Below are 72089 nucleotides of genomic sequence, written 5' to 3' on the forward strand. Positions count from 1 at the left end.
TTCGGTTCGGTTCGGTTCGGTTCTAAAGAAAATCAAACCGAACCGACCCGCGCCCACCCCTACTTAACACTCTGAAGGGAATTAATGGGTCCCTAAATGAATTGCATAATCATAAAGCAAGAAACTAAACAGAGAGAAAAAAGGGACCTATCAATTTGAGTATTGGCGGGTAATGATTTATCACTCAACAGCTAAATGTACTAAACTAGAAGCATTGCATAGCAAGGCTATGGTTAAAAAAGTAAGACCTTGTAACAAGCAGTTAATTTCAAAAATAGTAAAGCTCTAGTGCTAATCATGAGTTCAGAATATGCGCTCTTTTTTTACAAGGAAAATTCCATTGTCCCCGTACACTTGCCACATTCAAACGTGCGGGTTCTTTGCTTTTACACCCAAGTAGATTTAGTTGCATAAATACCTGTCCTTTTATCCTTGCTTTTAAATTCTTCATACCTTTTCCAAATTCGTTTAGTTTAGAAATTTTCAAACTATTATCATAATAAATCATTCTCTGCTATTTAAATTATTCTTGATGCCAATTAAAAGAACGGAAAATACAATCCTTCCAGATGGATGAAAAGACTTTCCCAGTCGCTATCCTTTTCTTCAGTTTTCGTCCCTTCTTATCAAAACAAGAGACAGGTGCTACCGTCTCAATTCATGGTTTCTTGACAAAGAGACTTTTCTTACAACGACAAAGAAACCATTTTAGGCCCCATAGCCAGCGTTGACTACAAGTCATTCCAAGAGGAAGACAACGAAGAGCAAAGACTTTTCAAACAATAAATAACAAATTACAACAAATGATAGATACTGCTAACCAATAAAAGAACGAGTCAAGTCAATTGTACATTACTTTCTTGTTAGCTTGCGAGGTCCTTGTCATTTGATAATAATTATGGAGTAATGGACATAAAACATTGCAGAATTAAAAAATAAATAAAATACGTAGAAGATCATACCATTGATAATTGCTTTACGAAATAATAGATTAATAGAATCAATTTCCAAATAAGTGCTAATATGCAATTGACGATGATGTAGTAATATGTTAATTATCAAAGTAGAATTGGTTAGATGAAGACTTAAATTGTCAAGGTACAAACAGGAGCTGTCAAATAATGTTTTTGAGGTGGGTGTGGGTTAGTGGAGAAAAATCATCTATGGGTGGATATAACATCACTGATTGTTAAAAGTGCTTGTAAGATTCGTAAATATATCCACATAAAACATGCCATAGTAACACGTGAAACCAAATGCCTGATGGATCAGAAGTCAGATTGAATGCCATCCTCACCATCCCTATACCTTCATATGCTTGATATGGATTCTGACAAGCAATACCCAAGTCGAGAATTCTCAAATGGAGCCGAGTTAGTTTTTTAAAATTTTTAAATTTGATTCAAATAGAAAGTACACACATCTGAACTTTTCCAACCTCGACCCATAGTGAAGTCGAACTTCTATTTTTTGGGAAAAACTTCGACTCAACTCTAAAGTAGATATACTAGCCAAGTGTATTTTCCCAATTATTTATTATCTAAATAAGTCTCGTGCCCAGGGCTTCTAATTGCTAAAAGACTGCTCGTGCACTATGCAGCTTGTTGCTAATTTGTGAAGTGATCATAGAGCCCCCAACTACTAAGACTGGTAATCACCAATTAGGAACGTTTAGTGCATGTTTGGGCAGTATTAAGGAAGAAACACAAGTTCGTGATTTTGTAGACTACTGTGTACAAAACACACAATTGGATTAATCCTAACTGCCTTGAACTTCATCTGTATAAAAACCTCCACGAACAAGATTAAATTTTTCCCGACTGCACAGAGGAAAGAGATAATAGCAACTCTTTTAAGGATTCAATGAGATTATAAAATAATAAAAAGAAATTACCTTCGTGCAGCTTTGCAGGTGTTATTTTCAACTGATCAAAGAAAACCCATAATGGATTGACTAGTTAAATAGACAATTTCTCCTGAATTATAACACGCAAATCATTGCAACTTAAGAATATTAAAGAAACAATTAGTTAAGGCATTTCATCGAACTGTTTCTTCTCACACTTCAAATCGCAGGTTGTCATCACTCACAAGCAGGTTGGTATATTCCTTTTATGAAAGATTGTGTTTTTCATTCCCTCACATATTACTACTCATCATTCATTTATAAATAAATAAAAAGCTGTAAAATAATCATTGCAGTGGCACTTTTGGGATTTTTTTTCCCCGTTCCCTCGTCCAATTTTCTCTGCCACTCTCTCCTTCAGATTCTAACCGGGGAAAAAAAGACAATTCTAGACCAGAGAACTAACAAAATGAGAAATGTGTCTTGTTCGTAGATGGTGGTGTTGGATTTACATGTGATGGTTGTCATTAGGGCTGCACACAAAAAAATCTTGCAACCGCAAATCGAATCAAAACCATTTATTTGAAACTGTTGGTTCGGATCACGTGGACCCACAAATTTTTTTTTGTCAAACTAGGGATGTCAACGAGTCGAGCCGAGCTTTTGCTCGGCCAAAAAATTTCGGCTTGGCCCCAGCTTTCGGCTCATGTTTTTATGGGCAGAGCCAAGCAGGCTCGATTTTTTTTTCTTCTTTAAAACTTTCTTTTTAAAGGCAGCAAACTTGGTATAATTCTACCTTGCTGCCTCTTTTTCTTTTTCTTTTTTTTAATAATAAAAGCTCATGGACTGGCTCAGGCTCGGCCCGTGTCCCCAAAATGGGGCTCGGCCTAAGCCTCAGCACTATTGCTCCGAGCCACGAGCTAGGCCGCGGGCTACCCGAGCCGCCGAGCCTTTTTGACATCCCTACCTCAAACTGAATTAAACCATTTTAAAATGGTTATGTTTATATTTCGATTTTCAAAAATCGCACAAAATCAAAACAAACCATCTTTAAATTTTATAATTAAAATATTAATTTTATTAACTTATAAATTTTGCAGTTTTCACTTTTCATGAAAAAAATCAATTTAACAATATAAATTTCAACTAATTCATTGAGATAATTATAAAAAAGTAAATTAGGTTCATCATTATTGGCACATGGTTTAACAAATTCACAACATATGTTCTTACCCAATATCTAACTAAACTAAAATTATTTCCAAATCATATGAAATGAAAAGAAAAACTACCGCCGGTTCCGATCGTTTGCTTCTAACCGTACGTTGTTGTGCGCAGAGGATTATGTGGAGTAGCTATCCGTTGGCCACGTGAAAGGTCCAATTCTCAAGGTCAACACATTCTACTAGAAAACATGCTCCTAAAGAGTTCGCGTTTTTAAATAATAATTTGTTATTGCTCCTGAAGTAGCACAATATTATTAATACTCCAGTAGAATATTATTAACTCCTAAAGAGCATGAATAATAATTTTCAATATTCAAAAAGAATATTGACATATTGTTCATAAAAAGCATAAATTACAATTTTTAATATTTCAGATAAAGATATTGATTTATTACTTTTGAAAAAGCAATAGTAAGACATAGTAGAACTCCACAAATATTAATATTTGTTTTGAAAACATACTCATGAAGAGTTAATGTGTTTAAACAATAATTTATTGATGCTCCGAAAGTAGAACAACGTTGTTAATATTCTAAAACAAATATCATTGCTCATGAAATGGAACACTATTATCGATGGATATTTTAGTTAGATTTTACTTGCCCTCAAATAGCATAATTAAATACGATCTAACATAAATTTTTTTTTTGTTTTTTTACTCTTGAAGAGTAAATTCTTATTGATTTATTATTTCAAATAATAATATGTTATTGATCTCAAAAAGCATGACACTAAGTTTCAATATTTTAGAAAAATATTAGTATTGCTCTTTAAGAAGCAATAATAAAATACAAAGCTCTCTTGAAATGACACATATTTTGAAGAATATATTATGTGTAATTTATGAATTTGTATTTATTCCTGAAGGAAAACATACGACTTATGTCATGTAGACATTTATCACTATATAATTATATAATATTTAATCATATTTTTCGAAACTAAATCATCGAATTATATCTTATACTAAATCAAAGGTTTAATTTAAATGGCATGACTAGTTGGACCATTACTGGATCAACAATAATGCAAAATTAAAAATTCAAATGGGTATTCAATAAAGAATCAGAAGATTCTTCAACTCAATTCTATATGATATTTGTTCTCTTTCATGAAAATTTTTCATTAACTATCACTAGCTAAAATAAGAAATAAATTTCTTATATTTCTAAAAATTAATTAAGATGATAAATGAGGCTCCATCATCCTCCACGTTTATCATTAAAATATTATTTGTATCTAATATATTCGATATATATACTAGATGATTGCATGATTTTCGCAACTTGAAGCATGCAAAATTACTATTCAAATTTTAAATTATAAGCATAATTTTTAGATTATATAATCAAGACTATGATTTGTTAATGTTAATGATTCTAAATCTCAACATTTTAAAAATGTTAGTTGGGATGTCAATAAATTGTGTAAGACTCTTATTTGTTAAAGTCCTCCAAATAATTGAGAACAAAGCATTTCCCATTTTTGTTTAGGGAACGCTATTACGTATCATGCCAACATCATAGTCAGAGCCTAATTTTTCTATCTATTTATTTTGATAATGCAATATATATAAAATTGAACCACCACAATACACTAAGATGAAAAGTAAAGAATGTTGAGAATAAATGCGTAATTTGAATCCTTACCCCAAATGAGCGATATTTTGTAACATTGAAAAAATGATTGTCAATTTGATTGGAAATTCTCTTAGCATTAGGAGAGGAATTAAGAAATTGGAAATAATGTACAAATGTTTCTTTACCTAAATCCTTGTAAAAGATCACTTGAGCCAGAAGTTTGAAATATGATTTATTTAGATGCATTTACTAATCAAAGAGATAAACAATATCCCATGCACTAATTTTAAGTGCTCCAATTGATTTGATATCCTAGGAGGACAATTTCATAGTATTATATTTGATATATGTATAGCATGTCTAAAACGTGATGATATTCGTTTATAATGCCCCAAAAAAAAAATCTCCAAACGAAAATGGAGCAATTCATGAAGGAAGTCCCATTAAGGAGGCATATGCTTTTGATAAGTATTTAGACGTAACAAATTATAAAATTCTAGAAGATGGTCAGGCATCTGATATGTTGAAAATTAAGATATCTCAATAAGTTATGTCATAATGGAAAAGCAAATAGTATCAAACAAGAAAAGAAAAAAGTTGTCGACAACCATTTTAAGCATGATGTACTGCATCATATAATGAGGAATCAAAATAAATTAGTCGAAATATATCGATCGAAGTAATGATTGACCAAATAAAAGAGATATCAACCTAAATTGAATTTACTAGAGAACCTGAGATTTCTAGATTTACAATCTGAACACCTAAAGGTGTCTATTTATGCGAAATGAAAATGAAAAAAGTAAAGTCGTAATATGAAATGTACAACTTTTTTACATAATAAATGTCGCAAAGAATTATATAAATAAATAAATTATCAAGTAGTGGATGTAATCACAAGTCTCTATTTCATTAGATTGACAATGCATGAAATCTGATATGCACATAATAAATGTGATTACAGTCAACTTATCTTACATATAAATTTAATACTATTCTTGAAAGATTTAATATACTTGAAGCATAATTCAAGTCACATTATCATGAGAGGAAGTAAATACGCATTGTACTCTTTTTTCCTTGACCAAGGTTTTGTTCTTTTGGGTTTTCCTAGCAAGGTTTTTAATAAGACAACTTTTGTAGTGTATTCAAAAGAATAATGTACTCCTTTTTCCTTCTTTAGGATATTTTCCACAATGTTTTCCTAATAAGGTTTTAATGAGGCATATTCTTTGTGCAATGGTGTCCTTAACCTATAAAGTGTTTACCTCCATTACTTTACTCATTGAAGGACGATCTACAGGATTCATCTGTATGCACCATAATGCAACTATTGTCATCTTCCTAGTAATCTTCCTTTCTTCACAGCCTAATTCCTCAGCATCTCCAATTTCAAGATCCTTACTCTTGTTGAAATGATCATATATCCAATCGGGGAAGTATTGGCTAGAAAGTTCCGTGTTTTGTATCAAGTTTTTCTTTAGACTTAACATTTCCATCAACAACATTCCGAAGCTATAAACATCTGCCTTGTAGGAGACAGCCCCAATGCCTCTGTTGATCAACTCGGGAGCTACATAACCAATTGTACCTCGTGCAGCAGTAATAGTTACAATACTAGTTTCATTCGAGTAAGATTTGGCTAGCCCGAAATCAGAAATTTTCGGAGTGAAGTTATCATCGAGAAGTATGTTGTGTGGCTTAATATCGAAATGCAGAATTCGCATGTCACAACCTCGATGCAAATATTCAATCCCTTGAGCAACTCCAAGTGTAATCGCTTGCTTTTTCTCCCAAGTTAATGAATGAATTCCACTTTTCTTACAACAGAGATACTTCTCAAGTGAACCATTAGGCATGAAGTCATATACAAGAGCACAATGGGACATATCTGCACAATAACCAACAAGTCGAACTATATTGACATGATGAATTCTTCCGGTAGTGGTAACTTCATTGATGAAATCTTGTCCATTTGATTTATTTTTGCCTAGTATTTTCACTGCTACATCCCTTCCACTTCGAAGCTTTCCTTTGTAAACTGAACCATAACCCCCTTCACCCAATTTTTCACGGAAACCTTTGGTCATTTTCTTTATGTCTGAATAGGAGTAACTGATAGGCATCAGGTTATTCTGACTGCGTAGAAAGTTTTCTATTGCATTAAACGTTGATAAGTGTCTTGTTCTCAGTTTATAGACAAGTAATCCGAAAACGAATGGAATTCCAATTAAGATCTTCATAGCAAGGTTGATCACTGTTCATTTAGAAACGAGAAGACTAGTTAGAAAATTATTTAGAAAGGCATGATACTTCCAAGAATTCTTTCTTTACATTTATATGTTGGAAAAATGTGTCAGGGTTCTTCACGTGGGCTGACTTGACCAATAGCCTTTAAAACCAGATAAGAAGGAATAACTTGATTTTAAATTCAAACTTCAACTTCTATAGACCTTGCTCTAATTTCCTTACTTCTTATATGCGTGCAGAAGAAAAGTGACTGAAGTTAGGGGGAAAATGAGGCAGAAATACATTCATGCATGATACTGCAACTGTGATAGAAATGGTTAGAATATAATATTTTTGTTTATGAAGTTGGCACTTGAATTGTGGAAATGAAACTTGCTCTATTGTACTTAAGTTTTAGGACCTTTGTACGTTAAATTGCGGATTCGAATAATAGAAAAAGTGAATATAGCATATATAGAATGGAAAGAGCTTACCCATGCCGCAAATGAGAATTGAAATCACAAGCCACCCTGCGAGTAAACCATTAATCCAATAAGAAGAAAGAAAAGAAAAAGATTACTATTAGCTCTAAGAGCATGTTTGGGTAAACTTAAAAAGTTTGCTAATAACTAAGTCCCTGTTTGGGCTCATTCTCTATTTTTTTTCTTTTTTCTTTTTCTTTTTTTTTTCAAACTCATTTCAATCAAATTATCACAATAAAATAATTTTGCACGTAAACACTAAATTTTTTTCCTACTTTTAACTACATATTTTTTTTAAAAAATCATTATTATTAATTTATTCTTCCAAGCAATTGGGCTCAAATAGAAGCTAAATAAATAAATTTTAAAGTAACTTTTTACTGACCAAAATTGAAATAAAATAGAATATTTATTTGACAAAACCCACTTATTTGAAAAAACCTGTGCATGGTGGATTAACTGCCTTGTTCACTTGGCTACTTTTGCCCCTCTTTGATTTTTTATTTTTATTTTTTATTTTTTTCAAATTTAAGACAAAAGCTTGAATTTCAACCATTTCATTTATCTTCTTTCTGTGACTCTCAAATAAATAACTTTTTTTTTAACTTATCGAAACATGTTTGAGATATAAACATTACTTAATTATACAATATTGCATTTGATTTTACATTAGACTAATATTCATGTAAGGGCCCGTTTGATTGCAAGAATGGAATTTGGATGGAAAGAAAACGAATTTTATGGAATTTAATTGCCTAAAGCTTGTTTTATTGAAAATTGTCAATTAAATGTGTTTGATTGGTATAATTTTTCACCTGAAAAATGTTAAAATTTTGGATGTTTTGGTGTTCGTTTGGCTTTGTTATCATGAAAATTGTCAATTAAATGGATATAATTTGTTATAAATGTGGATAGAGTTTGTTTCCAACGCAAAAAATAATAATAGTAATAAAAAATAAAAAAAAGAAGCTAGAAAACCCAATTCTCACCAAAGCCAAAGGAAATTGAATTCCTTCGAAACATAGAAAATGGCATCACGTGGGGATAATTGGAAAACCAATTTCATGGAATTTTTGGCCATCAAACATATCATTTGAGTGGAAAATCCATTTTCCATGGAAAAAGAAGCCTATCGAACATGACCCAAGTGTATTTGCATGTGTGTGTATATTTAATAATTCACGATTTATGATAAAGATACATATTAAAATTATTAAGTGTTTTGTACCTATGTTTGGGTTTCTTTCCGTTCAAATTACACAATATTAGGTTAAAGATATTATTGTATTATGATATAAAGATCAACATAATCTGCTAATTTAATATAACCCATGAGGAAGAGAAAAAATGTTTTCTGAAAATTTAAATGCGCTTCACAAAGAAAATTTTCAAATATTGCAAGACAATTTCTTTATAAAAATTATAGCAGTTCAAGGATTTAGTCCTTCAAACATGCCTTTCTCTAACCTAAATTAACCGTGCTAGACTTAAAAAAGGTTGAACCCCAACCTTAAGGGTCCCCCACCGCCCTTGCCCTGGAGTATCGTGAAGAAGGTAAATCGCAGATTATGCCTCCAAGGGTACATGGTGGAAGGCTGCTTGTATACTTGCACTTATCCAAGAGCCAAATCCATATTTCAGGATTCGAACCCTTGACGCGGCAGTCTCAAGTAAAGTTGGATTTCTCCACCCTCCCCTTTTACCACTTGGAGATGTGCCACACATATACGTGAGGCCCACGTACTCTTTTTAATGCATGTGGGGCTCTTCCTGTAAAAGCCCAGTGAATAATTGACTGTACACTGGCATTATTCAACCTAAATAGAGAAAAAGAGGAGAGAGTGTGAAAGGATCCTTACAGTTACATTCAAAGTCAACGTACCAACTCGCATCATAGTCGCCTACAATGTAACAACCAAATATTGTCAGAACAAAAATTTAAAGAAACTTAAAATGTAAGGTTGTTGAAGTCTATACGTAACTAGGAATTCTTTCTTTGCCTGGCACATGAAAAAGATGAGCTATTTTACATTTGGGGTGTGTTTGAACCCCATTCATATGTAGTAATAATAGTGATTTTTTAAAAAATATATAAAAAAAATTATAAAAAATTAAATTTATGTGTAAAATTAATTTATTAAGAAAATGTGTAATTTAAAATGAGTTTTACAAATTGAATCTCAAACAACATTTAGCACTCATTTGGCCCCCATATTTCCAAATTAAAATTAGTGGAATAGTTTTTTTTTTTTTTTTTTAAATGAGTGGTTAAAAAATAAGGAATTTTTTTTATTTACATGTAATATTATTTTATGGAAGATGATGTGATTGAAAATAGAAAAGAAAAAAATAAAATTCAATTTAATGGGAGCCAAACGAGGGCTCGGATATATGTAGGAAAAATGTGTCAGGGTTCTCCAAGTGGGGGTTGAATTTACCCATAGCCTTTAAGCCCCCATTTGACCCCTATTAATTTCTATTACATTACATTACATTTTTAACTTTATTATTTTCAACCACACAATCTTCCATAAAATAATATTTCATGTAAATTGAAAAAAATTTCTTTTTTTTTCAATCACTCATTTTTCAAAAAATTACTATTCCACCCATTTTGAACTCTACAAAATGAGGGCCAAACAGGGGCTAGTTCAACCTTCCTTATTTCAAATTTGACTGAAGTTGAGAAAAATGGGGTAGAAATTCATGCATGAAAATGAACCTAAAATAGAAATGGTTCGAAAATAATATTTTTAATTTAAAATTTTCATAAAAGTTGGCGCTGAGATTGTGCAAATGAAACTCTTTCTACTGTGGTTGAGTTTTAGACCCTACCCTTCGTACGTTAAATTAAATTGCGGATTTGAAGTATACAAAAACTCAAAAAGCAAGTAATTTTCCACACAAGATTTTAAAAAAATTGCATTTAAGATACAAATTTCTATATTGTAATGTCAAATGACATCACAGTATAAAATGGAAAGAGCTTACCATTAAACCTGATGTATTCGTAAACTCGTATGAAGTACCCTGCAAGTTAACCATTAATCTAATAAGAAGGAATGCAAGAAAAATATAACTAGCTCTAAGAGCATGTTTGGCTGAACTTTAAAAGTTTACTTATAACTAAATAAATAAATTTAAAGTAAATAACCTTTTATTGATCAAAATCGAAATGAAGTATGTTACTTATTTGAAAGTAAGCTACAAGTTACTTTCAAAATAAGCAAACTTTTTTTAACTTACCCAAACATGTTTGAGAAATAAATATTACTTAATAATAAAATATCTCATCTGATTTTAGATTTGAATAATATTCATATAAGTGTATTTGCATGTGCGGGTGCATCTCATAAAGATTTCACAATTTATAATAAAGATACACATCAAAATTAACAAGTGTATATACCTTGTTTTTGTTATTTTCCATTCAAATTCTACAATATGAAATTAAAGATAATTATTGTATTAATTTATAAAAAAACATCGTAATCTGCTTTATTAATACAACCTATGAAATAACAAATGTGTTTTGTGAAAATACAATGGACTGCAATGTGCATAAGTTTTTTTCAAGTATTGCAAGACAATTTTTTTATAAACATTTTGCCATAGGAGGATTGTAATACTGTAACCTAAATTGAGATAAAGAAAATAGAATGTGAAAGGATCCGTACAATAAAACTCTTTCCACTATGGTTGAGTTTTAGATACTCTGTACATTAAATTGCTGATTTTAAGTATACAAAAAGCAAGTAATTTACCGCGCAAGATTTTAGAAATTCTGCATTTAAGGTACAAATTTCTATACTGTAATGTCAAATGACATCACAGTATAAAATGGAAAGAGCTTACCAATGGTGCAACTGAGAACATTTAAGGGGGCCCCTGCAAGTTAACCATTAATCTAATAAGAAGGAATGCAAGAAAAATACAACCAGGGGGCGAACGCAGAAATTTTTAGTTAGAGGGGCACAATCAAATTCTGTACAAATTGAATATTTTGATTTGGATTTTTAAATGATTTATATTCGACCCAAAGAAATGCAGATTTACATTTAAAACACATTTCTTCATTAATATTTTGCTCATCACAAGAAAATGTGTATTTATGTTTAAAAAATTTATAGTATATTTAATAAAAACAATCAATTCAAGTGATCGAAGGGAAAAAAATATAGCTAATATTCAATCAAATAAATATAATTCGTTAAATAAGATATAATCAGTTCAGACGCATTCTATGTACACAAATAGGATAGAAAAAATACAAATTTAGGTTCTAATTAATTGAAAATTTGATTGAAAAATGAAAAATTGTAGTATATATGATAATTTGTAGAAAAATTATAGACAAATTTAAAAAAAAAATAGAAAGATTAAGATTTTGATAAAAAAGTGTGAGGAAGAGCGTGAGATAAAGTGAGAGAAAAGAAGAAAAATTCAAATTTATTATGATTTTACCTCTGTTTGGTGGAGGTTAAAATCATATTTTTTGTATATTTTGATAAAAGTTAAAAAGATAAGGATTCAATTAAATATATTATTAAAATTAATTGTTAACTTTGATTTGGACTAAAATTTAAATTCCAATCAATACCAAACATGACTAATTCACAAACAATAAAAAATAAAAATAAAAATAAAACTCTCAATATTTGGGGGACCCCAGAACCCCACTTGGGTCCGCCCATGATACAACTAGCTCTAAGAGCTTGTTTGGCTAAACTTGAAAAGTTTGCTTATAACTACATAAATAAATTTAAAATAAATAATTTTTTATTGATCAAAATCGAAATGATGTACGTTACTTATTTGAAGGTAAGCTAATTTTTGGCTGCAATCTGCATAAAATTTTTCAAATATTGCAAAACAATTTCTTATAAACATTTTTGCAGTTTGGGGATTGTAATACTGTAACCTAAGCCCCTGTTTGATGCCCATTACCTGAAAATGAAAATAGCGGGGAATAGTATTTTTTAGAAAAATGAGTGGTTGAAAAAGAAGGAAAATTTTTCGATTTACGTGTAATATTATTTTATGAAAGATTGTGTGGTTGAAAATAGGAGAGAGAAAAATGGAATGTAATGTAATTTAATTTAATGTGGATCAAACAAGGGCTAAATCGAGATAAAGAAAAGAGAATGTGAAAGGATCGTTACAATAAATTATGCTGCGAATCCACTGACCAACACTGACGTCTGCAAAGCCAACAACAAAACATCGTCAGAAAAAAGTTGAAACTTTTCAAATTTAAGGACGTTGAAGTCGAATTGCATTTAACTACGGAAGTGTATGATTGTAAATTGTTGCAAGTCCAATATATATGTTATTTATATATGGTGAGATGTTGTGACCTCTACACATTAATAAATCATCAGAAAAAGGAATATTGGATGATAAGTACAAGTGTCGACTTAAATCACCTTGCTGCCCAAGACAGTCTAGTTTCTTTTAGAAATAGGCATCACTAATTTTATCATATACATTTATAAGTATAGTAACCTTTAAATCTTACCGGGGCAGAAGCGTGCAGTCCCCTTCTCATAACAAATTGGACAATAGTGTCTCCTTTTGCAATAGCTAATCTTCACAGTGAACCATGAAAGCTCAAATCCATATAGCAGAGAGCTATGGATGTCAGAAAGCGAAATATTATTGACATTCTTAAATGGCCACGATGTCGGCACACTGAAATCTATACTGCACATATCTCTTACATCTGATGCCTTCAAATTTCCAACCTTAACATACGTGTATCTTCTGGTTGATGAATAAGAATCAATCGAATCAATGACCCTGTTGCCACAAAAAGCAGTTTCCAAAAAGAAAGAAGAATTTATGGGATATGGGCAGCTCATAAAATTAATAGGCCAACTTATATTATAAAAGTGACGTGAATTGGATGAGTTGTAGGCGTAGAGGCTATAAGGATAATTATCAAGAGAGAGGATGTATTGAAACTGAAAATACGGAGGGAAGGAGCAAGGATAAGCTTTTAAGCTAGCATGAACTAGACGAATGGTAAAATTTTGGTAATCGATGGCTTGCACATAGTACTTTTCAGAGTTCAAATAAAGTGAGGCTGTATTGTTTTCACAAACTAGTTCATAGCTGGAATCACCACAGCTTTTTGGATCCCCTTTTAATCGGAAAGGATCGCTGACAACAGGAATGCTGCCACAGGCAGAACGGTTGCATTGGAGATTATTGCTTTCGCTGGATGTTTGAAGTATTTGGATTAGGATTAGGATAGATAAACATTCAAGAATGAAGGTTTCTCTAAGCATGATTTTCGATTACTGGGCAGTGACTTGTGTGCGTATGTGGATAGAAACTACTAGGGGAAAGACTAACCTATGCTTCTTAAACTAAGTCTCTGCGTACAGCAAGGGAAAGACTAGTCTTTTGCATCATGTGTGAATGCTCAAGTCTTCCTTCCATGGACACGTGATATTCAGGGATCTGTAACCATCAGAAAGAGACACTGAAGCTATGACTAATCAACCTTCTGGTGGTATTTTGGAAAGCAATACGTAGTTTCTGCTAATCAATTATTACAGCAGTCAATTCAAATGACAACTTCACAAAGGAAAAGCCTGGGCCACAAAGCTTTCGTTTCCCAACAGTTATTTGAAATAAATTTTGTTTTATTGACTTGATCAAAACAAATTTTCTAATGTAAGATTCAAACTGATAAGAGAGGAAGGTGAAGAAAATAGATGAGTCTGAAGATTATAATGTTCATCTTCATCTGCTTCAGAATGCACTTATCAAGCCTTACTATTCTTATTCTATTGAGTGATTATTCACTTAATTTAGGTGAATTATGTTCATTATTAAAAAATCCCAACTCAAATATAATTAGCGCGAAAAAATTATTTGGAGCTCAATTGGAGTTGATTCTAGCAATTGAAAATTAATTGGATTGCAATTGATCGACTGGAAGTACTAATGGAGTATTTAGTAAAAATTCATAAATTTCTAGAATTAAATTCAACATTTAGGAAGATTAGGGACGAAATTGAAAACTTCCAAAACTTGCATTGGATCAACCATTAACGATTTTATGATGGAGGATTAAAATTCCTTGTGAGCGAAACTACCGAGGGAAAGACCAACCTCTCAGCGTAATGCAGGGGAAAGACTGGTCTTTTCCATCGCGTGTGAACGCTCAAGTCTTCCTTCCATCGTGTGAATGCTCAAGTCTTTTCCATCGTGTGTGAATGCTCAAGTCTTCCTTCCATGGATTTGTAACCTTTTGGTAGTTTCTGCAACAATTCCTGCCAAGTAATTATTAGAGCAGTCAATTGGAATGACAACTTCATAAAGGAAAAGCCTGGACCACCAAGCTTTTTGTTTCCCAACAGTAAATTGAAATAAATTTTCTTCGAGTCACTCGATCGCATTGAAAAGAGAGGAAGATGCAGAAAACAGATAAGACTCTGAAGATTAAAATGTTCATCTTCATCTGCTACAAATTATTCTTCTCTTTCTTTCCACTGGTTGTAGTAGGATTAGATGATTGTACAACAGCCTGGTGCGCTGAAGGTGGCCCGAGCATTCGGTTTCCTTTCAGGCATAAATTTCTACAGCCAGAACATTGTGGTTATCCAGGTTTCAATCTGTATTGCAACGAGAGCAATGAAACTGTGCTAGAACTGTCTTTTTCAGTTAAGCTAGCAGTAACAAAAATTGATTATGTATCTCAAATAATTCAGCTACATGATCCTGATGGTTGTTTAGCCCAAAAGCTTATGAATCTTAGTTTATCAGCCTCTGAATTTCACTTCCTTACAGACGACTTGTATGACTACAGTCTGTTCAACTGTTCTGTAACTGATAGTCCTTGTCTCAGAGTCTATGCCATTGCTTCTGATGATTACGTTGACTCATATTCTTTTCCTCCATGTACCAAGATCCATGAAATTTCTTCTGTTCCAAGGAATATATTTAATGAAAAGTATCTTTATCTGAAATGGATGAAACCATATTGTGTCCCCTGCGATGCTCAAGGCAAAAATTGCAGCTCAGATGCTACTACAAGAGAGACTCTGTGTACCAACAAGCCTGAGACACGTAGTAGTATGTACTCAATCCATCTTCTATTTTTGATTCTTTAAATCTTTCAAACAAAAAATGGCTCACGTTGTTGTGCCTTGTATTATATTTGAAATAGCACAATGAGATGACATTTTAGCTTTATTTCGTTTCAGGTGCACATAGGAGACGTTTGGTTACAGGTGATTGTTATCTTTATATTGTATAATTTACAGCATCAACAATTTTCTATCTTGTACTGGGTATCATTAGAATTACTGGTCTCATTTCATAATCTACAGGTGGCACCTTAGGTGTTTTCCTTTCAGTGGGAACATTTGTAGCACTATACTATGTCTATAGGTTAAGTAGAATAAAGAAAGAAGATCATGCGAAGATTGAAAAGTTTTTGGAAGATTACAGAGCTCAAAAGCCCACCAGATTCTCTTATGCCGAGATCAGAAGGATTACAAATCAATTCAGTGAAAAATTGGGTGAAGGTGGATACGGAACTGTATATAAAGGGAAGCTATCCAATGAAATTTATGTTGCTGTAAAAGTCCTCAACAATTCCAAGGGAAACGGGGAGGAATTTATCAATGAAGTTGGAACAATCGGGAAAATCCACCATGTCAACGTGGTTCGTTTAGTAGGTTTTTGTGCTGACGGATTTAGAAGAGCTCTCATGTATGAATTTCTACCGAATGATTCACTGGAAAAGTTTATTTTCCGAGCTGGTCCTACGAGCAATTCCCTTGGTTGGAAGAAGCTCCAAGATATTGCTCTAGGCATAGCTAAAGGAATTGAATATCTTCACCAGGGTTGTGACCAACAGATCCTTCATTTTGATATCAAGCCCCACAATATCTTGTTAGACCACAACTTCAACCCAAAAGTCTGTGACTTTGGTCTAGCCAAGTTGTGTTCCAAGGAAAAGAGTACTGTGTCAATAACGGTTGCAAGAGGAACCATGGGCTATATTGCACCTGAGGTTTTATCAAGGAATTTTGGCAAAGTATCTTATAAATCAGATGTTTATAGCTTTGGGATGTTATTGCTCGAAATGGTTGGAGGGAGAAAGAATAATGATACTACAGCAAACACTAGCCAAGTGTACTTTCCCGAATGGATTTCTAATCAATTAAGTCAAGGAGAAGAGTTGCACATCCGAATTGAGGAAAGTGATGATGCAACTATACTAAAAAAACTAGCTATTGTGGGGCTCTGGTGCATTCAGTGGTATCCAACAGATCGGCCATCCATGAAAGTAGTAGTTCAAATGTTGGAAGGAGATGTGGACAATCTCACCATGCCTCCCCATCCGGTTCCAGATACAAATGGGACAAACTCCATTGCAGGAATACGACGAAGACCTCATCAGATAGAGTTGGCAGTCATATCAGAATTGGAGTGACACGGCAAATTTTAGTGGATTTGAATTTTTAAAGCACTAGGGAGTATTAAATATTTGCTTGCTGGCTATTTTTCCTTCCATTTACTGCAACCATGTTTTTCGTAGCTTTTATTTCCAACCTAAGAATCATATTTTTTCTCTAAAAACGTGTAATGTGCGAAATAAGAATGACATTCTTTTTGACTTACAACCAAAGAAAAAGAAAAAACAAACACATTTGTTTAATTGATATGCGAGCACTGACTCAATTGTATCCTTTCCGTACATGTAAGAGGTGTACTATGTAAAGACAAGCAATTAATTTCAAAAATCATAAAGCTCTTGTACTAACTGTAAGTTCAGAATATGCCCTTTCTGCTTTTACAAGGGAAATTTCACTGTCCCCGTCCACTTGCCACGTTCAGACTTGAGAGTTCTCTGCGTTTACACCCAAGTAGATTTAAATGCATTAATACCTGTCTTTTTATCCTTGATTTAAATTCTTCATACTTTTCCAAATTCATTTAACTATCAAAATAAATAAGTCTCCTATTTGGAGTATTCTTTCTACCAATTAAAAGAATGGAAAATATAATCCTTCCGGATGGGTGAAAAGATTTTACTAGTCACTATTCTTTTCTTCACATTTCGACCCTTTTTGTCAAAAAAAAGACACAAGTGCTACGGTCCCTATTAATTGTTTCTTGACAAAGAGATACTACTTACAACTACAAAAACACAACTGTAGGCCTTTGGCCCCCATAGCCAGCATTGACTCCAAGTCGTTCCAAGAGAAAGACCATGAAGAGCAAAGACTTTTGAAGCAATAAATAAAACATTTCAAAAAATAATAGGGCCGCAAACCAATGAAAAAAAATAACTCAAGTCAATTGTACACCACTTGCTTGTTGGCTCATAAGGTCTTTGTATTTTGGTGACGGACTTCGCTATTTGGGTCAATCTCGGATGACACTCCCCTCACAAGAGAGGGTAGCAATTATTTTATTACATGTGGACCCTCCTCTATTGTGAGAGGAGTGTCATCCGGAATGTCAACCTTGAACGTACAAATAATTTTATTGTTTGAAGACAATTATGAAATATGGAGTATGCACATAATACTGTAGAATTACAAAAATAAATAAAATAAAAGAAGAAGAATAGTCCATTGATAATTGCTTTACCAAATAAATGGATTAATAGAATCAAATACTGAATAAGTGCTAATATGTAGTTGACAATGTAGTAATATGTTAATTACTCAAGTAGTATTGGTTAGATGAAGACTTAAATTGTTGAGGTACAAAAAGAAGCTGTCAAATAATGTTTTTGAGGAGGGTGTAATCTCACAAATCTTCTGCAATTTCAATGCCAATGGAGAAAAATTCTTCCATGGGGGTGGGTATAAAATCACAGATTGTTAAAAGTGCTTGTAAAATTTGTTTATAGATATTATAAAAGATATTGTGTAATCTAATTTTCAATTTTTATTTTTATTTTAGGAAACATAATTAGGATTTAATTTTATAATATTTCCTAAGATTTCTAAAATTGTCTTATGCGATGTAATTCAAACAATTTTGATATGAATAAAACTTAATTTTCTTCCTCTAAATTCTCTCTTTCCCCCTCCTTTCCGTTTATCTAATTCTCCTTCCCTTTTTATTTCCCTCCATTCTCTCTTTATTATTATTTCTTTCCCTTCTCCTATAATTGTTATATTGCATCCTACGACTATTTGATATTAGAAGAGTGTAGCATTTTTCTCTTACCGATTTTTGCTTCGTGTGTGCTTTACAGTTCTACAAGCGGTGGTGCAAAAACTTTCCCAACCTCATAAACCATTAGCCAATTCAAACTATACCCAATTCATTCGACATAACACACCATCATAAATTATCAATCCAGAGCAGTAGTAACTCAAAATAAATCTTCCAGTAAGAAATTGCTGCTTCGTTTTAGTCTATTGCTGTAAAAACGAAAACATAAATTTAAAAAAAAAAATGAGGGAAAGAGAGTTAAAAGAAGAAGGGGGGAAAAAGCAGCAGTCGTGCCAATTAATCCCCTTCTTAAGTTTTCATTATTAAAAATCCCAAAAAAGAGAGAATTTCATGGGCTACTTTAATTGTGTTCAAAATTCCAACTTTTTTTCTATTTTATTTAAAATACTAATATAAGCTAGTAAAATTTAAGAGAATAATGTTATCCATATTGAAGACTACCGATAATTGCACAATATTTTGGCTTGTTGTGCAGTGAGTATACCAATATCGACTAATCTTTAATTATATTGTAGCATAAATTATCCCTTTCAGTCATATTATTTACATTTTTGGAATACACTCGAAAAATAGAAGTTTAATTTTTATTATTTTTTTTTTTTTTTGTCTTTAGAACCATGTTAATGTTTATTAATTCATGGCACTGGACAAGTATCTTTATCATAATGAGAAGTCTAAAAAGTGGCGACATATGGTTCTGTAAAGAACATTGTTTCTTTCTATTACATCAATGCAGCCTTGACATCATATTTGTTAACAGTTTTGTTTGCTTTTAGCATCTAGTGAACATTACTTGAAAATATTTTGAATGGAAATTTAGTTGTTTTTTATTTTTTTATTTTTTGAATGTACGTAACAGCTCCTCTAGATCACACAATTTTAAGGAACTCCTCTTTGAGTCTAATCTTCATCTTCGGTTAAAGAGCCTCAATAGTTTTTAGTTTGAAATTTCATAATAAAAAAATGAAATGTTGATGAACTAAATTACTCGATTTTTGTTTCTCAGTAATTGACTAGAAATAACATAATGATCATTGGACATTATTTCACATCCAATTGCAATACTTCATCCCGATCCCTAGATATGCTTAATACTCATTCTGACAAGCCCTACCCAATTTGAGCATTCTCAAATGGGGCCAAGTTAGTTTATATATTTATTTATTTTAATTTTGCCTGAGTGGAAGGTACACACATATGAACTTTTCCAACCTCAACCGAATTTTTATTTTTGGAAAAACTTTCAACTCAACTATAAATTAGATTTAATAGCCAAGTGTATTTTCTCAAATTGATTTAGAATCATCTGAATTAGTCTTGAGCCTGGGGCTTCTAATTGCTAAAAGATCGCTTATGCACTATGTAGGTTGTCGCTAATTTTTGAAGTAATCATATAGCCCCATCTACTTAAGACAGTTCATCGCCAATTAGCAATATTTAGTGCATGTTTAGGCAATATTAAAGAAGGAAACATAAAGTTTCTAATGATGTATACCGCTGTATACCAAACTTGCAATTAGATTAAGTTTGATTGCCTTGAACTCCATCTATATAAAAACCTCTCGAAGAAAATATGGAATTTTTCCGACTGCACAGTTGAATAAGATAATATCAATTTTTTGAAGGATTCAATGACATTATAAAGAAAAAAAAATAAAATAAAGAAATCACCTTCGTGTAGCGTTGCATGTCTTAATTTCTGGCGATCAAAGAAACTCAGAATGGCTCGAAAAGTTAAATAGACAATTTCTCGTGAATTATGACAAGCAAATTATTGTAGTTTAAGAATATTAAAGAAACAATTACTTAAAAAAATTCACCAAACAATTTTTTCTCATACAAAAAATCATAAGCCGTCAACAATCACAAGTAGATTAGGCAAATTCCTTGTGTAAAGGATTTTGTTTACCATTCCCTCACATATCTCTACTAGTCATTCATTTATAGGGAAAAAAATCTGTCAAATGATATTCACAATGGCACTTTTCGGGTACTTTTTTGCCATTCCCTCTCGTCCAATTTTTTTCGCCACTCTTCAAATTGGGGGAAGAAGACAATCCCGAACTAGAGAACTAACAAAATTCCACAAGGATGAGTTTGCACGTTGATAGAAAAATGTGTGGTAGTGATAGGTGTTATAATATGACCCAAATTCTAGTAAGTATAAGAATTGTATTTGAAGTGGCCTTGGAAAGATCAAACTTATGGATTGAGAAAATTATCACAACATTTTTGCTAGTCTGTTGCTAACTGCCTGCTTGAGCAACACTAGTAGATTCTCAACAGAAAGTTCTCGCCCGCCTGCAGCTTGAGCTACAGCCTTTCCCGAGTATTCGCTTTTTAACGTGTCTTGGACTTTTATTTATCTACAACTTGGTTTCTAAGCTTTGATATATATAAGTCACGGCTCGTATTGATTGATAACATTCATACCACATCTTTAGAGTTTTAGATTTTGGTTGAGAGTATTGAGATCTTGTTATAAACACAATTGCTATTGATTATAGAGAATTTCTCCCCCTCTGTCATAATCTTCTGGTCAAATTCACAATAAGTGGTGTCGGAACGATGATTGATTATTTCGCATGGCAGTGATGAAATTTGATATTCCATTATTGGATCGAAACACGAAATTTACTTTATGGTAAGTAAAGATGCGAGCAGTTCTCTAGCAAATGGGTTTGAAGTAAGCCTTGCTTGGATTTGATAAGATGCTTTCAACTCGGAGGTAGAATGTAAAGCAGCATAGGGATCGGAAAGCCTAAACCTAAATTTATCTATCAAATCGAATTCATCGGGATGTTCTCAAGGAGAAAAGTGTCATTGCGTTGTGGTTAAAGTTAGAGTAACTTTGTATGACAAAGAGCTTGACTAGCAAGCTACACTTGAAACAACACGTGTATTCTCATAAAATGTCTAAAGTGGTCATTGGATGATCACTTGACTACGTTCAAAGAAATCGTGGCCGATTTGGATATATTGGAGGTTAAGTATGACGAGTAGGACATAGCGTTGATGTTTTTGTTTTCATTGTTGTCATCACAGGTGACTTCTAGAAATACTATTCTCTATAGTCGGGATACTTTCATTGTGAAAGAGATTTATGATGCTTTGTTATCTGAGGAGAATATGAGGCATCTAACATTCTTATTGAATGTATAGTGGACGAGAATTCAACTTTCGTTTCTTCCTTAATATTACCTAAATTATACATTACACAATACCAAAAAACACAACACAACATAATATACCGATGTTTTTATCTAAGCAGCAATGAATTGCATGACCATAAAGCAAGAAACTAGACGAAGAGAAAAAGGGACATTGTATCAATTTGAGTATTGCTGGGTAATGATTTATTGCTCAACGGCTTAATTCACTAAACTGGAAGCATTGCATAATAAGGCTATGGAGTCGGTTGAATCTGATCCCCACATTTGGTCCTCAGGTGGCGCAACCTGTATGGGTGGCTGGCAAGGCTGAGGAGGAATTTGCAGAGTCTCAACTTCACTTTCAAGCATTTCCATTACTTTACTCATTGAAGGACGATCCAACGGATTCATCTGTATGCACCATAATGCAACTATTGTCATCTTTCTAGTAATCTTCATTTCTTCACAGCCTGATTCATCAGCATCTCCAATTTCAAGATCCTTACCCTCGTTGAAACGATCATATATCCAATCGGGAAAGTATTGGCTAGAAAGTTCCGTATTTTGTATCAAGTCTCTCGTTAGACCTAACATTTCCATCAACAACATTCCGAAGCTATAAACATCTGCCTTGTGCGAGACAGCCCCAATGCCTCTGTTGATCAATTCAGGAGCTACATAACCAATTGTACCTCGTGCAGCAGTAATAGTCACAATACTATTTCCAGTCGGGTAAGATCTGGCTAGCCCGAAATCAGAAATTTTAGGAGTGAAGTTATCATCGAGAAGTATGTTGTGTGGCTTGATATCGAAATGCAGAATTCGCATGTCACAACCTCGATGCAAATACTCAATCCCTCGAGCAACTCCAAGTGTAATCGCATGCTTTTTCTCCCAAGTTAATGAATGAGTCCCACCTTGCTGACAAGAGATGTACTTCTCAAGTGAACCATTAGGCATGAAGTCATATAAAAGAGCACACTTGGACATATCTGCACAATAACCAACAAGTCGAACTATATTGACGTGATGAATTCTTCCGGTAGTGGTAACTTCATTGATAAAATCTTGTCCATTTGATTTATTTTTGCCCAGTATTTTCACTGCTACATCCCTTCCACTTCGAAGCTTTCCTTTGTAAACTGAACCATAGCCTCCTTCACCTATTTTTTCCCGAAAACTTTTGGTCATTTTCTTTATTTCTGAATACGAGTAACTGATGGGCATCAGGTTATTCTGACTGCGTAGAAAGTCTTCTATTGCTTTAAACATTGATATGTGTCTTCTTCTCAGTTTATAGACAAGTAACACGAGCACGAATGGAATTGCAATTAAGATCCTTAGTAAAAGGTTGATTGCTGTTCATTTAGAAACGAGAAGAACAATTAGAATATTATTTTGCAAAGACATAATACTACCAGGAATTCTTTCTTTGCCTGGCACATGAAAAAGCTGAGCTATTTTGCATTTAGGCTGTTTTTGAGCCCCATTTATATGTAGAACAGGTTTTATAATAGTAATTTTTTGGAGAATGTGTTATAAAAAGTAGAAAAAATTTTATGTTTACGTGTAAAATTATTTTATTAAGAAAATGTGCGTTTAAAAATGAGTTTTTATAGCATGAATACTCATATGCAGGTAGAAAAATATGACTGAAGTTAAGAAAAAATGGGACAGAAATTCTTGCATGAAAATGAACCCGAAGTAGAAATGGTTCTAAAATAATATTTTTAATTTAAAATTTTCATAAAAGTTGGCATTGAGATTGTGGAAATGAAATCTTTCTAAAGTGGTTGAGTTTTAGAACCTTTGTTCATTGAATTGCTGATTTGAAGTATACAAAAAGCAAGTAATTTACCTCACAAGATTTAGAAATTCTTCATTTAAGATACAAATTTCTATATTGTAATGTCAAATGACAACTCAGTGTAAAATGGATAAAGCTTACCCGTGATCAGCGGGAGTAATTTGGAAAACCCTGCAAGTTAACCATTAATCCAATAAGAAGGAATGCAAGAAATATATAACAAGCTCTGAGTGCCTGTTTGGCTGAACTTAAAAAGTTCATTTATAACTAAATAAATAAATTTAAAGTAAATTACTTTTTATTGATTAAAATCGAAATGAAGTATGTTACTTATTTGAAAGTAAGCTGCAAGTTACTTCTAAAATAAGGAACTTTTTTTAACTTACCCAAACATGATTGAGAAACAAATATTACTTAATAATACAATATTTCATCTGAATAATATTCATATAAGTGTATTTGCATGTGCGGGTACATTTCATAAAGATTTCACAATTTATAATAAAGATACACATCAATATTAACAAGTGTATATACCTTGTTTTTGTTATTTTCCATTCAAATTCTACAATATGAAATTCAAGATAATTTTTGAATTAATTTATAAAGAACAACATAATCTGCTTCATTAATACGACCTATGAAGTAACAAATGTGTTCTGTGAAAATGAAATGCACTGCAATGTGCATAAGTTTTTCAAATATTGCAAGACAATTTCTTATAAACGTTTTTGCAGTTAGAGGATTAAAATACTGTAACCTAAATGGAGTTAAAGAAAAGAGAATGTGAAAGGGTCCTTACCATAAATCACATAAATCATGTAGTTAATCGAGAAACCTACATTGCCAACAACCAAACATCGTCAGAAAAAAATTTAAAGAAACATTTCAAATGTAAGGACGTTGAAGTCGAATTATATTTAACTAGGGAAAAGTATGATTTGTAAATTGTTGCAAGACCAATATATATGTTATTTATATATGGTGAGATGTTACGACCTCTACACTTTAATAAATCATCAGAAAAAGGAATATTGGGTGATGAATACAAGTGTCTTCTTAATTATTAATTGTTACTGTGACATTATTTATTTATTTTTTTTTACAGCATTTGGACATCTCTATTTTACCTTCTATATACATTTGTTTCTCTAGGCAAACTTGACCCACACATGACACATCCATTATCAGTATTTGATTTAGAAGAAAACAGGCCAGCGCACCCGTCAAGTCTTACCGGAGCAGAAGTGTGCAGACCCCCTCGTAAAAGAACAAATGTTGCAATCTTTTTCCTTTTTGCAACGGCTAATCGTCGCAGTGAACCATGAAAGCTCAAATCCATATAGCAGAGAGCTATGGATGTCTGAAAGTGAAAGATGATTGACATCCTTAAATGGCCACGATGTCATCACTATGAGATCTATACTGCACATATCCCTTACATCTGACGCATTCAAATTGCCAACGTTAACATACGTGTATCTTCTGGTGGAATCATTTGAATCAAAGACCCTGTTGCCACAATGAGCAGTTTCCAAAAAGAAAGAAGAATTTACGGGATATGGGCAGCTCATAAAAGTAATTGGCGAGTTTAATTTATTCAAGGATCGATAGGTTGAGTTGTAGGCGTAAATGCTATAAGGATAATTTTTAGAGAGGTTGTATCGAAACATAGAATACTGAGGAAAAGAGCAAGTATCATTTTTTAAGGCAGCATCAACCAGATGAATAGTGAAATTATGGTAATTGATGGATTTCACATGGTACCTGTGGGAATTTAGATAAAGTGAGGCTGTATTGTTTTCACAAACTAGTTCATAACTGGAATCACCACATCTTTTTGGATCCCCTTTTAATCGGAAAGGATAGCTGATGTTATGAATCCTGCCACAGGCAGAAGGGTTGCATTGGGGATTACGGTTTGCGCAGGATATTTGAAGTAATTGTAGTAGGATCAGGACAGATAAACATTCAAGGAGGAAGGTTTCACTAAGCATGATTTTCGATTACTAGGCAATGAATTGTGAGTGAGGATGGATAGTACTAAGGGAAGCGTATTGCAAGGGAAAGACTAGTCTTTTCCATCGAGTGTGAATGCTCAAGTCTTCCTTCCATGGGCATGAGATATAGTCAAACTTGGCAACTGCAATTTGTAACCGTATCAACCTTCTGTGACACTTCCTGCAGATAAATTACTAAAGTTGTCAATTCATCTTGATTTTAGAACGAGTCTCTAGAGAATAGTCCAATTCAATAGCCACAACCTCGTGACAACTCTTACATAAGTGAGTCTTCCAAAGATGCGTGTGACCCACACCTCGCAAGAATACTTGCCTCAATACTCATTCATGGATAAACCTTTCAAAAGATCACATTATTACTAGCACATCACTATAGAAATGAGCTCAAATAAAATAGTGCTATTACAAGTGATGCAGTATGGGTTATTTCTACCACATTGAACCATTTTCATGAGATCTTCAACAAAGGTTGGATTACTCCCGAATGTGATTCACTTAGGGCTTTAAACCATCCCCCTCAATGATTTATTGTGTCCATTGCGGACTATAATCATGTCCCTCTTAGACAATAATTTTGTACCATAATATTTTCGAGCTCTTATTCTCTGCCTGCACATCTACACATCTGCAAAATCTTCTAAAAATATTTCAAAATATCAAAGTCACTTTAAGTATAATAAGATAAACACATGAAATTTAAAATTAAACACATGAAATTTAAAATTGACTTATAGTCATGTTTGAATATGTGCATCCATTCAACTCTTATGTTTCACCTGTATGTCTCCAATTTCGTTTCTAACAATTTTCAAAAGTCAGTTTTACACAAAGAATAATAAATATAAGGTCTATTTTATTTGAAATTTTTAAATACCCCACATTCCAAAAGATATTTGGCTTGTAGAGCTTTTTTTAATATAACAAAATTACAAGTCATAATAGTTCTCCTTTTTCAATGGACCGAAATTCTTAATGCTTATTATATGCATTAACCACCAATACACTTATTGAGACATCATAGTGCGCCCCCAGGGCACATCTCCAAGTGGTAAAAGGGGAGGGTGGAGAAATCTAGCTTTGCTTGAGGCTGCTGCGTCAAGGGTTCGAATCCTGAAATATAGATTTGGCTCTTGGGTAAGTGCAAGTGTACAAGCAGCCTTTCACCCTGTACCCTTGGAGGCATAACCTGCGATTTACCTCCCTCACGATGCTCCAGGGTAGGGGTGGTGGGGGACCCTTAAGGTTAGGGTTTAACCTTTATTTTTTTTTGAGACATCATAGTGCTATAGAAACTAGAAACAATACCAAAATCGGTCTGTAAGTCAAATATCTACCATTTTTTTTTCACTTTCTAAAATTGTCCTATAATAACATATTTTTATATTTTTTGTTAATTAGCCAAGGATTGACTAGAGTAGAAAAATCAATACATAAATAATTCTACACATTACATTATGGACTTGCATGTAACATCGCTTAAATACAATAACTAATAGCTACTATTGTATCATTAACCACACATTAAATTTGCCTTTAACTTGTAGTTCTAAATTTTATTTTGAGTTAAATGTACCCCTTCACTTTACTCCAAGAAAATATAGTATACAATATTATAACCTTAATTATTAAGTGTCGATTACAAAATTTTATACTAATATGAAACTTCTCTTTGAAACATTTGCTCATAACTTTTATTACCAATAGATTAAAATTAAACAAATAAAATTTGAAATGAATAGCAATTATGTTCTAACATAATTTGTTCAAAAAGTTTCTATTCCCACATATATGCACGTAGGTACTTTCAGAACATCATTAGCAAACTTATGTCATGATCAATTATTGACAAAAAATAATTGCAAAACTGATGTACGTGCGCAAATATTAATGACTGCGTAAAAATCACATAATTTTACCTGCAGCTTGGAAAATATATTTCCTTTAGTGGTCATCAAGGAACAACTTGTATTCAATAATGACAGTGTTTAAGAGAACATATGTGCACATATTTACCTCATATATTGCAAAAAATTAATTGTTTGCTCCATCTTTTATCATAAGAAATTGTTCATATCACTATCGAGCTATGAAAGGACGCCAATCAATACCCATAACCTTCCTAGATGAAGAAAAGCCATCATTTCTTTTCTTAATTTCTCAAACCACAAAGGTATTTCCCTATCTCATTCGTGCTATGTTTTAAGATATATGTTTCAATTTCTAACAGCTTGTAAAGAAAACTCCTGCATTGTGATATATCGACCATAGCATTTAACTATTTAGCAGTTATTTTATTTATTTATTAAAATCTCACTGATGAAAGAATAGGAAAGAATTGAACAAGGCATGATGCTCATCAACTCTTCAACCATAAGCATGTAGAATATTAAGGTGCACATGGAATTTAGCCTCCTGTGATCATTTCACAAATACAGAAGCAAGCACTTCAATTATGTTTGAATGTCTAACCTATTTCAACTACACAAGGACTTATTATTATGTATGTAAGTAATCATCCAGCTTTAGAATTAATCCGATAACCACATCAGAAGTTAATAACCAAAGTTTAGGATCCTAAAAGATACAAAGAAATAATTCATGGGAAGCAAGCAGAAAATCATAGTGAAATTCAAACACCTTCTAGCTAATCCCATTTTCAAAATGATCGAGGACGCAATTAATTTTTTATTTTTACAAGTACTTAATTAATGTTAAATGATACGTTGTAGATTTCAATGACCTTTAATTTTCCAGAGAATTTTTAATTAAGGAAGGATAAGCAATCGGCCGAATGATTAATAGTTCCAACTTTTAATCGTATAAACTAATTTTCTCACTTTCATTCGGGTATTATCAGTCAATTGAATGTCACAGAGTTACATAAAAAGGATTAGACGAAAGGCTCATCATAGTCAAATAAATTTCGATATGACAATGGATTGCCCGGGATTCGAACCCAGAACTAGTCGGATGAAGTAGATAATTCCTGCATCTAGGACTGTACAACGGGCATCAACTCTGAAATTTAATGATGTTTGATAGATCAACATTAATTATAGTGGGAGTGCACATGTTATAACTCGTATCATCGTTTCAGCACCATTAAGTTGCTGGCCTAATTGTTTATTTCAGCCACTATAGAAATTATTAAATCTGCAGTAGCACTTTAGGAAAAATATCAAGTTGCCAAAACTATAGAAATATAGTATGAAATATAAAGGGAGTATTTACATGTTTTGAAGTTGTATCCTTTTATGATGCACCTACAAAATGAAATCACCATCCCTATTATATGGAAAAACCAACCCCCACTACAAAAAAAAGGGGCTCCAGCGACCAACCTTTTAGCAACCATAAAAAAGTGGTCGCTATAATATACTTTCACCGACCACAGACTGGTTGGTGAAGGGCGATGGTCTGCTAAAATTGAACTATTTTTTTGGAACTTTTTTGCGACCATTGTGTGGTCGCTGGTTATCATTTTTAGCAACCACCAAATGTTGGTCACTGAATAATCGGTTGTTGCATATTCAGCGACCAAGGAATGGTCGCTGGTTGAATGTTCTAGCGAGTAAATTTTGTTAATCGCTGAAAAAATTGGCGCAATTACTCCCATTTGTTTTTTCCACGTTTTTTAGCTTCGTCATCGACCAAAGAATATGGTTGCTGATTAGTACAATGTTCCAGCGACCATAGAATGGTCGTTAGTTGTGTAACTTCTAGCAACCAAATTTATTTGGCAGCTGGAACACCTGGTACCGTCGCTCCCACTTATTTTTTCAACATTTTGACTTTTATAGCGACCAAATTCATTGGTCCTTGATTAGTCCAAGGTTTTAGCAACCAAATGGTGGTCGCTAAAATATGCCTTTCGGCAACCAAATTTTCTTGGTCTCTGGAACACTTGGCGCCAATCACTCCCGCTTGTTCTATTCAACATTTTGACTTCCATAGCGACCAAATTCGTTGGTTGATGATTAGTCCAAGGTTTTAGCGACCAAATTCGTTGGTCGCTGATTAGTCCAAGGTTTCAGTGACCAAACATTGGTCATTGGTGTACGTCTTTCAATGACCAAATTTACTTGTCGCTAGAACACTTGGGGCCATCACTCCCGCCTATTTTTTTCAACTTTTTGACTTTTATAGCGATCATATATTGGTCGCTGGTGTATATCTTTCATCTACCAAATTTTTTGGTTGCTGGAATATTTGACGCCATTATTTCGACTTTTTTTTTTTCTCAACTTTTTTGACTTCTATAGTGACCAACTTTCATGGTCGCTAATTAGTAAATGATTTTGGCGACCATAATTGACCATACTATGCTTGCTAGAACACTTTTTTTTAAAAAAAAAATTTAAAGGAGAGTGGTACCTTCGAAATTTTATTAATTTGCCCTTACTTGTGGCGAAGGATAGCATGGTTACATATGAAAATAATGAAAGTAGTAAATGAGGAAGACTACTTCCCTTACAATAAAAGTAAATGTTAAAGAACAAATGTAAAACAACAAAAGTGAAAGTACTACGTCCTTTACAATAAGATCTAATGCAATTAAAGAAAAAAAAAGAATAAATTAAAAATAAAAATAAAATTCATATTCTAATGATGGGCAGTCCATGTTTATCTATCTTGTTTGAATCTCTCCCTAACAAGCTCTTTATCTTCAGAATCGCATTCACGGAAAATAGCAAAAAAGTGAAACTCTACCCAAAAAAAAAAAAGAGTGTCATAAAGGTATTTGTCCAAATTTAGTGCTCTTTGTGGAATTCTCCAAATTTTTAACCACAAAGATGAGGCTACAAGGCCCGCCTAATTCCGCTACACCATATAAACCTAGTAACTAAGACCCTAATCAGTTCCTCCTTCACATTTCTGTCTCGTTCAATAGAGACGCAAGAACAATGGGTAAACCATTTCTCTCTTCCTCTCTCACTATAAATCACTGATCAATACATATATTACGCGTATTCACTTTGTATGTAGATTATTTGATTGGTTGCAATAAATTCACAGGGGCATAATTGTGAGTCTTCTATGGTTTATATATTTTACACTGAATAAATATGCGAAACAATTATAGATTTCTATCTATTTTCCTCTGTGGTGTATTCGTCTTGTTGCATTGAATTTTTGGTAATTATGGGATTTTGTAATTTCTTCTATCTAGCTTGCCAAAAAATTGATGAACATAATTTCCTATAGGTATTGATGACTTTTATGAGTATGAAATTGAATGTCTAAAATCCAGTTTAGTAATGTTAATTTTCTTTTATATGTCCCCAACATACTCCAATTTTGCCTTGGTGATTTTTGATTGTTAACTTCTATCGCTACAGATCTCAGATTTTCAGAAAGTTTTGGAGTTGCAGCTGCAAGACTAGTAAAATGCATTGTATATATCTGGGAACATCAGCTAAGTCATTATTATAGTGTAAAAATTAGTTTTCAATTATTTGTCATTTTTAATCTTACTCGTTTATCAGGTTAAGAATTAATTCTGACAGCATTGGAATCTATCGTTGTAGAGATCAGTCATATTCTTAGTGTAGTTGTTTGCCTTAAGTCACGTAAGAGATGGTGTGCCCTTGTTTACTTAAGCCATTTAGTTAAGTTGTTGCAAATAACAGAGAAAAAAGAAAGGTTAGACTTCCCCAGCCTACAAGAAATGCTACTGTTAAGGTTAAGTTTAGAATTGAAAGCATGTTTGAAAAACATTTATAAATGGTTTTATTTATAATATATAGAAATGACTTGTGGTTTTATTTATAAACTGAAAGCATGTTTGGGAAGCATTTCTAAATAATGCTGCCCTTTTCATTTTCTATTGATCTCATTTTTCTTCCGTTTTGCTTATAAGCCATTTGTGGCATTTACTAGGTATGGTTTGAAATGGGGCTTAAATGATTTTTATGAGTGAAGTCAGTTGGCTCTGCCGGTGTATGGTTTTTACTGTTCTTAGTTTCTTGTTCGGTTAAATGATTAATTCTTTGTTTGGTTAAGGGGATTTAATCAATATTTTTCTTTTTAGATCTTGGCATTGAAATAGGACTTGTGTATTTCTTGGATGCACTGACTTATGAGAGGATATGCCTTTTTAATGTCAGTCATGATGAAGTAATTAGGATGTTATTCTACAGTAAAAATAATGATTCACTCATCACCTTTTCAGTTTATGCTTCAGATAATTTTAGTTCCTTGAAATGTAGTACCACAAGAATTGAGTATGGGTTTTGCATCATTTGTAAATGATTTCTATTCATCCTTGCACCATTTTTCTCATGCATGTCGCAAACTATTTCAGATGCCTACGAAGGGGCGAACCAAATGCTGGTTTTCCTCTCTTTGAGACAGAATCGTCAAAATGGCCAAGTTTTGTTGAGTTTGATGACGTAATTGGGAAGGTTCTTACTTATTTTGCACAAGATAGGTAAATCTTAAAAATCCACACTGTGTTGTCATAAGAGTGCTATAGTTTGTTGATATATGTATGTTTTCTTTTGGTGTCAGCATATACAAGGTGTTTGACTCAAAAAATTATACGATGCTGTACTCCATCTCGGATAAAAATGTTCAAGAGATTAAGATCAGGTAAATTTTATATTAATGTTAATCCATACATTTACTGGCTTCAATTTATACATCTAGTATAATAGACATTTGAAATGCTTTCAAACGGTAGTTTAAGTATGATTTATGATAGGTAAATCTTAAAAATCCACATAATAATTAATTACTTGTGTTCAAGCTAGTCCAATGCTCTGAGGTAAAGCTTTTATTTCAGCTCCTAGTGCAAGCTCAAGGTCCGAAACTTTATCATGAAGCCTGTCCTTTACAATGCTGAACTTATATCTTGTTTTACCTGTTGAAAATGTCACTTGTGTCATCATTTTCGATATAGTACCAGCTTAGTAGTTGTATATTTACATGGTCAGGAGAATTTTAATGTTCAATTTGGCATTTAATTATATCAATTGCAGATAATCAAGGGAAGGTGTTTTGCAACTTACTTGAGATGCTTTAAACTTTACTTATAGGTTGAAATCTAGTCTTCTTGAAAAAACTAACGATTTGCTACAGTTTTTGTATTTAAATTTAATTTTCCAGAGATTGTTATCGTCCACATTAAGGTTGGCTCCCAAGGTTGGACTTCATGTTGTTACTCTGATTAACTATTTTGTCAGTTCAGGAGGGTAACATTCATGCAAGATACCATGTTCATCCTTCTTTAAATGCTCATACAAATGTCACAAAAAAAGAAAGTCGAAGCACATATCACTTACTATTCATCCAAACTACAGCAAATGGAAGCCCATCTCCTCATGGGCAAGGACAGCACTCCAATGAATTACACATTCATGTCTCAACACCCTTTATTGCTCAATCTGATGTAAATAGGTTCACAACTCATTCTAGGTTGAAGTTAGAATTTATTTTTTTGTGGTAAAATATTAGACATTTTGGGTTATGTATTGACTATTAGTACTTGTTATATGTGCAATACAATCTTATTTCTGTAGCGAAATGTTTTTTGTTAATTTTAATTTTTCCTGATTCTTAAAATAGCTAATTATCAACTGTCTTTGTGGTTATTGAAAATTGAAACAATAGACAAAATATTAGCAGGAACAAATAATATTGGCTATTAAAAGATTAATGTTCACTGACCAAAGATTTGTTGTAAATGAATGTAAATTAACCAATTTTAAAATATTATCAGCTGCAAAATTGGTTTCCTTTACCGACCACAGTTTGGCAGCTAGTTGCATTACATTACATTACCTTGAACCTTTTACTAACCACGGATTGATCGCTGTGCGATGAATATAGCGACCACAGTTACTTGGTCGCTAGAGGTCTTGTATTAGCGACCAACACTTTTCACCTTGACCAGCCACCATGATTGAATCTTTTAGCGATCAAACTAGTGGTCGCTGTAAGTATTTTCACCTTTAACAGCCACCACGATTGAACCTTTCAACAACCAATTATTGGTCGCTGCAAGGTATAGATGCAACAACCACACTTTATTGGTCGCTGAAGAGCTTCACCGACCAGTCAACGACCACAAATATTTGGTCGCTAGAGTCCTTTACCGACCAAAAAAAGACCTTTAGCGACCAACATTTTTGGTCGTTGGACCCTTTTTTTTTTTTTTTTTAGTGCCCCACAATAGTGTAAAATTAATTAATTCATAATCTCCTTTCAAATATTTAAGCATATGTTATATTAGAGATTAAGATTTTAATTAACCAAAACTGAAAATTAAAATGTAATAATTTTGAAAGTTGAAACTTAATATACTTCCAACAACTTTTTGTTTCCCAGCAGTTATTTGAAATACATGTTGCTCAAGTGACTTGATCAAAACAAAATTTCTAATGTAAGATTCAGATTGATAAGAGAGGAAGGTGATGAAAATAGATGACTTTGAAGATCATAATGTTCATCTTTATCAACTTCAGATTGCACTTATCAAGGCTTACTATTCTTATTCTATTACATGTAAATTGAGTGGTTATTTACTTAATTTAGGTAAATAATTTTCATTATTGAAAATCCCAACTCAAATATAATTAGTGTGAAAAAATTTATTTGGAGCTCAATTGGAGTTGATTCAAGCAATTGAAAATTAATTGGATTACAATTGATCAACTGGAAGCATCAATGGAGCAATCAATAAAAATTCATTAATTTCAAGAGTTAAATTCAACATTTAGAAAGATTAAGGACTAAATTGAAAACGTTCAAAACTCGCATTTGGTCAACTGTTAATGATTTTACAATGAAGAGGACTTAATTTTGAAGATCTGGAGATGAAGGATTAAAATTGCAAGTAAAAATGACTACAATTGAAAAGGGAATTGTTTCCATTTTCTTCTCAAACTACGTTCAGAAACCAATTTAAACCAGAATTTTGACCTAAATACATGACTTGGTCCAAATATTGTAAGTGGGGTTATGGGGATTCGTTATATACAACTCATACAAGGTAAAGGAGCTTATTGGAACACAAAAGCCATATCAATTACAAAGAAAAGAGAATCCAAAAATGAGAGGAAAAAAATAATCAAGAACAAGATCATCATTTTTTTTCCCTTTTTCATTAAAATTCAGCGGTTTACTTTAATTTCTTCTAGTTTTATTCTTCTCCCATTATGTTTGATTAAGTAATTAGTTAGAACGAATGATTGAAACCTAGCTTTTGAACCTTAATTTTAATTATAAAATTTTAATCTTCAATTGATGTTGTAAATTGTTTTTACTTCTATGCTTAATTGCTTGGATTAATTGACAACTAATTTATTGCTTTGTGAGCCATAATTACGCTGAGAGTATAATTATTTTCTTATACCGTGTAGTAAAAGCCTAATTTAAATAAAAAGGTAAAGATACACTTTTATGATTATCTTGGTCATTAAATGAATTTTTTTGGTAATTGAATGCTCTTGATTAAGACTTATTGGGTTCATATGGAAATATGCCAGTTCACTTACTTGTATAGAATTGGTTTAAATTAACTTGAGAGAGATAAAACAATTAATTTGGAAGAATTCTAGATAGACATAAGCACTTGTTATGAATAACGGGATAGCTATGGTGAATTCTTGAATCCAAACTCTTTAATCATCATATTGAATTATAGCTACTTCAATTAGTCATCAATCGAATTTAATTGATGAATAGTTGAACCAACGGTTATATAAAGGTCTTCATAGAAATGACAATCTGGACTCTTAGGTCTATTTATTACTTGCTATGATTCATATACTTGCGGAATATAAAAACAACAATAAGTTTTGGCATCGGTGTCGATGACTATTTTATTTAATATTGATTTTAATTATTTCGGCTTTTGTTTGATTTTTTTTTTCCCTTTGTTGTTTTTTAGCTGACCCACTTGATTTTCTTTGTCTCATTAACACGAAACGAAAAGTAGCAAGAGACTAGCAATAATATGCAATGATTGACCCCAACATTGATGTTGATGACGCTTGTAGGAGATATATGCACCATGAAGGGATATATGTACTTGTCGAACTTTAGTGACTTGCCAGTGCCATTATTTATCCAATTGACTGTTGATGAGGATATAATGCTGACTTGTGAATATTGTGAGGTTTATATATCATACAAAAAATTACTTCTTCTTCGCCAGTCAAGAGGAAGTAAAATTAGATTTTAAGAATGATCCATCTTTCCAGTATGATCTATGGAAGAAGACGACGATGTTGACATGCTTATGGGAGATGGCTTCACCAGTATAAATAAAAATTATTGAAGCTCAAATAAATCTCAATTAAATCAAATAACATGCTTATGGAAGATCTTTTTGTCATTCAATTCGAGGAGTAAACAATTAAAGAAGAAGAACATATAGAGATGGAGAAATTAATCATGATGGAGCCAATAAAATCAATGACATTCAAAGAAGATGAAATTAACATGTAAAAATATCTTAGTCGAGTTCGAATTGGATAATTTTGTAAGTCATACCACATATTAAAGAGGGAAAAGTAAGATTTTAAAGAATATGCAAGGTGTGGTGCAAAGACAATCTATACAAGTTAAACAAGATCTCAAAGGCTCTATTTAAAGTGCTGTGAAAAATCATAGCCCAAAGTGGAGTTTGAGACTAAATCAAGAACAAATGGAACTTTGTAATTTTATATTACAATATTACTTATAGAAAATATAATTTCATAATACCTGTTTGACACACTAAAAGTGCAGCCCAAATTGAATAGCCAAAGGAATGAAACCCAATTGAGGAATCCCCAAATCAAATAGCCCAAAGAATGAAACTCAACTGGGCAATTCAGGATAAAGGCCCAGATAGAGTTATTAATGAATGTAGTGGAAGCCCACGAACACAGTAACATCATCGCCCAAGCTTGCAAGACGCTCAAGATCTGAGCGAATGAAGTGCCTTACAGTCGCCCAGAGCTATGACCCTGTTCTCACCCAAACCTTCGAATCGCCCAGGATTTTAGCAAACATAAGATGTTATGATTATCCAAAAGTACAGTTATTGAAGCAATTATCGAGTAACCTTATCACGTTCCACGATTTAAGGAGTTCAGTTGAAGATGGTTGAACGACAAATAGTAGTGACAACAGTTAGAGACGGCAGTTCCACGACAAGTTAGCCACCATAAAGAAAGTGGGTAGTTATAAAGCAATCAAGCAGTTTCTAAGCGGTTGATCACGAAGAAATCATCAAGGGAATATAAAAGGAAGAGAAGACATAGAGCAAAGGACCTCGAATCAAACACTCTTAGACAGAGAATATGTAATTTTAATTTCTTAGTTTAGACTTAAACATTTCTTTTCAGTACTCGTGTGCTTGTGCCCCTTGGAGGCATTTTGTTTAGTTCCAATTGTAAAGTCATCACCAATAAAACATCCCTTTTTGGGACTTTGTCTCAAGAGGTTTGTTCCTTACACAATCGTCTAATCCCTTTTCAATTGTTAGCGACTACCCGCGCGAAACAATTTGGCACGCCTAGTGGGACCTTGGTGTTTGGTGTTGGAGATACAAAAGGTGAAACAATATGCCTCAGAAATCTGATAAGGAAGCAAGTCAGGGAGGAGTCCAGTCTGTGATCGAGCGATATGAGGAGTAGCATAGCTCTCCACGAACAGATGGATAGAATCAGAGCAGTCATAGTCGTTACAAACCAATGACAGAGTTGAGTCCTCGAACTATGTGTGCATTACTTGGAGAACTCACACAGGATGTCGTTGAATAGGTAAATCTACGAAATATTCATAATATGGAAAGACTTACCTAGAATGGGAATGCACATTATGATAACATGGCCAAACAACTGAATACTTTGAATGAAATAATGAATAAGTTAGTAGGCCAAATTTATCAGCTAGTTGTGCCTCTTGCAAATCACTTCCAAACTAGGACAATTGTGGGACATAATCCCCCAGTCCTAAGTCCAAATCAAGGGGTAGAATCACCTTTTAGTTCCTCTACTTCAAGCCAGGGGATGGTGTAATGCCAAATCAGAATAGTGGCAATGGTACATCTAACTTGGGAGGTAACCTAAACGTAAGAGACAATGTCCTAAATAATGGACAGAATGCCCCACGTGTTAATGATGGAGTAAATATTCAGGCTAATGGTAATAATGGTCCAAATCATGGCAACTTTGTTGCTAACCAAGGACCAAATATCAGGCCTCAAGCAAATCAACCGGTCAACCAACTTGTAGGAATTCCATATGACCCCAACGTCATGTTAAGGAATCAAATTATGGAAATAATACAGGATCAGATGGCTTTTGGGGTACGTCCTGTCATTAGGCCGACTTACACAAAGCCATATCCTGATTGGGTAGACCAAGCGTATCCATGGCTTAGAGGGTATAAAGTGCCAGAATTCTCACTATTTACCGATTTAAGAGAGATGTCTACACTAGAACACATAGGGCGATTCACACTGCAAAGTGGTGACGTAACTGATTACCATAAAATGAGGTTATTCCCTAGTTCATTAACAGGAGTAGCTTTCTCCTGATTCATCAATTTGCCAGCGAACTCTGTTCAAACATGGCAACAATTGGAGCAATTGTTCCACACTCAGTTTTATAAGACCGAGTCCGAAGTTACTTTGGCCGATTTGACGGATCTACGTCAAATGCCAAACGAATGGGCAGAAGGTTTCCTTCAAAGGTTCAAGATAGCAAGAAGTAAATATTTTGTATCTTTGCCCGAAAAAGAGTTTGTCAAAATCGCTCAAGGTTGTCTAAGCTTTGATTTGAAAAAAGAAGTTCCAAGACAAGCAATTTCTTGATCTTTTCCAATTGGCCGCGAACGTGATTAGGTATGAAAGATTAATAAGAGAAGAAGAGCAAATGAAAAATTCTAGCAAAGGGACTTATTATAGAGACCCAAATTTTGATGTTCATACCATTAATGATGAGTATTACGATCAAACCGAAATGTGTTTGGCCGAACTAATCAAAGTAGACACGTATACTTATCCTATAATGGCTAAGCCTAGACCGTTGGGCAAGGATGAGCCTATAAAAGATGAAAACAAAAAGGCTAGAATGTTCTCGTTCGATGTAACCAAAGCTGACCTTATATTTGATAAACTATATAAGGATAAGCAGATAAAGCTGAGCGATAAACATAAATTGCCAGGCCCTGAACAAGTTAAGGGTAAAAAATATTGTAAGTGGCATAATGCATGGTCACATTTGACTAAAAACTGTTTGGTTTTTCGCCATGTGTTACAGGATGCCATTGAATCAGGACGAATTACATTCGAGGATAAGAGGAAGATGGCAGTGGATGAAAACCCTTTTCCACAGCCACTTGGGGTGAACATGGTGACGATTGGTTTCAAAAACAAGTTGTCAAAATTCAAGTTAGTTATAGATGATGGGGAAGAGGACCCTAGACCACATCCCAGTGTCTTTGAATGTATCAAAGGGAAAGAGCCTGAAAAGGATGAAGACGTCCTGTGTGGAAGATGTAAAAGAGAAGTGAGTGGGAATACAGAGAAACCAGGGATAGGGCAGCATCACCGTCGCCCTAATTTTTCCCCAAACGCTCAGCCTGGTAAAGGGCGAAGTACATCGTTCTATAGGGGACTGCCTTTTGAGAGGCAGTTCAGCCCAGTAAATAATGGGAGAACATTCAGGCCGCAGCCTTGCCAACCAAATGTATGGCATTCGTTCCAGTATAATGCAGGAAGGGCGATACCCTTCAACGAAATGACTAGAACCCAACAAAGGCGTTTTCAATGGAACTATGGACGAATGATGAGGCAACAACAGGGAATGCCACGTCCTACGATGCCTAAGCTACTCGAGGTGGCCAATCAAAATATTCTCGAAGACAGTGTGGAGACCGGTATAGGTGAATCGATGAAAGAATTGCCAGAAAGTTCTTCTGGGAGGTCGAAGTTTGAGCGAGACAGAAGAGATAGAGAAGATCCAGATCAGTTCCTTACTATTTAGTTTGGTACGTTACCTCCTGTCATGGCTAATAACTATTTGCTAATCAATGAATTCAAGAATAAAGAGAAAGAAGAAGAAGAGAGGAAGGATAACGAAGAAGAAGCATGCATGCTGGAATATGAAGAAGGCCAAACTTCTAGAGGGGCTTACGATGATGAAGGAGATGATGGTATAACGGATATCGAGAGGAAATTGATTTGGAAGCAGAAAGAAGAAAAAGAGGAGTATCGTACAATACTCTATTGAAGCAACTACAACGAGAGGGAGTTTGTAAAGTGGACTTCTTGGGAGAGCCGTCTGGGCGTTCTTTTGATTATTACGTGCTGTACGGGATGCCCAAAAGGAAAAAGAGAGTGCCTCGCTCTGAAAAGTATGGATCACCTCCAAGAATAATGCCTCCTCCCAAAGGTTGGGTAATTGAAGAAGAAGCATTAGAAACAGTAAAAAGGAAATGGAAGCTCAATACGACATGCTGCACGTTGACTTATCACAAAAGGATAATTGGACAGAGGACAAGCAGGAAGTGAAAATAGATGCTGCCGAAAAGGTTATTTTTAAGCAGCCAGCCATGAAGTTAACTAAACACTTGAGGTCATTGTACGTTAAAGCTCTACTTAACGACATACCTGTGGCAAAAGTGCTTGTCGACAATGGAGCAGCTATAAACACCATTCCATCTAGGATGATGAGGAAATTTGCAGAGACAGAAAATGATATGATCCCAACAGAAGTCGTCCTTACGATTTTCAATGGAGGAGCAACTTCAGCTAAAGGGGTTATGCCATTGGACATAACTACAAGGATAACTACTAGGACCACAGTCTTCTTTGTAATAGATGGTCCTACTAGTTACAGTGTGTTATTAGGAAGGGATTGGATACACGGAAGTCACTGTATACCTTCATCGCTCCATCAATGCCTAGTTTTTTGGAATGACAAAGGCGAAGCAGAAGTGGTGCAGGCTGATCATAGACCTTTTGTCGTAGAAGCAAACTTAGTAGAAAGATTTATGTACGAAGGAAATTATGGACCTGCCAGAGTAGTCCAAGATGGAGAAGAAACTCAAATTGTCGCGCAGAGTGAAGAGCCGTTTTCGGTGGATGCACTCACTAAAATGTTCAGTCAGATGAGGCCAAACATAGTGGCCTTAGCAGAGCCAGTAATTGGCAAAAGAGTAATCAAGGAGTTTTAAATGAGTTGTAAGCAACAAAGGCAAATGACCGATATTCAGGCATTTAAAGCCAAATTAATGGCTTTCAATAAAGAATGCAAGGACAAGACGAAAGAAGAGGCAGCCTTGAAAGCATTGAGAGACAAATTGGCAGTGTTCGAGTCAGAACAAAGTATTGGCCGAGAAGTCAACAAGGTGGATTGTTTAGAAGAAGAAGTGCCTACAAGGGAATTGAACGATGAAGTGATGAGGATCGCCAAGCCTGGATACGCTCAAGTATAAGACCCTCTGATTAAAGTGAATATTGGCAATAAAGGAGAAGATCACCAAATATTCATCAGCCAAATGCTCGATCAAGAGGTTAGTGATAAATTAATCGCTTTATTAAAGGAATATAAAGATTGTTTTGCTTGGGAATATGAACATATGCCTGGTTTAGATAGAGATTTGGCGGAACATAGGTTGCCAACCAAGCTAAATTTTAAGATTCATAAGCAACCTCCTAGGCGTTTTGGTCCCAATGTCCCGAGATTAAGAAACAAATAGAGCGATTATTAAAAGCAGGCTTTATTAGAATAGCCAGATATGTGAATTGGTTGTCCAACATCATGCCAGTGCTAAAAAAGAATGGTAAATTAAGGGTGTGCATAGACTTTAGGAATTTAAACATAGTCACACCCAAAGATGAATGTCCAATGCCCACAGTAGACTCTCTAGTAGACTCAACTGCCGGACACGTAATTTATTCCTTCATGGATGGGTATTCAGGATACAATCAAATTTATATAGCTGAGGAAGATATACACAAAACTGCCGTTAGATGCCCTGGGTCTCTAGGATGTTTTGAATGGGTAGTTATGCCTTTTAGCCTAAAAAAAGCAGGAGCAACTTATCAAAGGGCGACGAACCTGATTTTTCATGATATGATAAGCAAGTTTGTTGAGGTGTATGTAAATGATATAGTGGTCAAATCCATTAAAGAAGAGGACCATTTTGAACAATTGAGATGTTCATTTGAGCGAATGAAACAATATAAACTAAAATTAAATCCCTTGAAATGTGCATTTGGTGTTAATATAGGAAACTTCCTTGGTTTCTTAGTACACAGAAGGGGGATTGAACTTGATAAAAATAAAGCGAAGGCCATTTTATAAGCCAAACCACCTAGCGATAAAAAAGAATTGCAAAGATTTCTAGGCCAAGTAAACTTTTTAAGACGCTTTATTTCTAACTGTGCAGGGCGAACTAAAGCTTTTTCGCCGCTTTTAAAGTTGAAAAATCAGGACAAATTCGTCTGAAAAGAAGAGCATCAAAAGGCTTTTGAAAGCCTAAAGACATATTTATCAAGTCTACCAGTGTTGGTGTCACCAATCCAAGGACGACCAATGAAAGTGTATGTATCGGCTGAAAAAGAATCAATAACTGGAATGCTCGCGCAAGAAGACCAATTTGGTGAAGAAAGGGCGATTTACTACTTGAGTAGACGGTTAACAAAATGTGAATGTAATTACTCTGCCATTGAAAAATTATGTCTCGCATTGTATTTCACATGTACAAAATTAAGGGCTTATTTACGGCCCGTAACCATTTATTTGATTTTCAAAGTAAATTTGGTTAGGTATATGTTCTCTCGCCCTATTTTACACCAAAGGGTAGGCCTTTGGACGTTAGCATTATCAGAATTTGAAATACAATGCATACCCCAAAAAAGCAATCAAAAATCAAACTTTGGCTAACTTTCTGGCCGATCATCCATGCCTTGACATGCCTGAAGAAATTAAATTAGAAATCAATTCATTTGAATTAAAACCTTGGATTTTGTATTTCGATAGGTCAAAAACCTCTAAAGGTGCAGGAGTAAGAGTAGTATTGATAAATCTTTTAGGGATTTGCTACAAGTTCATATTTACTTTGGATAGAATGTGCACCAACAATCAAGCCGAATATAAAACTTTAATCGTGGGCCTAGAATTAATGATAGATATGAAAGTAAAGAATGTGATCGTTAGAGGCGATTCTCAATTGGTCATTCACCAATTGATTGGTGATTTTAAGTGCCAAAGTGATTCCATTATAAGTCTATATGAAATCGCCCAAGAGTTGTTGGAAGAATTCGACCAAATAGAGCTTCAATGCGTTAATAGGATATATAATGACGTGGCAAATGAGTTGGCTCAGATGGCCTCAGGGTACTCAAAGGTTTTAAATTGGAAGTCTACTTATGAGTATGGAGCAATATTGCCTGTGATCCAAAGAAGGGCGAGAACGATTGAATTTCATTGTATACAAGATGGAGATGCAATAGATTGGAAGGCAGAGATTAAAAGGTTCCTTAAAGAACCTAATAAAAGAAATAGTAAAAAAGTGAAGTTGCGTTTGCTAAACTATACACTGATAGATGAATAGTTGTTTAAAAAACGATCTGATGGTATATTGCTAAAATGTGTAAGTTTACAAGAAGCCAGGACGATCATGGCTGAAGTGCACGAAAGGATATGTGGAGCTCATCAAGCTGGTCAAAGGATGATATGGTTAATTATTAGGAATGGATATTTTTGGCCAAAGATGGGAGAATCATGCGTTCAGTATGCGAAGAGTTGTCTAGCATGCCAAAAGCATGGTCCAATACAAAGGGCGCCAACACGAGAGATGACTCCTATTATCAAACCTTGGCCGTTTAAGGGTTGGGCGATATACCTGATAGGAAAGATTTATCCCCCATTGTCCAAGCAACATATCTTTGTTATAGTTGCAACTGATTATTTCACTAAGTGGGTAGAAGCGATACCTTTAAAGGAGATCACCCAAAAGAATGTCATAGAATTTATCCGTGATCATATTATTTATAGATTTGAAATTCCACAAACTTTGATGATAGATCACGAAACTTCTTTAAATGGAGATCAAGTGAATGAATTCTTGAGCGAGTTTGGAGTTAAATTAGTAAACTTCACACCATATTACGCTCAATCCAACGGACAAGCAGAATCTTCTAATAAGATTCCAAAAAATATCATAAGGAAAATGATAGATGAAAATGCCAAAAATTGGCACGAATGTCTAAACAAGGCCTTATGGGCTTATAGGACGTCGCCTCGGTCAAGTACCAAAATTACTCCTTTCCAACTTACTTATGGACAGGAGGCCGTTTTGCCTATGGAAATCAACGTACAATCGATCAGAGTGTGTTTGCAACATAAGTTAAGTAGTGATGAGTATACCGATTCACTAGTTCAAAACTTATTGGAGTTGGACGTCCTAGATAGATTGCAAGTTCAAAAACGAAGGATGACTAAGTTTTATAATAAAAAAGTTATAGCCAAGTCGTTCAGCCTGGGCGAACTGGTTTGGAAAACAATACTCCCTTTGGATAGCAAAGATCCAAAGTATGGCAAGTGGTCGCCCAATTGGGAATGACCATATAAAGTAAATAGTGTGTTGCCTAATAGAGCCTATCATTTGGAAGATTTAGATGGTACCAAGCACATGAGGTTCATAAAAGGCAAATATTTAAAAAAATATGTTCCTTCCTTATGGGAAAGTGAACAAATAAAAGCGTAATCAAATCGGGTTGAACGATCGTAGATAAAAAAAGAGGGGGCCAGAGCGAAATACGTTCAAATAAATTCCTTTATTATCAAACGTTCATTACAAAGTTGCAAATACTAAATGCTCTATAAGCTACAATAAAGAGCGAACTAATCTCTAGGTCGATCGCCAAGTAAGAGGGTAAACTGGCCTTGATTGCCATCCTGATCGCACTGCTGCAAAGGTAAGCAGAGAGGTCGAGAAGCACTCTCAGCAAGTAGAAGGGAAGAGAAGCACCCTCACCTCACCTACCTAAATGCATCGCTGCAATAACGGGTAAGGAGACTGAGAAGCACTCTCAGCAAGCAAGGTGGCTTGACAGGCATCCCCAAAAATTGCCTTCCATCATTGAACTCCTTGTAAAGAACATGGAGACGATGGGAAGAACTTTGCTGGCCAAAGAATATTTCCTATATCTCCCATACCAAAGGTGACATCAAAACAGGTGACAAAATGGGCGGAACAAATGATCCATTTCTATGGAAGACGTAAATTTTGGATCGATCGTTGAGGTGTCAAACGATGGCAGCAAATTAGTTTTTAAAGAAAAGAATGGAAATGGAAATGAAAATGAAAAGTGCGAAATATACGTGCATTTATAGGGGCGTGAAGGTGAAGAGACAGAATATGAACAGCCACATTTGTGCCTAGTAATTGGAGTCAAAGGGCCCAAAGTCTTGGGAAAAGAGATAGAAATGCCAAAAGGGAATGTACTTGAATCTTATCATAAAGCAGTTAAATACTTGGGGGTTGACGATTAAGGTCAAAGGTCAATAAATACACAAGAAGACAAATTAGTTGTTCATTAATGACAATGGCTGCTGTTACATCCAAAATTGACAGTGGCTATCAGTACGAGGTTACAAGAGGAACGTTAATACGAAGTTACAAAAAGAAAAGTTAAGACATTAGATTTCTTAATTACAATTCGCCCCAGACCGAACGAATTCTTTCCCTAAGTCTCCCCCAATCCTCGCTCTGCTGAGAAGAAGTGACATTCAATTCAGCTACAAAATCATCATCAACCTACAGCTTCTTGTACTGCTCGACCAAAGACTTGGTTCACTCAATTCCTTGGGAAGCATTACGCTTTTTAGCAACCATTCTCGCCTTGCAGTCATCCATCCTTGCTTGAAGCTCCTTCATCTGTGCAGCCAAACTGGTCATCAAAGAGTCTTCAATCATAATTTTGGAAGAGATTTCTTTCAATTCGTCCTCAGCTTTGTTGATCTCCCGAAGCAAAGACTCTCTTTCAGATGCAGCGCAAAGATATTGAGTACTCTTGGCCTTCGGTTCAACATTTTTGGCCAGCAAAGAGAGGATGTCAGAGTAGACAACTTTCAACGTCGCTTTAAAATCAACAGAAATGTTGAGCGACGGAAGTGTCAGTGCTTGTGCCAACTTCGCACTCAAATGCTCAAGTTTATCCTTATGTTTGGCAGCACTAGCCTGACCAATGTCCATGTCCATAAAAGATACATACTCAAATATCGACTGCTTGAGGAACTTCATATCTTCCTCTGAAGAAGCAGGAGGACGACCGGTTGAAGCAGGGTAAGACGTCTTAACTTACCCCCAGGAAGCGAACAAGTCCTGGATGGAACGCACAATATCATCAGCATCCTGCAAAGAAAAATGCCAACATTAAAGGTTTTCATTACAAAAAACAAAGTGAAAATAAAAGTGAAGCAAAAGGTTACCTCATCAACAATCTTAGGAGGTGGCATATCATCAGTTGGCTCCACCACCTGTGGCCCCACCACCAGGGGAGACTTCCCCTTGTCTGGGCGAGAAGACTCTGCCACAACGGGCAGACCCATGGGAGCCTCTGCATGATTAAAGAAGCAACAAATCAGAAACCAATAGCACAAGTAGAGGTAAAACATCAAAAATGTATTACCTTCTGGTTCGACGTTTGGAGGGTCGGCGCCCTGAGAAGAAGGTGGCTCGTCCATTGATTGTGATGAAGGTTTCTCTTTAAGCGTAGTCCCTTCACCAGCTGGTTTGGATGAAGCAGCTCCAGCAGAGGATGATGGAGCATGAGCTGCCAACACCAAAGCCTTCAAAGGAGAGACTGAACTTTTCTGAGAAATTCAAGAAAACCATTAGCACATAGAAAGGTATGCTTGTAAGTAAACATAATTCAATTCAATTACCTTTCTCCTGATGATGAGAAGAGTATCATTATCATCATCATCATCATCATCATCCAAAATGGGAGATGCTGAAACTAGCCGTTTGTGGCTTGGGGCGCTCTTAGTTGCAGTAGGTTTGGCAGGTAGAGAAGTAGAGGGACGAACATATTGTTTAGCACGAGCAGGGGAGGAAGGATTCCTAATGGACACAGGGGTGACCAAAATAGGAGAAGTGGAAGAAATGTTCGACTGATCCAGTGAATGGAAAGCACGATTGACATCAATTGCAAACAATCTGCGCTTCACTGATGGCCAGAGTTGTTCAAAAAAGGGGTGAACGGTACGGCTAGGATTGAAGGGGGCTAATGAAAAGTTACTCGTCAAAAGAATATTGCGAGCATCTATAGCTTGTGCCTCTACCTTATTAATGGTGTAAAAGCGGTCTATCAAATTTTTTGAATAACAAGGGGAAACAGGCCAAGTTTGGCTAAAACCAAGTTGGGGAGCAAAAAATTGGGGAGCATATATTTCAACCCCAGTTTTGGCATTGGTTCCAGTTAAAATATCATGGAACAACTCCCTCCCAGTCAAAAACTGAACCCAAACGAGCAAAGAGGCGCTCGCACTGTCCAGGGTGGATGGAGGTTGTACATAATCTGGAATTAAATGAGCAGGAAAAGGAAAAAAAGGAAGGAATTGAATTTAAAGTATAAAAGAATGAAAAAATATCCCTTCTGGACATATTTACAAGGCTCAATGGGTCAATAGCTAGCCCATAGCAGCTAGCAGAATGAAGGGACATAGATAGAGCACCAAGTGATGGAAAATAGGCTTTCAACTACAGTTGAGAGAACCAAAGAGGCCCACTGCCAGTGGGAGATGCACCATTCTTCAATTGAAATTGAAGAGAAGCCATACCTCTATAGAGGACTGCCAAAAAGAACGAACACAAATTCAAAGGCCTACCACGTGCCAATCCGTGCGCTATGGGTAAATAGCTTATAGAAGGCTTAAACTGGGCACACATAGAATATATTTACAAAGTCATATCTAAAGAAAGGCCACACGCTCAGTGTGGGAAGGCTCAGCGTTTGAGTGATTATGACAGCTTTGCAAGCTTGAATAGGACTCGGTGAGTTTTTTTGTCAAATTTTCGGGCAACACCAGAAATCAAAATACTAGGAAAAATGGTGTCGCCCAAAGGTGGAAGATTTATCAGGGCCCCAACATCCCTTACAGTGATTGACATGGGACCAAGAGGGAAAACAAAAGTATTATATTCAGAAGACCAAAAACTTAAAGCAATAGGGAAAAGTGCTGGGTCAAAAATTGGGGGTTGAAGAAAGATTTCTAATAAATCAGAAATCCTAGCACGATCAAAAATTACCTTGGTAGGACCATGGCCCACAAGGCGAGCATGACACCTACGGAAAACAACATCAGATTTAGGCTAAGTGCGAATACCTTTTTCGCGAATTAGCCTCAGGGGCAAAGAGTTCAAGAATGGAGGGCCTTCAGTACAAGGAAACAGCTGGCCCACCACCACTTGTTCGAAGGCTTCGGCGTTGGTGAATGAAGGACCCAGATAGAACTCATTAAGTTTGGCATTGGCTGGTGCAAGAAAGTTCAGATTTACATATGGCCGAGTGAGGATTTTCTGGAAATCGTCGAAGCCAAAAGAGTCGTCAGATTGGGTTTGTGGAGCAGCCATTGGGAACGAAATACAGTTTTGTTAACGTTTGCTCGAGAAACGTAGCAGAGAAGCAAGAAGATGAACAGTGGTATGGCGAGTAAGAAGCGCGAAATAATGATACGTGAGTTAGTAGTACAACGAAATGGCGTGTCTTTGAGGTTTATAAGGATTTGTAGCGTCGCACTTTTTCAGGCTATGGAAAGAAATAATGATTGAAATTCTTGGGAATTTCAGATGTTGCTGGGAAACACAAAGTAAATATGGCAAAGATTAATAATTGGTATTAATTCTGCCATATTGGGGGGTAATTGTTGACACGCTAAAAGTGCAGCCCAAATCGAATAGCCTAGGGAATGAAACCCAATTGAGGAATCCCCAAATCAAATAGTCCAAAGAATGAAGCCCAACTGGGCAATTCAGGATAAATGCCCAGATAGAGTTATTGATGAATGTAGTGGAAGCCCACGAATACAGTAACATCATCGCCCAAGCTTGCAAGACGACCAAGATCTGAGCGAATGAAGTGCCTTACAGTCGCCCAGAGCTATGACCCTATTCTCGCCCGAACCTTCGAATCGCCCAGGATCTTAGCAAACATAAGATGTTATGGTTATCCAGAAGTGCAGTTATTGAAGCAGTTATCGAGTAATCTTATCACGTTCTACGATTCAAAAAATTCAGTTGAAGACGGTTGAACGACAAAGAGTAGTGACAACAGTTAGAGACGAAGTTCCACGACAAGTTAGCCACCATAAAGAAAGTAGGTAGTTATAAAGCAATCAAGCAGTTTCTAAGTGATTGATCACGAAGAAATTATCAAGGGAATATAAAAGGAAGAGAAGACATAAAGCAAATGACCCCGAATCAAACACTCTCAATCAGAGAATATGTAATTTCAATTTCTTAGTTTAGACTTAAACATTTCTTTTTAGTACTCGTGTGCTTACGCCCCTTAGAGGCATTCTGTTTAGTTCCAATTGTAAAGTCATCGCCAATAAAACACCCCTTTTTGGGACTTTGTCTCAAGAAGTTTGTTCCTTATACAATCGTCTGATCCTTTTTTAATTGTTAGCAACTACCCGCGCGAAACAATACCTTTAGGAGTTTTTCCGAAATTTTCAAAACAGAAAAAAGATGGGTTTGACCACGGTCAACCGCGGCCAAAGTGAGCTGCTTGTTTTTCGTGGGCCAATCGAGGGTTCACGAACCGTGGTCAACCCATAGTCAAACCAAAAAAATGTTTGTTTTTTTCTTCTTTAAAAAAATAAAAATAAATATTCTTTTTCAATCTTCTTTTTCATCTTTTAGTAACCAATGAAAAGTAATATATATATATAATTGTTTTTAAGGTCAAAACTAGGTCACATACGTCATTCCAAATTAAATTTTGTTTAAACTCGCATGTGATTATATTGATAAAGGAAAAGACAAAGTGCTAACGAAGAGACATCTATGCTCGGCGTGTATAACTGACTTTTCTTTAAATATATTTTGGAACACATTGAGTTAAGTGTTTATTTTAAGTCTGGGAATGTAGAATAGTTAGCAAGGTATATTTGTTTGTTTGTATGATATGTTAAAAAAAAATTATTGAAAAATTTAAAACAATTTTTATAGAAAAAAATATGTTCTTATTTTATGTTAGTGTGAATTGGATACTATTGCCAATTTATATTTTCATGAATTGTGAATAAGTAATGTGCATTTTTGCTAATTTGATAGTTGTTTATGTGAAACTAAATTATTGAGCACAATAGTTATAGTAATTACTATGCAGTTTGGATTGGTTATATGGGTAGAAGAGATTGGATTGATTTTGAACTTAACATTGACAAATCAAGATCATAATCGATAGCACAACCACTTAACCAGTTAAAATGATAAGTTGGGGGTGGTTTATTCAATATTGAGAGCTATTTAAATAGGTGTTGATTCCATACTTATTTAATATCTGTATGGAATATTTTTAACTAACAAGTAGGACCTAGGAATTAACCGTTTACTAAGATTTTGATTCCAATTACTTATTCCAAAAAAAAAAAAAAAAAAAAAAAGTCATTGCCCTAGTCGTGGCACGTAGAAAAAAGTTACCTAATTGTTGTATAAATCTAGTCTTGAGTAATCCGACAATATTCATTACTAATATTTAGAATTCTACAATGTAGAACGAAAATCACCCTCAAAAATCAAGGAAGAGATCCCAAACATGGAAAAGGGACAATCTAAAATAAAAGAAAAAAAATACAAAAAGTGAGTAGAGGAATTGACAAAATAATTATAAGCATTGTTTCATTGTCACGTTAAGTCTTAGAAAACTTAATTTGGGATTTAGACATCTAATGAGGGTTATTATACTAGTTGAATTTGGAGATTGAAACATTCAAATTTAGGGAGAATTAGCATGTATCGAGGTAGGGACTTTCAATGGTGAAAACAAATTAAATATGAGCATGAAAGGAAAGAGCTATGTGTAATCAACCTTATAACAAATACCGTCGGCATGTGATTAAAAACAAGTTTGCCCCCATGGGCATAGTGCAGTGGTAAAGCAGGAAGGTTCCACACAGAGCATCGGAGATTCGAATTCCTGCGGCAGCTAGAAGGCAACATTTATGTTGGAAGACAGTTGTCATATGGAGGAAAAGTTATGGTACGCTTTGTCGCCCCTTCGGGGGACCTGTCCGCACGTCGTAAATGGAGGTCTATAGGGAGGAGAGCCGCATCCCGAATATCTTACCCAAGTGTGCATAAACTGTGTCCGCATCCGAATTTACCCAGGTGGCAAACTAGGGGGGAAGGCCGCCACTCCTTAGGATTAGTCAGGCGAAACTTGGACACCTAAGTTATAAAAAAAAAAAAAAAAAAGGCTTGGCTGTTTTCATCCTACGAGAAAGAAAGGAAATATTTGACTATTAAGGGTCGAAAAATAACCAATTTAAAAGTTGACGATGATTAGATTGACTATGTATACGCACATCGATCAAGCATAGTATAAGTAAAAACAAAAAAACAAAAAAAAATCTAGGTTTAGATGTATGACTTAAGAACTTTTTATGAATTATCACATGATTTCATATTTATTGCGAGTTTGACAAAGTCACATTATATATTTATACTTTTATTTGCTTGCTTGCTTGTGTGTTTAATAGATAATATTGCCTGGGACGAAAAATAGTTAAAGTTTAAAGGTATTTGATAAGTGTATTTTATGCACTTATTCGGATTTCTATTCTTATTCTATCATATTAATTGATCAGTCATCTACTTACTTTGTGTAAAATGGTTATTTAGAGCATAATCAGAGTTTATTCGAAGCAATTGAAGAATAATTTAATTGCAATTGATCAACTGGAAATATTAATAGAGCATTCGATAAAATTGACAAGTTTTGTGGCTTAAATTCAACATATGAACAGTTTTGGGATTAAATTGAAAACTTTTGAAACTTGCATCATTAATAATATTTTCGGGATGAAGTGGTCTTAATTGTGAAGAGTAGAAGATGAATGACTAAAATTACATGAGAAAATGACATCAACTGAAAAAGGAGGTTGTTTTTTCTTCTTCTCAAACTTCTTTCGAAAACCAAATTGAACAATGATTTTTTTCCTAAATGTTGATTTATAAATATATTCTTAGTCCAACAATTGGAGAAGGCTTGTAGGATTTATTATAACATATTATACAAGCCAAAGGGACCTCTTGGAATACATAAGTTATATCAATTACGAGAAAAGAGAGTCTGAAAGGAGGGACCTCTTCAGATTTTATATGCAAAAATTGAACTGAGAGTTCATGGATATATTGATACTGCTTCCATTTTGACAAGGATGATAACAAGTCTTAATCTGTATATTAGTTTACTCTAAAAAATGGAACGGTTAATTGGAAATGTTTCAAACAGGAAACAATTGCTAATTCAACAACAGAAGCCAAGTACATTGCTGCTTATGAAGCAGCAAAGGAAGTTGCCGGATCAAGAAGTTCATTAATGAACATGGTGTTGTTCCTAGCATTGTTGATCATACAACTATATTATGATAACAACGGAGTCATCGTGCAAGCAAAGGAACCGAGGTCTCATCAACGATCCAAACATGCACTAAAGTTCTACCATCTCATCAGGGAGATTATACAAAGAAACGATGTGAAGATAGAACGCATTCCCACCGATGATAATATTGCAGATCCATTGACAAAGTCATTGTCACAGTATAAACATGATCTCGTATAGACTCTTACGGTATTAGATAAATAAGTGATTGAATCTAGTGAGAGTTTGTAAGTGTTTACCTTGGATCCAATTGATTTAGGTTATGAACACTTTTAATATGATCAATGAATTTAATTTATGGCATGATCTATTATTTTATTGAATTTTTATTCTGATAAATTATATTAATATAGTCCACAAATTCAAGTCCTAGTAACTTGTTAATCACTAGGAGTGAGTAGCTGATCTTACAAGTTAAAATATATTATATTTAAATAGACGTGTGAATGTTTTGTTATGAAAACAAAATATTAGAGACCTTATTAGAGAGATTCTACATGGATAACTATATGAAATTCCACAAATGAAAAGTCTGTCTTTTCAATTGGATTGTCAACCAAAACTTAAACAAAAAGAAGCCCCAAATCATCAAAGCAATTTTCCATCTTCCTCTTTTTTTTTTCCACCGGCTACTTCTTTATATTCCACTTGGTGGGCCGACAACCACTGCAAACTCCAATGAAACCAGCATGCACGACTGCTCCGCCAGTGGGGAAATAAATGGCCACTTTCTTTGAAAAGTTTCGATATGAGTTATAAGCACGCTATAAGGAGTATCTAAACCAACAAATGGCTCATAAGAAAGCAAATAAGCCTAAAGAAGTCCACCACCGACTAATTGGGACTATTGGGAAAGTGAGCAATTTCAGGTGCAATTATATTTAGTTTCACACATGCATTTATGTTAGTTTGTTTACTTATTTAGTTCGTTGACTATATTCATTTCTATTTAATTGTACATTACAGAAAAGATCTAAGGTAGCAGTTGACAATAAATCCCAACAAGAGTTCATCTATTTGTTTGGCTCCAAATCCTTTGTTCAATGTCAAAGTAAAAACCAAAATAGATGCATTTCTATTGGGAAATAGCTTCAATTTAATTTAATTGAATCTTATTCTTACTTTTTCTAATAGGATAATGAAATTTGAAGACTAGATAGAATTCAGCTATGGAATAATACACATTAGAAGAATATCAAAGGTTGGATCCATTATGTAGCTGAGGAGAAATATGTAATGAACAAATACTTATTTCTTTAACTTTATTATTACTTAATGAAACAAATATTTCACTCCCTTATTTGCATTAATACTTTTCTAATGTCATACAGAAGGAGATGATAGACATAAAAATCACTCAAAAGGCACTTGTTGACATCCTTGGGCATTTCCTCTTGCTACTATAGGGGCTTGGGCAGGGGCCCAAGGGTTCCACGTGCTACATCTTGCACAGACACGACTCAACGAGAGAATTCTGAACTTCGCCAAGTTATGCATAATTTGCAGAGCTAAAATGAGCATATCGTGGTCTCATTGGAGAAGATTATGCCTAATGCTACTACTAGAATAAGCAACCTTAGAGTGCCCACTACGTATCCGTCATCATCACCTGATCACAAGTCATGTGATTATTAGTTTACAGTTATCTTCATGGTTGATTCTCTATTATAGCTTATGTTACTTTTGGACTACACTATCTTCTCATATTTTGGAACATGATTAGGCTTTTTATTGCATATGCTACTATTTTGGACTTTATGTGTATTTAGTTACTCATATTTTGGAAGTAGAATTGACTTGTCTTTGATATAATATATAATTTTTCCTTACATGTATTTTGCTAGAGTCTTTTGAATTGTGATTGTTGCTTTGTGAAATCAAATAGTTCTTGATTTTAGATTTTTGTTGGTGCATTGTGTTTAGGGATGTAAATTTGGCTTGTCGACTTGGGTGGCCAATGGCTTGGCCAGAGAAAAGCCTGAGCCGAGACTCGGGTCGAGCCCAATTCTTGGCATCGGCTTGAGCCCAAGCCATTTCAACCAAAGCCGACTTGGTAAATAAAAAAAATGACAATAAAAAAAATTATACACATACATTTAAAATTGCCTTAACAGGCGGCAAATCTGAAGGTAAATGCCTTAAACGATAGTTATCTAGAAGTAAAAAAAAAAAAAATCGCTTGGCTCAATAAGGCCTAAGCCGAAAACTCATGTTGAGCCTAGATTTTTTTTGACCAAGCAAAAGCTGGATTCAGCTCGGGCCAGAAAAAAGCTCGCACTATTTTACTCGAGCTGAGCCCAAGCCTCGAGTTTCGGCTCAGTTTGTTGATATGCCTAATTGTGTTTGATTTGTGCTTTTAATCTATTTGAAATTTAGATTATTGCACAGGTTTAAAAAGAATAATTGCATAGATTTATCGATTCAATATAGTCTGCACTTGCTTAAGTGTTCTTGGTTGGAAAATGTATACTTTTCCCAACCAATATGGAATACGTAAGCAAAAATATTTATATTTGTTGACAAACATTTCAATTTTTACCAACCCAAATATTTGGTTAGCAAAGTTTTTACTATTCCTAACCAACGATGAATTGGTAACTAAAATATCTATATTCACCAACTAACATTTCAATTTTACCGACTAAAATATTTGGTTGGCAAAGGTTCTATTATTCCTAACCGATAAGGAATTGGTAAGCAAAAATATCCATATTCGCCACATTTCAATTGCACCGACTCAAATATTTAGTCAGCAAAAGTTCAATCACTCCGGCAAACATAGAATTGGTAAGCAAAACTCTTTATATTTGTCGACTAACATGAATTATGGTCAGTAGAAACTTTTGCTGGCCGGCCTTTGGCGATCAGCTTCCGACCAATATTTTCTAGTTAGGAATTAGTTTTACCAGTTGATAATGGACCTTTAGCTGCTAATCTTTTGGTCGGTAAAACTTACTTTTCTTGAAGTGAATGTTGGAAGGAGATGTGGATAATCTCACCATGCCTCCCCATCCCGTTCCAGATACAAATGGGACAAACTCCATTGCAGGAATACAAGGAAGGCCTCATCAGATAGTACTCTACTCATCTTTCAGCTGAATCAATAAAATATAGACCAAAACACCTTTTATTTTCAACCCAAGAATCATATTTTCTCTCTGTACTGACATTCTATTTAACTTACCACTAAAGAAAAACAAATATGAAAGATTTAATGACGGCAAATAATTACACTTGTTTATTTCATATGTCAGCACCACTGACTCCATTGCATTCTTTCAGTACATGCAAAAGGTGCACTGTAAAGACAACTTCGGAGGTTTAAAAAGTAAGATATACCTTGTAAGAACAAGTAGTTAATTTTAAAAATCGTCAAGCTCTAATGCTAAGCGCAGAATATGCCCTCTTTTTTTACAAGGAAAATTCCATTGTCCCTGTACACTTGCCACATTCAGACTTATAGGATCTTTGCTTTTGCACCCCAGTAGATTTAGTTGCATTAATACCTATCCTTTTAGGACCATGCTACTCAACCATAGAGGTTGACATCGGGGATGACATATCACACACACATGGGGGAGGTCGAATTATTTTATTCATGGGGATCCACCACCTCGGATGTGAGTGCTATGTCATCCATTGTGTCAAGAGCTATGTTCATTTGGCTTAATTCATCTTTTTATCCTTGTTTTTAAATTCTTCATAACTTTTCCAAATTCATTTAATTTAGGAATTTTCCAACTACTATCACAATAAATCATTCTCTGCTATTTAATGTATTCTTGCTACCAATTAAAAGAATGGAAAATACAATCCTTCCAGATAGATGAAAAGACTTTCCCAGTCGCTATCCTTTTCTTCAGTTTTCGTCCCTTCCTATCAAACAAAGAGACAAGTGCTACCGTCTCAATTCATGGTTTCTTGACAAAGAGACTTTTCTTACTACGACTAAGAAACCAGTCTAGGCCCCATAGCCAGCATTGACTCTGAGTCATTCCAAGAGGATGACAATGAAGAGCAAAGACTTTTCAAGCAATAAATAACAAATTTCAACAAATAATAGATACCACAAACCAATAAAAGAACGAGCCAAGTCAATTGTACATCACTTTCTTGTTAGCTTGTGAGGTCTTTGTCATTTGATAACAATTACTGAGTAATGGACATAAAACAGTGCAGGATTAAAAAATAAATAAAATAAGTGGAAGATTATTCCATTGATAATTGCTTTACAATATAATAGATTAACAGAATCAAATTTCTAAATAAGTGCTAATATGCAGTTGACAACGATGTAGTAATATGTTAATTATCAAAGTAGAATTGGTTAGATGAAGACTTAAAATGTCAAGGTTCAAACAGAAGCTGTCAAATAACGTTTTTTAACTGGATGTAATATCACAGACACTTGGGGCAATTTTAAAGGAAGTAGAGAAAAATTCACCTATGGGCGGATATGACATCACTAATTGTTAAAAGTGCTCGTAAAATTCTTAAATATATCCACAGAAAACATGCCATAGTAACACATGAAACCAAATGCCCGATGGATCAGAAGTCAGATTGAATGCCATCCTCACCATTCTTATACCTTCATATGCTTGATATTCATTCTGACAAGCTCTACCTAAGTCGAGAATTCTCAAATGGAGCCGAGTTAGTTTTTAAAATTTTTTAATTTGATCCAAGTAGAAAGTACGATCATCTAAACTTTCCGAACCTCAACCCATAGTGAAGTCGCTCTTCTATTTTTTGAAAATTTTGTTGACTCAACTCTAAAGTAATGTTCCAGTCAAGTGTATTTTCTCAAATAGTTATCATCTAATTAAGTCTCGTGCCCATGGCTTCTAATCGCTAAAAGATTGCTCATGCACCATGCAGCTTGTTGCTAAGTTGTGAAGTGATCATAAAGCCCCCAACTACTAAGACAGACAATCACCAATCAGGAACATTTAGTACATGTTTGGGCAGTATTAAGGAAGAGACACAAGTACATGATTTTGTAGACTATTGTGTACAAAACGCACAATTGAATTAATCCGGATTGCCTTGAACTCCATCTGTATAAAAACTTCTACGAACAAGATTGAATTTTTCCCAACTACACAGAGGAAAAAGATAATAGCAACTCTTTGAAGGATTCAATGAGATCATAAAATAATAAAAAGAAATTACCTTCGTGTAGCCTTGCAGGTCTTATTTTCAGGTGATCAAAGAAACCAGAATGACTTGACAAGTTTAAAAGAAAAATTCTCCTGAATTATGGTATGCAAATCATTGCAACTTAATAATATTAAAGAAACAATTAGTTAAGGCATTTCATCGAACAGTTTCTTCTCACATTTCAAATCGCAGGTTGTCATCACTCACAAGCAGATTGGTACTGTTACGTGTTGGCACACTTGGCCAACCCACTGGGGCCCGTGGCCCACACATTTTGAACTATGTGGCATGATGTCCGAGGCCCCTTGGCCAACAAAGAAGATACGACATCTAGAAACAATATACATTACATGGCCCAAATGCTAAAACTGAGGTACACTGGCCGAGGAGATTCACACTGAGGCCCAAATATCGAAGCCGAACTCTAGAAACACCTTTGGCATCACTTCTCAACAGAGATCCGGTCTACACAAGAATCTCCTTTGAATGATTGATGGGATACCCATCATAGAGTGTAAGTGTTTTGTCTTATCAAAAATAGTGACGACTCTGCCAATTAATAAATGTATAGCAGGTTAGGTAGTCAAATATGATGCCTAGAATTTGACATGTAAACCAACGAGATGAGGCCACGTGTACTCCCAACATAGGGCCACGATTTAATTTGTATTACTATAAATACTCCCCCATACATCCAATATAGGACTAATGCAAGACTCAATATACATTTTACTCTCTTTCAATACATATGAGTTCACATACATATTCTATAAATATCGATTGGTAATTATTGTACAATCGTTATACAAATTTCTCGTTGGATTACGAACGTTCTCGTCCCGCGCTTTTGAGCGGCTCCCACGTTCTTCATCTGTTCATTCCAGACCGTCCACATATTTTATTGTGTTGGACCAGGCTTGCGTGTACACGGGTAGGTCCGATATCTGTTGGCAACATATGAGGTCAATAGGTACATTCCTTGTATAAAAGGTTGTGTTTTTCATTCCTCTCATATTACTACTCATCATTCATTTAAAAATAAACAAAAATCTGTCAAATATAATCATTACAGTGGGTCGTTTGGGATTTTTTCCCACTCCCTCATCCAATTTTCTCTGCCACTCTCTCCTTCAGTTTTTGACAGAGGAAAAATGACAATTCTCAGCCAAAGAACTAACAAAATTCTATGATGATGAGTTTGTACACGGATAGAGAAATGTGTCGTGTTCATAGATGGTAGTGTTGGGCTTGCAAGTGATGGTTGTGATTATAAACTTTGTGAGGTTATTGCCAGTAGGATGTAACGACTAGATATGTTATATAGGTTTCAAAAATCAGCTTGTTAAGGTGATCAATCTGCTTATAAATCCACAAGACAAATCTTTATAGATTATCAAGAGTGAAAATTGTTGAGAATTAGAAACCCTAATTTTATACCTCGAGAACAATAAAATCGTAGAAAGAAAATAAACATATAATATTATGCAAGATTTATAAAAGTTCTTTTCAATTTGAGTGTACGTCATCATCCACTGATACAATAATTTATTATGTTGAAAAGAAGTTTACAAGAGAAAAATCGTACCCTCTATTTTCAATTACCTATCTTTCTCTTTTTTATGACAATTACAAGTTGGATTCGTATATAGGCTTGTACAACAACAATAACTAGACTCAATAGCTTATTAAAACACATTCATATGATTGAAATGAAAGCATCAATAAGGTAGATTCATCAAAAGTGACAATTTTTTAGGGTTTGACTTGAATTCTATTTGGAAGGCTATTTGAGAATTCTAGTTGAATTCTATTTGAAAATTATTGCTGGAATTCAATATAGGAGTTTAACTTGGAATTTATGATTTGTATTAGACTTGAAAAAGATTTGCAGGATTCCAGTTCGCAAGAGAGGAAGAAATCGTGCAAGGAGAAAGTCGGGGCTTGTTGCGCGCTCAACATCCGCTCGAGCGCTTGGAGCAGGGGTGCCAACTTCGCTAATTGTGAGGCGGTCGTTTGAGCGATCGACTATCAATCGATAGTCGAGTTTGAATTCGTTCATTTGGAATCTGGGTTCTTCGACTTCATTTTTTTTAATGGACCTTTAGCAATTAATCTTTTGTTAGCAAAACTCACTTTTCTTGTAGTAAATGTTGGAAGGAGATGTGGACAATCTTACCCTGCCTTCCCATCTCATTCTAGATACAAACGGGACAAACTGCATTGCAGGAATACGAGGAAAGCCTCATCGAATAGAGTTGGCAATCATATCAGAATCAGAGTGACATCATAAATTTTAGTGAAGTTCAATGTTAAAAGAACAATAGAGTAGTATCTGTCAGCTAAATTAATAAAATATGCGGACGAAAGCAGCTTTTATTTTCAACCCAAGAATCATATTTTGTGTCTAAAACGTGTAATGTGAGAAATGTGAATGACATTCTATTTAACTTCCCACCAAAGAAAAACAAATATGAAAGATTTAATGACGGAAAATAATTACACTTGTTTATTTGATATGCCAGCACCAATGATTCCATTGCATCCTTCTAGTACATGTAAGAGGTGTAAAGACAACTTGGGAGGTTTAAAAAGTAAGACCTTGTAACAAGCAGTTAATTTCAAAAATAGTAAAGCTCTAGTGCTAATCATGAGTTCAGAATATGCCCTAGGAAAACTCCATTGTCCCCGTTCACTTGCTACATTCAAACTTGCGGGTTTTTTGCTTTTACACCCAAGTAGATTTAGTTGAATGAATACCTGTCTTTTTATCCTTGCTTTTAAATTCTTCATACCTTTTCCAGATTTGTTTAGTTTAGAAATTTTCAAACTATTATCATAATAAATCATTCTCTGCTATTTAAATTATTCTTGATACCAATTAAAAGAACGGAAAATACAATCCTTCCAGATGGATGAAAAGACTTTCCCAGTCGCTATCCTTTTCTTCAGTTTTCGTCCCTTCTTATCAAAACAAGAGACAGGTGCTACCGTCTCAATTCATGGTTTCTTGAAAAAGAGACTTTTCTTACAAAGACAAAGAAACCATTTTAGGCCCCATAGCCAGCGTTGACTATGAGTCATTCCAAGAGGAAGACAACGAAGAGCAAAGACTTTTCAACCAATAAATAAAAAATTACAACAAATGATAGATACCGCTAACCAATAAAAGAACGAGTCAAGTCAATTGTACATTACTTTCTTGTTAGCTTGTGATGTCCTTGTCATTTGATAATAATTATGGAGTAATGGACATAAAACATTGTAGAATTAAAAAATAAATAAAATACGTAGAAGATCATACCATTGATAATTGCTTTACGAAATAATAGATTAATAGAATCAATTTCCAAATAAGTGCTAATATGCAATTGATGATGATGTAGTAATATGTTAATTATCAAAGTAGAATTGGTTAGATGAAGACTTAAATTGTCAAGGTACAAACAGGAGCTGTCAAATAATGTTTTTGAGGTGGGTGTGGATTAGTGGAGAAAAATTCATCTATAGGTAGATATAACATCACTGATTGTTAAAAGTGCTTGTAAGATTCGTAAATATATCCACATAAAACATGCCATAGTAACACGTGAAACCAAATGCCTGATGGATCAGAAGTCAGATTGAATGCCATCCTGATTCCTCACCATCCTTATACCTTATTGAATGCCATCCTGATTCCTCACCATCCTTATACCTTCATATGCTTGATATTCATTCTGACAAGCCCTACCCAAGTCGAGAATTGTCAAATGGAGCCGAGTTAGTTTTTTAAATTTTATTAATTTGATCCAAGTAGAAAGTACACACATATGAACTTTTCCAACCTCGACCCATGTCACGATCTTCTATTTTTTGGAAAAAATTATTACTCAACTCTAAAGTAATGTACCTGCCAAGTGTATTTTCCCAAATAGTTATCATCTAATTAACTCTCCTACCCACGGCATCTAATCACTAAAAGACTTCTCATGCACTATGCAGCTTGTTGCTAATTTGTGAATTGATCATAAAGCCCCCAACTACTCACCAATTAGGAACATTTAGTGCACGTTTGGGCTATTAAGAAAGAAAGACAAGTTCGTGATTTTTTAGACTACTGTGTACTAAACACACAATTGGATAATCCTGATTGCCTTGAACTCCTTCCGTATAAAAACCTCTACGAACGAGATTGAATTTTTCTCGACTGCATAGAGGAAAAAGATAATAGTGTTGGAAAATATTTAGGCCCTGTTTGGCACCCATTTTTATCAAAATGCATTTTTCTCTCTCTTCATTTCAACCACACATTCTTTATTAAAATAATATTACACGTAAATCAAAAACTTTTTCTTATTTTTCAACCATACATTTCTCATCAATTTACTATTCAAAAATGCATTTTCACATAAAAATTCCTACCAAACACCCTCTTCATTTAAGTTTTAAATTTCCAAATTAATAATTTGTTGTTTTATTTTAATTTCAATTTAATACAAAATTGAATTAATGAAGTGTAACATACATATTATAATTTGTGGTAAGTTTCAACTTTCAAATTAAAACCTTTTAATTTTAAGTTTTAACACGAAATTAAAGTACCATAATACATATTATAACTTATGTTTTAATAGTATAAATGTGGGGGGTTGAAATTTTACCTGTAAAAAGGTGATTGGATTTCATTGTTGAATATATCATACAACAACTAAAAGTATTATCATCTCCATAGCTTCATACTATATTCTTATGCTTTTCACAACTTGATGTGAGGCTTGTTCTTTATCTCCCCATGCTTGTGCCCATAGAAAGAGAGCTACATGAGTTTTATCTTGGAGTCGTGTATTGCCGAAAGAACTTACACGAAGGGAAGGCAACACAACTTTAGGACAACGTCCTCGATGTGACTTCCAAGACTTACTTTTCTAACCCTCTTCTTATGTTTATATTATTTTGAATCATGTTTGTGTTATTTAATTGAATTGTGTTATTTATAATTTTAGTTGATAAATTTATCTACACACAAATCACCAATTTTCACAATAATCTAAAGTCGTGTTGGTGATTTGCTTGTAGATTAAATGTTGTGATCAACAAATTTAAAAGGTATTTTCTTGATTTGATGTATGTGACTAAATTATATTTGCTAAATTATTAGATTTACTATTTGAATAATAATGCTCTCCAAAGGTTATGAATTAGATTCATGTGAACTGGCTTCTTTAATAATTGAGAATGACTAATGTTTGATGGAAAAATAATAATAATTCTATGATATTAACCATAGTGGTGACTGGGACAGATTCTAATCTATATTATTAGAATGGGAAAAAAAAAAAAAGTGATCTTGTACTAATTATATTTAATTATAATTAGAATAATCCCCTTATTTGCTCTTATGTACTTAGAACTTATTATTATTATTTTAAATTTCAACGGTTGTACTTGATTGATTCTAATTTATATTGTAAGTAGAAATATTTAAAATTTATGCCTCAGCAATGTAGGAATTTATGTATTTTGGGAGTGAAGAAAAATTTTTATGTAGTCCAATAAAGAATAGTGGCTGAAACAACAAAATGAAGCTAACTTCGAAGTTCAGAAAGATTAGGTGGACATAAGAAGGGTGCAAGTAATGGACCACATATTTCAATTTTGACATTTTGTATTCTGTGCTTTGTAATAGAACTTTGCCTCTAGGTTTAGTAATTTCCATATTGGTGATTAATGAGAATGGATAGTTGAAAATCATAGTTATTGGCTGAAATCTAAATAAAATTCCAAAAACTGAGAACAAAATGCCGAAAATAACTTCAAGTAATAATCACAAAGAAGGTTCTACATCGATGTCCGCATATGCGCTCATTGTAAGGCTTAATGAACCTTGGCGTGAAAAGCATCAAGGAAAAATATTTTCCAAGGTATGATGGTCAAGTTGAAGGTTAGATTATGTGATTTTTATTTAGTTATTACCATTTGTGCATATACAGGTAATTTACAATTATTTTTGTCAATGACTAGGTGAATAATTAATCATGATATAAGTTTGCTAATGATATTCTCAAATTAACTACTTGCATATATGTGGGAATAAAAACTTACTGAAGAAATTATGCTAGAACATAATTGTTATTCGGTTCAAATTTTATTTGTTTAATTTAACCTGTTGTTAATAAAAGTTATAAGTAAATGTTTCAAAAAGGAGTTCTATAAATTTAAATAGAATAAAATGTTGTGACCAAAACTTAAATAATTGAGGTTATAATATTGTAATCTATATGTTGGAGATTTTTAAATGTCATCTTCATTGATCTTTATATTAATAGGCTTTACAAATAATTGTTGTAGAATGAATATTAGTTACTAAAGAGAAAAAAGGAACGGAGTGATATATTGGTAATCATATGGTGTAAGATGCAAAAGGGAAAATTATTTGCTAGAATTTCACCTGACTTTGTTTAATTGAAGCAATATTTCTTTGGAGGACTATTCAATTTACTATATTTGAAAATTGGTTTATGGTATAATAAATTGCAAATATTTTATCTAAGGCCTATTTTATGAATGTGAAGGCATGTTAACCATATTTGATACTTTATGGTCATGTTAAAGAATATTGTCCAACATTTTGTGATACATAAACATCATTGTATTCCATTATGTTTTCCAAGTTGGAGAATTTGTAAATATTTATATTTGGACTAACAGAATCATTGGGCTCATAAAGGTATTGCCAAATGGATTAAGTGATAATCTATTTAATTAATTTTGATCAATTGTCATATACATTGAATTTCACTTCATGTATTAGATGACACTTTCTGGCTTTTTAGTGAACAACACCCTTTCCTAGATGCATGAAGAAGGCCAATTTAATATGTGGCAAAGAAGTGCTACAAGTTGGATATATTTGAAATATGGGAGTGTTTAAAATTTCGCATAAAGATGTCTTCTATGTTATTATTCTTTGTAAATTGACTCTTGAAATGTATTAAAAGTTATATTGAAAATTTGAAGGTGAAAGTGAAATGCAAGAGTTCAATGGATTTATCTGCTCGAACGTATTACTAGAATCAATATTAAACTTTCGTTTGTTTATCTTACTAAACTTAGATATGTGATATTGATATTTTGGAAATTGTAGAAGTTTTTGCAGATATGCAGGTGAAGAATAAAAGCTTTGCAAATTGATGGTATCAAATTATTGTCCAAAAGGGCACATAAATAAATTATAGTCCATCATGGACATACATAAATCATCGAGGGGTATAGATTTAAGCCCATGAGGGAGTTACCTTCGGGAGTAATCCAACCTTTGTGATTGAAGATCCCATGAAGAAGGTTCAATGTGATAGAAACAACCCGTACTGTGTGACCCGTAGTAGCACTATATCATTTGTACTCATCCCTATGGTGATAATGCTAATAATAATGTGATGTTAGGAAGGGTTCAACCCTGAATGAGTACCGAGACAAGAATTCTCGTGAGGTATGGGTCATACACACCCTTGGAGGGATATAGATTTAAGCCCATAAGGGAGTTATAGTCCATCATGGACATAAAATAAATTATAGTCCATCATGGACATATATAAATCATTGAGGGGGATAGATTTAAGCCCATAAGGGAGTTACCTTCGGGAGTAACCCAACCTTTGTTATTGGAGATCCCATAAAGAATGTTCAATGTGGTAGAAACAACATGTACTATGTGACTCATAGCAGCACTATATCATTTGTGCTCATCCCTATGGTGATAATGCTAATAATAATGTGATGTTAGGAAGGGTTCAACCCTGAATGAGTACTGAGACAAGAATTCTCGCGAGGTATGAGTCATACACACCCTTGGAGGACTCACCTATGTAAGAGTTGCCATGATGTCGTGGCTATAGGATTGGGCTATTCCCTAAAAATTCTTACTAGAATCAAGATTAGAGCGCTTAACTATTAACAGTGCTACTCGCAATGAACTGAACCTAAATCGATACTATGTGTGAAACAATTGAAGTTTGGTTAAAGGGACTTAATTCAAGGCTTAGTCCATTATAGCTCCATGATGCAGGAGGATCCGAGTCAAGTGATGCTGATTTGTCAGATAGCATGATGATGGTGGTGAGATACCATGAGATGGCGGATCAGCGCAAAAATAGAAAGTGAATCACCATTATTTCCTTAATTGGGAGAATTTGACGCGTCTTTGGTAATTTGGCCATAACTTTGGCTACGGTTATCGGAATCGCTATTATGACCCCAATTCGGAAAGCTCTCTTTAGCGCGCACGTCATGGCTACCTGAGCTATGCTCGATGGACGTCAATTTCGAGCCCAAAATCTACTGTTTTCCTTTCCAAAATTCAATTTTAAGTTATTTTTTACTATTTATGGTAATATTTCGTTTCCTTTTTTTCCATATGTTAGAAAACTCGAATTGAGCCAAATTTTTGGCAACTTACTTCTTTTACTTAATATTTTATTTTGGTATAATTTTGGGATTTTGCCATTTTTGGTAATTTTCCCATAATTTCGTATTTCGCAGCTATTTAACCCGGCTTGTGGGTTAGTTTTCATCATTCTGCATTATTAATAATATTGAGTTGAATTCAGAGTCTTTTCTCTGGTTTTTTTGGGCGTTTTCTGTCGTTCTTTTCTTGCGAATCATCTGCTACAATAAGACAATAGGATAATCACTATCCTACTCGGCGTCAGTTGGTGTCAGAGCGTCAGCATCTTCTTGGGAGATAAATTCCATCAGTTATAATGGTTGGTGGACGTGGTCATGGTCGTTGAGGATAGGTTCTGATTGAGGAAGTCCAACACCGTGATCGTAATATTCAGGATGTGACGATTGAAGATTTGCAGAGACAAGTTGCGGAGTTAACCCAACGTCTGGTGGAGCAGGAATTCGATAATCATGATGTAGAAGGTCATGATTCCGATACCAGTTTCGAAAACCCGTATCACCATCGTGCTCGAGTTTGGGAGCATCGTGGATGAGAGGATCGTCATGTGGATCTCGGTTTCAGAGTGGATCTGCCCGAGTTTTCTTGTACGTTGCAGGCTGAAGGATTTATTGATTGGCTGAATGAAGTGGAGCGAATTTTTGAATATAAGGAGGTTCCAGATCGTGTCAAAGTGAAACTGGTCGCCATCAAACTCAAAGGTAGGGCATCTGCATGGTGGGAACAGTTGAAGCGTTCACGGGAGGGACAGGAAAAATCCAAAATTACTAACTGGGAGAAGATGAAGAAGAAGATGAAGGGGCACTTCCTCCCCTTCGGCTATACTCAAACCTTGTTTCAGAGGCTTCATTCACTAAGGCAAGGCGCAAGATTAGTCAATGATTATACTGAAGAATTCTATCAGTTGGTGGCTCGAAATGATTTATCTGAGACGGAGGAGCAGATGGTAGCACGGTATTTGGGGGGATTAAGGCAGCCCCTGCAGGATGTTCTCAGCCTTCATTCATTGTGGACAGTTTCTGAGGCATATCAGCGAGCACTTGCAGTAGAGAAACAGCAAAGTAGGAGGCCAGTGGTCAGAGGTGAAGGAAGTCAGCCAGTTCGCCCTCAAGAATCTCGTCCTGCTTATCAGCCACGGCGGGATAGTTCCAGCTCAAGTATTAAGTGCTTTAGGTGTGGTGAACAGGGGCAGAGGGCGACTGATTGCAGGAAGCCTGCTGGTCAGAAGAATAAAAATCTTCTGATTGAGGAAGATATGATAGAGGAGTTTGAGGAAGTTGGGGAACCCGTGTATGATGAGGGTGAAGATGAGGACGTGCTATATGGAGATGGTTAGGAGACCCTGGTCGTTCGAAAGAGCCTGCTGACTCCTAAGGGCGACTCAGGGGATGATTGGTTGAGGACCAACGTTTTCCACACAACCTGCACAGTTGTTGATAAAGTCTGTAAGCTGATAATTGATAGTGGCAGTTGTGAGAATGTAGTGTCTGAGGAGGCTATCGAGAAACTACAACTGAAGATGGATCGTCATCCCAAACCATACAAGTTGTCTTGGCTGAATAAAGGCAGTGAGGTAACGGTAGAAAAACGATGCTTAGTGTCTTTCTCGATTGGAAAAAAATGTTTTGATAATGCTTGGTGTGATGTGGTATCAATGGATGCGTGTCATATTTTCTTGGGATGACCTTGGCAGTATGATCGCAGTGTTATCCATGATGGGCGGAAGAATACTTATTCTCTTAACATCAAAGGGAAGAGAATTATTTTGGTGCCTCACAGGGGAGGAAACATCCCTGCCCCAGTAGTTAAAAACCCCAATCTAGTTTCGATATCCAGATTCTTGGTTGAGGTTGGACGTGAAAAAATAGTTTATGCTTTAATGCCTCGTGAAAATAATACAGCGAATGTGGATTCAGAATTCCCAGCAAAAGTACAGCAACTACTGATGGAGTTTTCTGACTTGATGCCGGAGGATCTTCCTCCAGGACTACCACCTATAAGGGACATTCAACATCAGATCGACCTCATTCCGGGGTCGAGTCTTCCAAACCGACCAGCATATCGCCTCAGTCCCAAGGAAGCTGAAGAGTTGCAGCGACAGGTGGTAGAATTATTGGAAAGGGGCTACATTCGTGAGAGTATGAGTCCTTGTGCAGTTCCTGCTCTCCTAGTGCCGAAGAAAGATGGGTCATGGCGTATGTGTGTTGACAGCAGGGCAATTAACAGGATTATAGTGAAGTACAGGTTCCCAATTCCCCGTCTGGACGGCATATTGGATCAATTGTCCGGTTCTAAGGTCTTCTCAAAAATTGACCTTAAAAGTGGATACCACTAGATCAGAATCAGACCTGGAGATGAGTGGAAGACCGCGTTCAAGACACAGCATGGGTTGTACGAGTGGATGGTCATGCCCTTTGGACTATTCAACGCACCCAGCACTTTTATGAGGTTTATGCATCAGGTTTTACGGCCTTTCATGGGGAAGTTTGTGGTAGTTTATTTTGATGACATACTTATTTATAGTTTGACATGGGAGTCACATTTTAATCATCTTCGTGCTGTCTTTGATGTAATGAGGACGGAGCGCTTATTCATCAATCAGAATAAGTGTTCTTTCTTCATAACTTCTATAACTTTTTTGGGTTTTGTTGTGTCTACTGATGGTGTTCATGCAGATCAATCCAAAATTGAGGCAGTTTTGAATTGGCCAAAACTAAAAACTTTGCACAACGTCAGGAGTTTCCATGGATTGGCATCCTTCTATCGTCGATTCATCAGAAACTTTAGTACCTTGATTGCTCCTATCACAGAGTGCCTTAAAGGGCGTGATTTTCAGTGGACTGAGGAGGCAGGGGCTAGCTTTCAGTTGGTTAAGCAGAAGATGACGGAGGCCCCAGTCTTGGCACTTCCGAATTTTGAAAAGGTGTTCGAGGTAAACTGTGATGCGTCTGGAGTTAGCATTGGTGGTGTTCTGAGTCAGGAGGGACGTCCAGTAGCCTTTTTTAGTAAGAAGCTATCGGGATCGAAGAAAAATTATTCCACTTATGACTTGGAGTTCTATGCCATAGTTCAGACTTTGAAGCATTGGCGCCATTACCTGGTACAGAGGGAGTTCATCCTTATTACTGATCATAAGGCTTTGAAGTACATCAATGGTCAGCACAAGCTGAGTAGGCGACATGCAAAGTGGGTGGCGTACTTACAGGAGTTTACTTTCACACTCAGGCATCAAGCAGGGAGTTTGAATCGAGTAGCAGATGCATTGAGCCATCGCACACTACTCCTCACCACCATGAGCACCAAGATTGTCGGATTTGAGGCATTTCCTGATATGTATGTTGTGGATCCTTCATTTGGGAAGATAATTCGGGAGGTAACTGATAATCACCGACATGATTTTGTTTTACATAATGGTTACCTGTTTCGTGGATTGCAGTTATGCATTCCGGATTGTTCACTAAGGCAGCAGATTATTAGTGAACTTCATAACGAAGGACATTTTGGGCGAGACAAGACATTGGCATTAGTCTCTTCTGATTATTACTGGCCCAAGTTGAGCAGTGATGTGGCGCATTATGTGGAGCGGTGTTATGTATGTCAGCGGTCTAAAGGGGCTCTTACTAATGCTATACAAATCATTACCCGTACCTGAAGCTCCTTGGTTTGATGTCAGTATGGATTTTGTCTTGGGCTTACCTCGTACACAGCGGGCGATGGATTCCATTCTTGTTGTGGTTGACAGATTTTCAAAGATCGCTCATTTTGTGGCTTGCCGGAAGACAATGGATGCTACTCGGATTGCTTATCTTTATTTCAGAGAGATTGTGTGTTTACATGGTGTTCCACAGTCAATTACTTCTGATCGTGACACTAAGTTTATGAGTCATTTCTGGAGGAGTTTGTGGGAGAAACTTGGAACGAAATTGAATTTTAGCAGCGCATACCATCTCCAAACAGATGGTCAGACTGAGGTGGTGAATCGGAGTTTGGGAAATCTTTTGAGACGCTTAGCCGGGACTAAACCGAAGCAGTGGGATTTGGCATTACCTTAAGCAGAGTTTGCTTATAACCGGTCGAGGAATAGAACCACCGGACTGAGTCCTTTTGAAATTGTCTATGGTCGAAACCTATCCGGAGTACTTGATTTGGCTCCAATTCCACGTGTGGGTCGCTTCAATAACAAAGCTGATGAGATGGCTGAACATCTTCGAGGTGTCCATGAGTAGGTGAAGCTGTCCATACAGGAAAGTAATACTAAGTACAAAGCTCAGGCAGATAGTCATCGACGCCAGGTGTTGTTTGATGTTGGTGATTTTGTTTGGGCAGTATCAACTCGTGATCGTTTTCCAGCTGGGGAATACAATAAGCTAAAGGAGCGGAAGATTGGACCTTGTGAAGTGCTGCAGAAGATCAATGATAATGCTTACAGATTGCGCCTCCCAAGCCATTTGAAGACCTCTGACGTCTTCAACGTAAAACACCTAAGCCCTTGTTTTATGGAGTCCGATGAAGTTACTATGAACTCGAGGGCGAGTTCTTTCCAACCCGGGGCCACTGATGCAGGAGGATCCTAGTTGAGTGATGCTGATTTGTCAGATAGCACGATGATGGCGCTGAGATACCATGAGATGGCGGATCGGCGTAAAGATAGAAAGTGATTCACCATTATTTCCTTAATTGAGAGAATTTGACGCGTTTTTGGTAATTTGGCCATAACTTTGGCTACGGTTATCGGAATCGCTATTATGACCCAATTCGGAAAGCTCTCTTCGGCACGCACGTCGTGGCCACCTGAGCTATGCTTGGTGGACGTCAATTTCGAGCCCAAAATCCACTATTTTCCTTTCCAAAATTCAATTTTAAGTTATTTTTTACTATTTATGGTAATATTTCGTTTCCTTTTTTTCCATATGTTAGAAAACTCGAATTGAGCCAAATTTTTGACAACTTACTTTTTTTACTTAATATTTTATTTTGGTATAATTTTGGGATTTTGCAATTTTTGGTAATTTTCCCATAATTTCGTATTTCGCAGATATTTAACCTGGCTTGTGGGTTAGTTTTCATCATTCTGCATTATTAATAATATTGAGTTGAATTCAGAGTCTTTTCTCTGGTTTTTTTTGGGCGTTTTCTGTCTTTCTTTTCTTGCGAATCATCTACTACAACAAGTCAATAGGATAATCACTATCCTACCCGGCGTCACTCCATCAAATTGAAATTGTTGAGGTTCAAGTTCAAAAGACACCTACACCTATTGCACGGTATAATGTTGCCATTATATATATATTTTTTAAAAATTTAAAACTTGTGGGGGATTGTTGAAAAATATTTAATTTAGTTTTAAATTTTCAGATTAATAATTTGTTGTTTTATTTTAATTTCAGTTTAATACAAAATTGAATTAATAAAGTGTAACATACATATTATAATTTGTGGTAAGTTTCAACTTTCAAATTAAAACCTTTTAATTTTAAGTTTTAACACAAAATTAAAGTACCATAATACATATTATAACTTATGTTTTAATAGTATAAATGTGGGGGGTTGAAATTTTACCTGTAAAAAGGTGATTGAATTTCATTGTTGAATATCTCATACAACAACTATAAGTATTATCCTCTCCACAACTTCATACTATATTCTTGTACTTTTCACAACTTGATGTAGAAAGAGAGCTACATGGGTTTTATCTTGAATCAATGTATTGCCGAAAGAACCCGTACGAAGGGGAGGTAACACGACTTTAGGACAACGTCCTCGATGTAACTCTCAAGACTTGTTTTTCTAAGCCTCTTCTTATGTTTATATTATTTTGAATCATGTTTATGTTATTTAACTGAATTGTGTTATTTATAATTTTAATTGATAAATTTATCTACTCACAAATCACCAATTTTCACAATAAATAGCAACTGTTTGAAGGATTCAATGAGGTTATTAAAAAAAGAAAATGAAATTACCTTCGTGCAACTTTGCAGGTCTTATTTTCAGGTGATCAAAGAGACCCAGAATGGCTGGACAAGTTAAATAGACATTTTCTCCTGAATTATGGCACGAAAATCATTGCAACTTAATAATATTAAAGAAACAATTAGTTAAGGCATTTCATCGAACATTTTCTTCTCACACTCCAAATCGCAGGTTGTTATCACTCACAAGCAGATTGGTACGTTCCTTGTATAAAAGATTGTATTTTCCATTCCTCACATATTACTACTTATCATTCATTTATAAAAAATAAAAATCTGTCAAATAATCTTCACAGTGGCACTTTTGGGATTTTTTTTCCCATTCCCTCATTTT

General features: G+C 34.8%; 4 protein-coding genes across 4 annotated transcripts; 1 reads left to right on the forward strand and 3 right to left on the reverse strand.

Annotated features, from left to right (window-relative positions):
* Positions 1-1759: 1759 nt before the first annotated feature.
* LOC111366735 (rust resistance kinase Lr10-like) lies at positions 1760-7540 on the reverse strand. Its single transcript, XM_022987434.1, has 4 exons — positions 7376-7540; positions 5921-6909; positions 1969-1976; positions 1760-1820 (listed from the first exon to the last, which is right to left on the reverse strand). Exons 1-4 carry the CDS (start codon positions 7377-7379, stop codon positions 1760-1762), a joined length of 1062 nt encoding a protein of 353 aa, XP_022843202.1. The 5' UTR covers positions 7380-7540.
* Positions 7541-12424: 4884 nt separating this feature from the next.
* Positions 12425-13677, reverse strand: LOC111367444. The gene is made up of 2 exons (XM_022988326.1): positions 12882-13677; positions 12425-12564 (listed from the first exon to the last, which is right to left on the reverse strand). Exons 1-2 carry the CDS (start codon positions 13651-13653, stop codon positions 12473-12475), a joined length of 864 nt encoding a protein of 287 aa, XP_022844094.1. The 5' UTR covers positions 13654-13677; the 3' UTR covers positions 12425-12472.
* Positions 13678-14788: 1111 nt separating this feature from the next.
* Positions 14789-17002, forward strand: LOC111367445 (rust resistance kinase Lr10-like). The gene is made up of 3 exons (XM_022988327.1): positions 14789-15448; positions 15580-15606; positions 15706-17002. Exons 1-3 carry the CDS (start codon positions 14821-14823, stop codon positions 16815-16817), a joined length of 1767 nt encoding a protein of 588 aa, XP_022844095.1. The 5' UTR covers positions 14789-14820; the 3' UTR covers positions 16818-17002.
* A 4739-nt stretch (positions 17003-21741) lies between these two features.
* LOC111367446 (LEAF RUST 10 DISEASE-RESISTANCE LOCUS RECEPTOR-LIKE PROTEIN KINASE-like 2.4) lies at positions 21742-25644 on the reverse strand. Its single transcript, XM_022988328.1, has 4 exons — positions 24774-25644; positions 24339-24374; positions 23678-23707; positions 21742-23087 (listed from the first exon to the last, which is right to left on the reverse strand). Exons 1-4 carry the CDS (start codon positions 25531-25533, stop codon positions 21949-21951), a joined length of 1965 nt encoding a protein of 654 aa, XP_022844096.1. The 5' UTR covers positions 25534-25644; the 3' UTR covers positions 21742-21948.
* Positions 25645-72089: the final 46445 nt, after the last annotated feature.

This window comes from Olea europaea, chromosome 18 (genome assembly GCF_002742605.1).
Source record: "Olea europaea var. sylvestris chromosome 18, O_europaea_v1, whole genome shotgun sequence".
Classification (NCBI taxonomy): Eukaryota; Viridiplantae; Streptophyta; class Magnoliopsida; order Lamiales; family Oleaceae; genus Olea; species Olea europaea.

What these genes read in the sequence shown, in the direction of transcription:
- LOC111367444 (XM_022988326.1), bottom strand. Translation starts at nt 13,653, where the DNA reads ATGCTTAGAGAAACCTTCATTCTTGAATGTTTATCTATCCTAATCCTA. An exon ending in GACTGCACGCTTCTGCCCCG is followed by an intron (nt 12,565 to 12,881) that starts GTAAGATTTAAA and finishes TTGGCTTTGCAG; the next exon opens with ACGTCAGTGTTGGTCAGTGG.
- LOC111367445 (XM_022988327.1), top strand. Translation starts at nt 14,821, where the DNA reads ATGTTCATCTTCATCTGCTACAAATTATTCTTCTCTTTCTTTCCACTG. An exon ending in CAAGCCTGAGACACGTAGTA is followed by an intron (nt 15,449 to 15,579) that starts GTATGTACTCAA and finishes ATTTCGTTTCAG; the next exon opens with GTGCACATAGGAGACGTTTG. An exon ending in TAGGAGACGTTTGGTTACAG is followed by an intron (nt 15,607 to 15,705) that starts GTGATTGTTATC and finishes CATAATCTACAG; the next exon opens with GTGGCACCTTAGGTGTTTTC.
- LOC111367446 (XM_022988328.1), bottom strand. Translation starts at nt 25,533, where the DNA reads ATGCTTAGTGAAACCTTCCTCCTTGAATGTTTATCTGTCCTGATCCTA. An exon ending in GTCTGCACACTTCTGCTCCG is followed by an intron (nt 24,375 to 24,773) that starts GTAAGACTTGAC and finishes TTGGCAATGTAG; the next exon opens with GTTTCTCGATTAACTACATG. An exon ending in ATTACTCCCGCTGATCACGG is followed by an intron (nt 23,088 to 23,677) that starts GTAAGCTTTATC and finishes CTAAATGAACAG; the next exon opens with CAATCAACCTTTTACTAAGG.